The sequence below is a fragment of the Leuciscus leuciscus genome (assembly GCF_965113295.1).
Source record: "Leuciscus leuciscus genome assembly, chromosome: 9".
NCBI classification, from domain to species: domain Eukaryota; kingdom Metazoa; phylum Chordata; class Actinopteri; order Cypriniformes; family Leuciscidae; genus Leuciscus; species Leuciscus leuciscus.
This window is the reverse complement of record NC_138733.1, coordinates 33,019,581-33,075,979: the sequence shown is the minus strand read 5'-3', so window position 1 is coordinate 33,075,979 and position 56,399 is coordinate 33,019,581. Positions and strand designations below refer to the sequence as shown.

Sequence of the window (56,399 nt, the reverse complement as noted above, 5' to 3'; positions counted from 1 at the left end):
TTTTTAAAAGTAGGCTAGTAAATGCATAGCAAGAAATACACATGACAAAGCCAGCACTTTGGTCATTATCTTTCATTATTTCGGCAACTTTGCTCTTTCTGTTTGTGTATTTGCGGAGCTTCCACTCCCCAGTCTTCACCTTTTCTCTTGCCGCCTCCATCTCTACCTGCAGACTGAGCTCGTGCGTCATCTTCGCGCCAGTTATTCAGCCAATAAAGTGTAGGCCTATGTATTTCATAGAAAATTGCATGTGAGCGGAGTGGAGCGGGAGCAAGCGGGCGGATCTTGGACAGAACGCAGAGCGGCATTTTTAAAAGGATGGAGCGTCGCCCTATTTCCCGCTCCAATTTCGCTCCGCGCACACCAAGATTCTGAAGCATGCTCAGTCAAGCCTGACTCAGTCTACTGTTGATGACTGCAAGATGGATTCTATTTTCAGTCAAAACTCGGCTCAATAATGGAGTTCAAAAAGTAGGCTACTTCAAAAAGGAAAATAAGAAGTCATACAGGTGTAAAACTAACTATTATGTGGTAGAAGAAAACGACATCGTTTCAGTCAGTAGGCCTAAAGATTAATTTTGGAATCTAAAAAGACACATCTCTCGAAAACATGCAGTGTGATATGTGAACACGCTGGGAAGAAAGCAAAAGGTTAGCAAATTGAATACGGTAACTTAAAGTGTAGCCTAAATTAAATACAGCGTAAAATGCAAACAATTGATACAAGCCCATTTAAATTTTAATCCTGCGCGCTGCGCACAAGTTCAGTTATAAGAATGTTGTCCTAATAGTTAATTTAGCCTAGGCCTACTTTTAAAACGTTTATGTATATTTATTTTATATTTTTGTTTATATAAATTTTATTTATATTATTAGGCCCATTTATTCGTTTTATTTTACAGCAGTTTGTGTGTACAATGGATATAAGCCCATTTAAATTTTAATCGTGCGCGTTGCACAAAAGTTAACTTATCAAAATTCTGGCATAATAGTCAATTTACTTTTAAAATTTTTATGTAGGCTATATTTTTGTTTATATAATTGTTATTCATATTATTAGGCCCATTTATTCGTTTAATTTTACAGGACTTTGTGTAGGCTATATTCCTTCTTACATAGGCCTAATTTGTCATTTGAAATAAAACATTTCTATTTGAAAAATGTTGTTGTTGCTCATTAGTTCTTTAGGAGGTAAGGCTGTGGTCTAAGCTACAGTGATATAGGCTACATGTAGATTTTTTTTCCCCTTTTTGGAGCGAGCGGGGGGCGATTTGAGTGGAGCGCGGATCAAACTGCGTTGAGCGCTGATCGAGCGATAATGAGCGGAGCGGCCTGATGTAGCTTTGAGCGGGGGAGCGGAGGGGTGGACAGTTCCGTGAGCGATGAGCGAAGATTCTCACCGCTCCACTCCGCTTATGCTCTATACTACTATATAAATTACAAAGGTTTAATTGGCATCTTTATTTCAAACGACCCGACCGACCGCGACGCCGAATATCATTAAAAATATTTTTGGATGACTCGTAACCGCGGGTAACCGCGGGTGACCGCAGGCACCCGCTCATTTCGGATCAACCCGCGCATCACTGCTGCTCAATCCGAACTATTGAAGGTAAAAAGTATAATTTATTTTTGAAAATGACCTATCGTTTCGCTAGATAACAACCTCTTCTTCAGCTGTGATCGCGTACAGCCCGTTTAAACACTTCAAAGATTTTTGAAACTGCATTGATTTGGACATAAAAAACCATGGTGACCAATGACGTCCATTGTTAGACGAAAAATCCAGAAATTTTTTCCTCAAAAAACATAATTTCTCTCCCACTGAGGAAAGAAAGACATGGATATCTTGGATGGCATTGGGGTGAGTAAATTATTAGGAAATTTTCATTTTGGGGTGAACTAATCCTATAAGTCTAAATTAAGTCAGTCTTTATTTTTGTGAAACAGCCTAACTTGCATTAGACTAGTCTGAGCAAATTTTAGACTTGTCTAACACTATAGACCGGTCTAGAATAGCTTTGTGAAGCCGGCCCCAGATGTTGACAATCAATGGTTGTTTATCAAATCTTGCTGCATTGACCACTGGATCAAAACAAGAAAATCAAAAAAACATTTGAGTTTCAGGTCCTATTTTGTACCAATGCACATATAAAGTGTCCCCTATATTACTTATTGGTTTAACTGTTTTTTCACAACTCTTTAGTTTTTTTCTACTACAAACACTAAATCTGATAAACTTCTTTATAACCTTAATGTTCTTCAGCCTCATTAATGATGAATCAGGAATAAACACCAACCTCTTTGTTCCTCAGTGTGTTTCACTCTGCAGTGTTCTGGATAACTCATGTTCTCACGGTCCTTCAATAAACTCTGTCTTTGCAGATTTCAGCTCTTCCTGATGGTTTGATGCTCGTCTTCACTTGTAGCTGATAGGAATATTCCAGCATTTATTAGTGAATTGATGTGAGCATTAGTAAAAGAATGATGATTGCATTAAAAATCTGTCAAAATCAAGATTAAATTATGTTGTTACACCGATTTACAAGTATTTATGTTCACCTTTACATCTAGTAAAGTAACTTTTAAGTAAATGAATTGCAAAGTGTTTACTAATTCACAAATTCTGTCTCTTTTTATTTCTAAGAATTTCATAAACATATTTCAATTCTTACATTTATCTTACCTCTCATTAATATAGGCAAATACAAATAAAAAAACAATTAAAAATGCCAAATGTAAACAATGTAAGAATAAAAATGAAAGAATAAATAGAAATAAAATTGTACAAATTTGCCAGTACCACTAAATAAAACACCAACATGACAACTTTTTTGGTTTATTGTCTTAGTTTTTGTGTTTTATGTGAAACATGGTTTATGAATGAAATAAATGTTTTTATAAAACTTACCTATATCTTGTAGATGTCACAATAGTTGATCCTGTCGTTTGCTCAAGTCTGTTGATAATAAAATAAGCTTAATGTTGCAATTTACGGATCTAAAGACATCAGCATAATGAATGAGGGGAAAACAGGATGTAAAAAAAGCCTTGCATAACAATAAGTGTATTATGATTGTCAATTTGGTAATTAAACTGAATTTTAGTGACAACAAGTTACAATGTTTACATCTACAATGACTGGTAGGCTATACTGTTTTTATATTTGCTTGACACAAATTTCACGATTTCAATTCAAATCTTGTGAGTTGATTCTGATGTTGATTCAATATCAATAACGTTACATGTTCATTTTTCTGAAGAAAAAAAAATCTCACCCAATGCTGAGAGCCCTGTCAGCTGGTATATAAAGGTTAAAAAAAAAAATATATATATATATATATAGGCTATATATAATGCGGCCTTTATTATAACTAGTATAATTAATTTGGCTGCTGTTTTCTATGTCTTAGCACACCAGAAGCGTGTCTGATGCGGCGCTGCTGCTGCTAGGTGATGTACAATGATGGTACTATCTCGGGATTTTGATCACCCTTGTTCGAAATATGGGGAGAGAGTTGTGGAGGCCTACGCGTGACGCAGCACACAGACGTGACTTGAAGCGAACTTTTACATGTCCGTAATAACAGTAAACTTGAACACTTTAAACAATGTAGTTAACATTTCTTAAACTCTTACATGTCAAAAAACATACTCTCATTGCTTTTATGTAATTCATACCTGATGAGGGGAGATATATATTAATACAGGACACGGAGCTGCTGCTGCTTCACTTATCAGAGTCTGTATTGTTTGAGCAGCGCGCGCGCCCCCTCCTCAAGCAGGCGAACACCTCCCAAAGGAAAAGCAATCAAATAATCGAACGATTGAGCAGGGAACATTAATCAACGAAATAAACACATTCAAGGAATAAATTCTCTTGTCATCCATATATCTTACATATAACATATTTAGCCTACTACTATTTATCTACTTATTGATTTACAATTACTTATCTATTTTGTAACCACCACACTCTCCCCCTCAAAATAAGATGTCGTCCCGACATAATTGTTTAAGTAATCAGTTAGGCTACAGCAATGCTCAATTTACAATATTTAACTCCACCCAGCAGTTGTTTTACGTAACATCAGATTTCACAACACTGTTACCAACATTTTCTTGCACAACATTCTTTTTTTTCACAAGCAATCATTTGACCATACAAGAGTCCATATTACTTTATAGTCCAGAGGCACTTGTTCGTAAAAGTCCCATGGTTTAGTGTCAAAAAAGAAAGTTCTTTTAAAACCACAGAGTCTCTTTTAGGGGGGAAAAAACAGTCCATTAATATGCCCCGGCAAAAATGGCAGAAAGTCCTTCAAGCAAGAAAAAAGATTCAAAAAGTGTCAACAAGAAAGTCTCAAAGTGACTCAAAGTTTCCACAGTTTCAAGACCCGCACAACAGTCCATTTTCTTAATATTTGGTAACAGTCGATTGTTTTTCTGTTTGCTCTTTTTTCCCCCCAATAGTTTCACACTATGGGCAATAAACAGTCTCTGGGTAGTGTGGTGTATAGCGGTACTTCACCTTCAACACAGACCATACTGTAACTAGTGACGTGGGGGTTTCATGTGGTAGTGCATTTCAGAGTTAATAGCACATATATGAGGGCTGGGGGTAACAAAGTGGCGTTGCTAACCAGGGTGTCGCAGCAGTCATTCCACTAGAGGCATAGTGTGGGTAATGGTTATTTCCCACCATTCGCACATTGTAGCATGATGGGACCCCAAAATTGTCATATGTAAACTTTTTGGGTGGCCGTCGCTTCCTCCTGGTGAATTGGTGCTCGTTGTCCTCCTCTGAGGTCCTATACCTGGACTCAAGCGTTCCAGTTGTTTCGTCAACAGGTAAGTCTCGTTCCATTAGGTCCACAGCTGGTTCGTTTTCATGACACTCTTGTCTTATTACAGGTGCAAGGGCTGGCTCTTGAAGATTTATTTCTGACTTGACCGAAGGTGACTGTGGGCATAGTTATGACACTGGAAAGCTAGATAGCGGCTTACAAGGTACGGATGAGTGTGGTGGTAACGGATCCCTGTTTCCTAGGATATCACTGCTTTCTTGTGGTCTTTTCTCATAAGGCCCCACTCTGAAGTAGTACTCATCCTCTTCACTTTCATTATCACACTCTGGCTCACTTTCTCTCTCTCTGGTGGGCTGAGTTCTGCTTTTTCTTGGTTGATGTCCTTGCTTTGGTTTGACACTTTGAGGTGGTGTGATGTTAAGAGGTAGATGGTCACAGGAAAGAAGAAGATTGCGATGTAAAACTCTTGATCTACCTTTACTCTGCTCAGGTTTTACTTCGTAGATTGGTGCATCATCTGCCACCTGGCGTGTGACAACGTGAACTTCATCCTCCCAGTAATTCCGCAGTTTCCCGGTCCCACGTCTTGGAGTCAGGTTTTTTACGAGGACCCTGCTTCCTGGGAACAGGTCAGTACACCTCACTCGTTGGTCATAATTCCTTTTGTTTCTTTCTGCACACTTATTTGCCTGTTCTCTCGCAATCTCACAAGCTTCCTGCATTCCTTTTGTCCATCTTTCCATGTACTCACTGTAACTTTGGGAGTTATTGTCGGAGTTGAGTCCGAAGAGAGCATCGATGGTCAACTTTGAGGAGCGTCCGAACAGCAATTGGAAAGGTGAGAAACCAGTCACGTCACATCTGGTACAATTATAGGCAAAGATCAATTTGTTCAATGCATCTTTCCAATTAGCTATTTGTCTTTCAGTCAGGGTTTTCAGCATCTGCAATAATGTCCGGTTAAATCGTTCCACCTGTTCATTACCCTGGGGGTGGTAGGGGGTGGTCCTTGAGCTGGCAACGCCGCTGAACTTTTTGAGTTGGGTGAGTAGCTGGTTTTCAAATTCTCCCCCTTGATCGTGGTGAATTCTGGATGGAAACCCAAACTTCAGGGCGAAATCATTGAATAACCGGTCAGCTACTGTTTTTGCTGATTTTGAGGTGGTGGCATAGGCCTGGGCAAATCGAGTGAAATGGTCGACGATTACCAAAATGTACTCATAGCCCCCTTTGCATTTGTCCAGATGGAGAAAGTCAATGGACACCAATTCAAATGGGTGGGTCGTTTTGATATTTTTAAGAGGCGCTCTTGTCTCACGACAGGGTTTTTTTTTGTTTGATACAGCAGCAGGTTCTAAGAACATAATTTTCAATTTCTTTCTGCATGTAGGGCCAGAAAAACCGATCCCTAATGAGGCTTGTGGTGCGATCGAGTCCCTGATGACCCATCTCATCATGCATCTCTCTCAGAACAGTTCTTTTGAATTGTGTTGGTAACACCAGCTGTTTTCTTTGTGACGTCTGGCGGAACAGGATGCCATGTTCATCTAGCTTCAGCTTCTCCCACTCTCTCAGAAGAACTTTAACTGGCGAGTTGACTGAACGCCACTGCTGAGGAGGTCTAGATCCTGCTTGTAAGTGTTCACTTATTACTCTAATGTCCTTGTCATCCTTTTGTGCTTGTCTGATTTCCTCTTTTGACAGGGGTTTGACGTGTCCCTCATTTTTCTCCACACTTGCCAGTACACTCTGACAGGCTAATACAAAAGTCACATCTGGATTCCCTTGGGACTCCACAGCTTGGATCACGGCTCCCACACAGTCAGGTGAAAACTGCTCAGTACATTCTCTCATCGTTGTTTCCAGATCCACTGGCATCCTAGAGAGTGAGTCAGCGTCTATGTTTTCTTTATTTGGACGGTAGCGGATGGTGAAGTGAAAATCTGCAAGCTCTGACACCCACCTACACCCGGTGGCGTTCAACTTCGCAGATGTCAGGACATAGGTCAATGGATTATTGTCACTGAAAACTGTAAAGGTTGGTGCATAACTTCCACAAACACTAAATCTCACAAATCATTTCACACTGCATTAGATATAAGTGAAAGTCTAATGCAGGCTATATTTCATTGCATTCTCTGCATCTGTTTTCTATACAGGTTTGATGCAAGTGAAATGGCCATTTCCCGCGGTGCTCTGAGCTGTTGTGTAGCATCAGGATTGCCTAACATGGCACAGTATGCTGCCCTACGAGACTCCAGACACAAGACGAGTCTGACAGTGAATGATCTCCCTCTAGCAGATCTGACAATCTGACTACAAATGGAGTGTCATCATGTCTCCGAATAAATGCATTAAAAAAAAGAGGCTGTATTCTAAATGTTAAACTTTCTCTCAGGTGTAGTGTTGTTCATTAAAAAATTTAACATTGCAAGGGATCTCTACAGCTCAACAAACAAACATATAATATTGAGAATTATTTTTACAGAGTAAACTATTTATTGCTTTATTAACCCTTCAGAATCCCTGCAAAATTTGCCCTAAAACGCCTAAAAAGGCATACCCAAAATACATTGGATGCTGTTCTTGATGAACCATTTGACGTAAATAACTATGGCGGCCTACGAGTGAACGGATTTTCGGCTTTTTTTAATAAAAACAAAAACATTTTGAGTGTTTTTGTATCACCTTTTTATAGCTGTTAATGTTAATCTTATAAGGCCAACATGCCGCACTAGTCGAGGTTCCTTTTAAAGAGTGTTTGTGAAATTCTAATAGCTATAACGCTTCACTTCATTTTTAAATGCAATAAAACATGTTTTTAATTATTTAATAAATTTAGCCATAAAATAATAATAATAAGTGCGGGGTTGTTTATCTTTGGAGTTTACAATAATACCTAGTAGAACATCTTTCCACAGAAGGTAATGTAAAATCATCAACATTTCCAACAAGTACATTTTGTCAAAATAAATAAATAAATAGACACATAAGGTCAGTGCCAAAATAAATGAAGGATGAGCATTGTTTTATTTTTTATTTTTTTATTAATTCAGTGCCATGAGAACAAGAGGTATTGCATAATCACAATATGACATTAAAATTAGCTGCCAGGAAATGCATTTTTTTAACATAAAAATCCAGTGCTTTCGAAGCATTACATGTTTTCAACGTTTTTTGTTTTTTGCTTGTTCCAAAAGACTTACATATAATTTAAAGTAATTTTTAAAATGTGAAAAATATGGTTTGCATTGAGCCCACGTCTTTTTATGTATAGAAGGATGAGCATTGTAGAGTAACTCTAAAAGTCTCACACGTCAGCGCGATGTGATTATGAATATTCATGAGCTAGTTCCTTCTCCAGCCCTCAGATGGCAGTAATGAAGCTCAGGCATCGTCAATGAAGATGAAGAAGAGCGGAAGGCGGTACTGATGTTGTGAGACGCATGGAAAACAGGAGTGTGGAAGAAAGTTGAAGAAGAAGCGTATGTATGATAAATAAAGTACTGTAAGCAGACATATAGCAGAGAAGGCTTATTCTTCTTGTATTGAATAGATTGCATCTGTACGCCGGATTGTCAGTTATGTGATGACGCTCTCGTGAGCAGAAATCCGCAGGATGTAAAGTAAAATAGACACTTGTCACACACTGTACACTCTCCAAAACACAAGCGATGGCTTTCCTCTGAAACACCACAATGAGTCTGGCTCTGCAGGAGCTGCTGCTGTGCTGTCGAGGACTGGAGAATGAGAAAGCCACTGAGAGGAAGGTGTGGGAAACATCTCTTTCCTTATGCATTATTAATCAATGACCCGAGGATTGACATTCACCTCAACTTCAGACATGCCAAATCATAATCACCAATAAAACATCAGCGTTACATTGAGAATGCCGATTAAATTCAATTTCTGAATATGAATTGAGGAAGGAAATGCGAATTTGAGTGGTAGGAGGGAGATTTAAATTGAGTAATCATTCAATAAAATCAATAAAAACAACATATGAGGTACTTTCAGAAACCCTGGATGATGATATTGATTATCAATATTTGACAATGATACCTATTGAAATTTAGATGTAACTTATATATGGTAATGTTTTCAGTGTATGTTTTTTTTATATTTAGTGGACAGTTACATATCTCCGAATGCTGTAATTTACCCTACATTTTTATGTAGTATAATTTATATAATTTTATGTAGTATATAAATATACTATTTATCTAGTATTATAGGTATTTGATAATGTGGTGCTCTACCATAAAATAACTTTGGATGTCTATTAGAGATCGACCGATATTGACTTTTTATAATCAATACCGATTCTGATTATTTGCATGATGATATGGCCGATAACTGATATACAGAACCGATATTATATTTGTTTTGACAGTAATAACAGAACTGAACAAAACTGTTCTAAAACTTATTTTATATACTGTAAATTCTGTAATGTTCATACATAGAAAAACACATTTCTACATCAACAAATAAAGAGCACTGTCTGTCATTAAAGAGTCTCTTCAATAAAAACTTCATTGGGACAGGAGTTGATGGATAACGTGACTCCATCAGTTTGTCTCTGTTTTTTAGCACCAAGTTTAAACTACATATCACGCTTGTAACATATCTCATTTGTGCGTTAATGGCTGTTATGTTCAATAAAATTGACTAATTAAGGCTGGCAAGTTATTTTCTCTTTTCTCCGATTATGGAAAAATGCTTAAATATCAGGGAAAATATCGGTAACACCGGTTATCGGTCAATCACTGATGTCTAACATTGCTTGTTTTGGCAATGTAGAACAATGTGTGATCAATTTAAAAATATATCCTGATTTTCAATGAACAGACTTACTGTAAATGAATCAAGTGGTGTAACAGTCAAGTAAAAAGAAATAACAAACAATTTTCTTGAGACCGTTATTTTGACTTGAAGCCCACTCCTAAAACTTCACGTTTATCACACGTTTTCAAATCAAGGGATAGCTCTCCCAAAAATGAAAAATCTGTCATCATTTACTCAACCTCAAGTTGTTCCAAACCTGTATGAGTTTATTTCCTCTGCTGAACACAAAATATATTTTGGACCCCATTGACTTCCATAGTATTTTATTTCTCTTACAATGAAAGGCAATGGGGACCAGAAACTGTTAAAATTAGGTAATTTATCAATAGGCTAATTTTGCACATTCACACTGTGAGGTTCCTTTGAAACAATCAGTATTTTATAAATTGATATATAAATAAAACTTGACTGATGTTTTTTTGTTTTTGTTTTTTCCAGAAAGAGGTGGATCGCTTCAGGAGACTCATCCGTTCTCCAGACACGGTGGAGGAACTCGATCGGACGTCGGGATGCAAAGCCTCCAAAGGCTCCAAGCAGCTCACCTGGGACGCTGTTTTCCGGTCTATCTCAGTTTTTATTTTTCCGTTATGTAATTCCATGGTGCGAGGCGAGCTGACAGTGCGCTCACAATGGTTTTTCCCTACAGATTTTTACAAAAGTTCCTTCAGAAAGAGACAGAACTTCTAAAGTCAGGAAAAGCCAACGTATCCGCCACCACGCAAGCAAACCGGCAGAAAAAGATGCAGGAAATTAGCAGCCTGATGAAGTATTTCATCAGATGCGCCAACCAACGTAATGTCTGAGCTACTAATATTACAGTCGCTGTTCATGTCATGACAGTATTGTAGATATCAATGTTTATTACTGTACGTTAGATACATCCCGCTTCTGTTCTACAGGTGGTCCGAAGTTAAAGTGTGCCGAGCTGCTGTCCCATGTGGTGGAGGTCCTGCAGAACCAGTTCAGCTGTGGGGCGTACGGCGAGGACTACAGCAGTATTCTGCTCAAGGACGTCCTGTCGGTGCGGAAATACTGGTGTGAGATGAGCCAGCAGCAGTGGCACAGTGAGTGCGAGACCAGTGTACCATCCCCATTTCTCTGTATTCCCTATTCCTGAGGTTCTTGTATTGAACTCTGAAACATTAAAGTCCCCCTGTAGTCAATAATTTTATCCTTTAAAACTCATCTTTAATCACCAAAATATTTAAAATATTTAATCATTTAATATTTAAAAATTAGGGCTGGGAATAGATACTTTTTTTTTTCAACTAATTAATTAATTAATTAATTAATTTGCACTAATTTGCTGTAATTAATTGCAATTAATTGCATTTCCCCCAAGCTTGTAATCATCAATATTTAAACTTAGAATCACCTAATTAAATAAAACAACACAGGAAAAAAGGAACAGAAAATAGCCCTATATTAAAATAATATTAAACATCAATATATCAATATAATATTCTTTTTCAATAATCAATCAACATAATCAACTTTTTGACTAATTATCAAAATAAAATATAGTCCTATAAAGCTATTATTACCAGAGCATGTGATCAGAGCAGGTAATATTACCATTGTTGGCCAGCATGACTATACCTGGGCTGCGTTTCCCAAAAGCATCGTAAGCCTAAGTTGATCGTAAAAACGATCGTACGACTGATCTTAATATTATGGTCTGTTTCCCAAAAGCATCGTAGCTTAAGTAGCACTTGAAAATCTTCGTAGAACTACGAGTGCTCTGGAGTAATCGTACAGCCCCAAGTGCATCGTAAGAAGACAGATTTATGAGGACACCTGCAGGACAACCGGCAGATTACACCTTTAACTTTATTCAAATGCAATATGATTATAATTTAAGGTTTTGATTGTACTTTATTGTACTCTTTATTACTCTTTTTTTTGTTGTTGGTTAAATTAATGTATAAATTCAATAATTAAAAAGGTCAGAAAACAAAACAAAAAAATTGAAATAATTGAATCTAATAATTTTAATCAAAATTAAATGAATGAACAAAAAATAAATAAAAGAAATCCTTTAAATCTGTTAAAAATGGCATCTTTGTTTCGCTCTGTCTCCTCTAAAAGGACATTAATTTCATCTTTTTGAAAGGTATCTTTTCTTTTTTTTTTTTTTTTTTTTTAGCCATTTTGTCAGTGCCTCCGCCTGTAGGTGCTTTATATAGACTTGTCTTGATTGCTAATCCACAACAGATGACAATTATTAGGTTAAACGTTCAGAATACGATTCCATATAAGGTTATATTTCAGCACTTCGCGAATGGAGAGCGACTCTTAAGTAGCACGTAGAGCGCGTTCTCGCGCGTTCATGTTAAGTGCATTTTTGGGAAACCCTCGTGGAATTGCTGCGAGCGTTCGTAACTTTGCACGTAGAAAGCGCTCTTAAGAGCTAAGATACATCGTTATCGGGAAACCCGGCCCAGCTCAGTAGGGCTATTGCAAACAGAAGTCTACTACCGAGAAATTTCACGTTATTTGAGCGGTCTTTGCTTTTCCAGTGCGTGATCGGAGCGGAACATTGAGCAGAGAGCGCAGCAGCGCGCCGACACACACACGCGCACACACGAACTGGAAAAGACATGAATGCGCGTGAATGAAACCTGATCGCCGAACACGGAGGGGCGGGACGGCATATTTTCGGCCTTTTCAATAGCAGCCGCAACAGGAAATCATTCAAACGAGGCAAAAAAAGAAGTGCTGCGTTAATTGCGTTTTTTTTTTTTTACGCGTTAAACATCTCGAATTAATCGCAAAGATTAACGCGTTAATTCCCCCAGCCTTAATATAAATACATATTTAAACTTGTTTTACTTGAAAACAATTACTTCATGCCTTAAACTAGCTTGAATGTAACTCTACTCCCTTGCCTCATTTAGTATACGCGGTTCGATGAATATGCAAATGAGCCCTGCCTCCACTCACTCACTCCAGCTCAGAGATCCACTCGTTGACGAGCGGTTTGTGTGAGAAAACGAACAGTATTTATATTGTTTTTACCTCTTATACACAGCCATGTCGAAGTGATCTGATCTGACGTGTGTGCAGACTGGTGCATAGATATATACTCTAGATGTCGCCTTAAAGACATTCGTTCCAATGAACTGCAGTAGACAAGGCGACATCTAGTGTATATATCTATGCACCAGTCTGCACACACGTCAGATCAGATCACTTCGACATGGCTGTGTATAAGAGGTAAAAACAATATAAATACTGTTCGTTTTCTCACACAAACCGCTCGTTTCGTGTCTTAGGCCATCAATGTGTACTTACGATGGGGAATTGTTTCATTTGGACGATGGGGAATTGTTTTAATTTGGACTCAGTGCATGCTCTTTGAGACAGTGACCATCGACCTGCATTATATGACTGACAGACAAGAACGGTTTGACCTAAAAATATCAAAATTGAAACTACTGCGGAAAAAAAGACACCTACATCTTGGATGCCCTTGAGGTAAGCTAAAACATACCAAAAATTAATTTCAAAGTGAACTATCCCTTTAAAGCACATTAAAAACACTGCAGTGAACCAAAGACAGTCTCAAAAGCACAGTTTGAAATCGCTGGTGTTTCTGACGTCACAAACTATTCTGACTAACTTACTGCCTAGCACATCTGATTGGCCATTGCGTTCACACACTAAACATATATGATTGCGATTGGTTACAATGCTCAACACTTGTAAAAACACGCTATAAATAGAGAGCATTTGAAAGCAGCGTCTCTCAGCAGGTACAGAATATAACCTGTACTCAATACTGCAGAAATGCTGGTACTGGTACATTTGACACTCCTAAGGCCAGATTTACCAACAGTACACTTTTGCACATCATCAGTAGATCACGTGCAGAACTTTCCACTCCCATCTGTGCTTTATAAGAGTTGCGCTCTCACGCTAATCTGCCGTGTTTAGTAAATCTGGCCCCTAGTATCTTAATATTGCGTGTTTGCAATGTAGTATCTCTTTATGTGCGTCGACAGGTTACAGGTGGCAGCCGCTCTGATATCCCGATACCCCTGGATCCTGCCTGTGGACGAGCTCGTGCCTCTGCTGGGTCTGCTCTGCCAGCTTCAGGGCGAACAGCAGCGTCGGGGCGAGAGGGGCCCGTACGTCCTGCGCTGTCTGAGGGAGCTGGACCTCTGCCACGCCACGGGCTCTTCCAACGCCTCGGATCACACTGCGGAGCTGGCCCGTCTGTGGGCCAGGGTCTGGGCTCTGGCTCTGCGTGGAGTCGGCTCAGCCCAGACCGGCACTTTGAGTCTGGAACTGCTGCGCACAATAGTGCAGGAATCTCTGGAGCCTGTCGATCGAGAGTTCTGGAAAGTCTTCTCTGGTGCCGTTTGCAAGCCTTCTCTGTGAGTTTCTTTGCACAGTGTTCAGCATTACAAGCTTAGCTTGAGTGTAACAATATTGGAGTTCCTTATTCAGTGAATTTTTAAAATGAAATGCAGCTTAAATCTTTTATGCGGAAAATTATTTGCACTCATCTCTCAGTTTATAAAAAAAGAAATAATTTACAGTAATATGCTGAAGGATATAAATGACTGTTACTATTTTTGGCTGTGTAATTTTTATGGTTATAAAAATAAGCATCATTAAATTTTCTCTACAGCAAATAAATATATAAAAATTTGATTCTAAATGATATTCCATATGAATAGGTTGATAAATGTTTAATTTTCAACCCATGTTTATTGTTTCCAAAATTATCACAAATCATTTGGTAACACTTTCTATGAAGCCCATGCTTATAATGAATTATAGCCCCATTTATACTTATTTATAAGTATTACTATTCTATAAACATATTCATAAAGACTCCTTAAAGGTGCATTGCGCAAGTCTCTGAGTTTTTGCAGAACTATGCCCCCTCTGGCGGCAAGCGAAACTGCAGCCAGAAGTGTGCACGCTCACGGACAAAAGTTTCTTTTTTTTATCTTACTTGGAGTTTGCGTTGGTGTTTGAAATGAACTACAAGCCGGTTTCTTAGAATCCATCTTCTACGGAGAATGGCGGCAAATACACAAACCTGCCAGACAGCCAGGTGAGCATGCCGTGAACGCGCATGACGTCACGCCCAGTCTAAAATTCCGGCCCGAATCCCTCTTATTTATTTTACTTTACAGGATTATAGAGACAATCTCAGTGATCAGAGAAGGGCTCATTCAGCCCATCAGGCAATTGTTTAAGCATGTATGGGTTAGAAAACGGGTATTTTTAACATGAAAAAGTATACTATACCTATACTGCTTTATAAGAACAGTTATAGTTACTTTTGTATTATTTTTGTAATTACGTATAAGTCATGCATTTGCTTTTCAATGCGTATGCTCATAATCCATTATACACTGCCTTATAAATGATCAAATATAAAATAGTTCCAGAGACACTTGTTTGCTGTACCAATTAGTTATTAATTATGTCTTTAATGGCTACTGTTTGCATTAGAGGTCATGCATTTGTATGAATGATTTCTGTGTTTTCCCCCCCCCATTATTTTATTAAAGGGATTATTGTTCATTAGTTACATCTACAAGTAAACAACTTGAAATGTATAATGAGCTTCATGATTCATTATACTAAAATCTTTAAATCTTCATGATTTCTTAACATTTGCTTTAGGAAAACTGCATCCTCTGTTTTCACTTTACTTAAAACCATCAATGATGCATTTATAGAGGTTAGTAACTGTATTATCACTCACAATAAGTATTTATAAGAACACAACACGGCTATTAATAACAATATATTCACTTACTTGACAGAAATGAATCTGAATTACTAAAAAGTCGTAACTATAATATAACATTATAGAAATGCTGGTTGAATCTTTATAAATACATTCATGTAACTACGACTGACTAATTAATACTTATAAATCAGTGTATAATGGATTATGAGCATGCCAATTAAAAAAGCAAATGCATGATTTATAAGTAATTATAAAATGTATATAAATGTAACTATAACTGTTCTTATAATGCAGTATAGGTCTTAATAAGTCATTATAAATGTATTTATTAAAAAGTAATACTTGTAAGTATAAATGGAGCTATAATTCATTGTAAGTCTTCATAAAAAGTGTTATAAATCATTTTAACAATTTCGACATTGGCGAAAAGTTTGAATGAGCATAAATTTTGAAAAACAATTTAATACATCACTACTTTTAAACCTTCTGCTACACCACATAGACTTCCATTATAAGTGCATTACTGTCAATCAGATTTACAGTAGTCAAAATTATTTTCTCCAGAAGTAACATTCAATATATGTTGTTGATTGAACTTAAATTCAATTTCCATTTAACTTGGAATATTTATCTGATGTTTAAAAACTGTCAGTAACGTTCACTTCTTATTGTTTCTCCTCAGCGTTGGCGCCCTCAGCTTGGCCCAGGCCTTGTTGAAGTGCTCCGTCCCCAAAAGCGTTCACAGTCGTGACGTCATCAGTGGAGTGCTGATGGAGACGGGTGGAGAGCCGCCCACCCTGAGAGACTCCGTCATCAGCTGGCTGCTCATGAACGAACACAACGAGGAGACGGAGGAGAACAGCAGACCTCACCTCATTATCACCAGGTCCAGCATCACCAGTTAGCATAGCATAGTGGCCAGTTTTGCATGGGAAAGCACCACTCTGGTTTCCTTCAATTTAGTGATTAATCATTTTATTCAATTTCTCAAATTCTATTGGGAAGCCACTACATTTCACCTTTGAATTTCAACTGAAGTTGCTACTAATGTTCTGTAAATATTTGTAGCCTTGAATAATATTTTTTGTCTTTGTAGGGATTTTCCATTGAACCTCATTCCTAGGATTCTAGTGTCGTTGACATTGAAAGACAGCAGGGCAGGACTAACGTTTCTGATGGGCAGCCTGAAGCCAGAGAGGTGAGTGTAACAAAACTGGCTAACATACTACTCATACTATTGTTGTAGTATGTCTACAGTGCATAGTATGCAGATTTTATGTAAACATGGAGTACCCAGATCACCAACTATGTTTGCAAATTTTTGGGGGGGTATATTTAGGGTTGGGAATCGAAAATCGATTCCAATTCTGGAATCAAATACTTGAGGTCAGGAATCGGCCTTGACTAAATGTAAAATGTAAATTATAAGTCATATTTGAGGTCGATGGAAATTAGGCGAACTGTAATTACCACAAGGACGACTAACCAACTGATAAAATCTTGGTCGAACTAAGCTTCTTCTTATCGACTAACGTTTAAGCCATAGTGGTTTGCTATTGGTGGATCTCCTGTGAGTGACAGTTTGTCCCAGAAAACACATCATCACGGAATAGAAGAGGTGTCGCTGCACAAAGGCAGAGGAAGTTTTTTTGATTAAAGATTATGAGGGAACATAAATAAAAATGGATAAATACAAATAATGACGTGCACAGGTAAATCATTTATAATAAATACTGCAATATTACATAAAAAAAAGAAAAGAATTGTCAATATTGATTTGATGGTGACTTCAAAAGTTGAGAATTGTTACTAATGTCTCTAATAATATTAATGGTTCTGTCTGATATTATGTCTTTGTGTCCTATACAGTTTCTCTTCCCAGAGTTCTCCCCTCACTGAGGCGAAAGACACTTTGGGAGAGGTTGAAAGTCTCTTCCTGCAGTTCAGTTTTGATGACACCCCTCCCAGCACTAAAGTTACAGCCGATGGAGACGGTGTTTACTCAGAGAAACCACAGTTCACTGTTATTCCAGCTCTCAGAAGCAAACTCGAGCTCAGTCTCCTGTCTGTCGCTGAGCAGCTCTTTAACTGCTACTCTCCTGATGTAAGTATAGTAGACTATGAAAATAGAATATGAACATCAAAAGCAATGGTAGAATTTCGATAACAACATTAAAAATATTTTTTTTTAAGCACCGCTATACTATAATAGACACATTTTGCTTCACAAATTGCAAAACTGAGGGCTGAAACAAACCAATAAACATTTGATTCACACTATATGAACTCTTTATTGCAGTTAGATCTGATCTGTAGTGTCTTCATTTATCTCCCCTCACTCTCTCCACAGAGTTCAAACACTCCTCACGAGTGTGTGCTGCGCTGTGCTTCGCTGCTCACTGGAGTTCTGGCTGCGTACGTGTGTATGGGACTCCTCACAGAAGAAGAGGCCTGTCGCTCGCCCCTCTTCCTAAAAGCCAAGGTGGGGTTTTCCATCCATGACATCCATTTATTTTCATCAATATTGTTTAAAAAAAATCACGTCTAAAGCACTTGAAGCACTTCCTGCCTCAAGTGGAGGAGTTCAAGTATCTTGGGGTTTTGTTCAGGAGTGAGGGAAGGATGGAACGGGAGATTGACAGACGGATCGGTGCAGCTTCTGCAGTAAAGCGGTCGATGTACCGGTCTGTCGTGGTGAAGAAAGAGCTGAGCCGCAAGGCGAAGCTCTCGATTTACTGGTCAATCTACGTTCCTACTCTCACCTATGGTCATGAGCTTTGGGTCATGACCAAAAGGACAAGATCCCGGATACAGGCGGCCGAAATGAGCTTTCTCCGCAGGGTGGCTGGGCGATCCCTTAGAGATAGGGTGAGAAGCTCGGTCACTCGGGAGGAGCTCAGAGTAGAGCCGCTGCTCCTCCACATCGAGAGGGGTCAGCTGAGGTGGCTCTGGCATCTGTTCCGGATGCCTCCTGGACGCCTTCCCGGGAAGGTGTTCCGGGCGCGTCCCACTGGGAGGAGACCCCGGGGAAGACCTAGGACACGCTGGAGAGACTATGTCTCCCGGCTGGCCTGGGAACGCCTCGGTGTTCCCCCGGAAGAGCTGGAGGAAGTGTCTAGGGAGAGGGAAGTCTGGGCATCTCTGCTTAGACTGCTGCCCCCGCGACACGGCCCCGGATAAGCGGAAGAAGAAGATGATGACGTCTAAAGCAAACAGAAGCCATTCTAATCAGTGATGCTGTCTACACTAGATACAGTTTACAGATGTGTGTTCAGTTTCTGATGTATCCACACACTCGTGTCTGTCGAAAACAGGACAAGTGAAAAGTTAAAAAATGCTTTGACACGCCCTGTTCAAACAGTTCATTTTATTTTAATGGCTTCCCAGATCGTGTCTGAAGTTTGTTTTCCGGATTTTGTTTGTTGGTTCCTTTAGGAACATTTTCCTGGTTGCATTCACACCGCCAGTAGGAACTCAGAAGTGACGTAAGCCGCGCTTGTTGTGACTTTTATTTTGACGCGCTGTGAACGCCAGAGCCTGAGCAAACAAACAGCGCTCGCATTCTCCATGTTCATTCGTTTACAATCTGTGTAACAGTCCTGTGTAATACGTTATTAGATATAATTGTTATACATAGAAAGTAGACCGTATATGAAAAGGTGTTAGCGTATGCCGTGTGGTTGATGTCCAGTGTCGCTAGCTGAGCAGAAATACATCATCATGTTTAGCTTGGTTTGTTGGATTTTCTCCTCAGTGTAAAGGTTAAGATGTTCATCTGTCACTGTTTTCCATGTTTGTAGAGTTTGTGGAGTAAATATAAAGGCTATAATCTGTGTGTTTACACAGTCTTTTTAAAAATTGCGGGTGCTGGTGTTTCGCGTGCGTTCGGCCAATCAGCGAACACTAACGTCACTGGTAGTTCCTATACCGCTGGTTTAGACCGACTCTGAAGTAGGAGATAAATTAGTTCCTCCAAAAGGAGTTCCTAGAACTAAAATCGTTCCTAGTTCCTGCGGTGCGAATACGCCAAAATCCGGGTACTTCCGCCAATAGTTGTAGGAACTATGAAAAGGTTCCTCTGGTGCGAAAGACCCTTTTGTTAAAAGATGAAGCAGCCTTGGCAGCCGTAAGGGAACAATTTGATAATGTAAATTATGGTTTTATATGGATAATGTGTTCAAAACACTAACTCATGTTCAATAGCGAGTGGGCGTTGATACTGTTTCCTATGCAGTGAAGTTAGCCAATCATAACAGTGGCTGTTTACTGACAAGCCTTAAAGCGGCTCGCCCCTTAAAACAAGATCATTTCAGACAGAGGGTCAGAGTGAGGGTTGAAAATATTTATTTTTCAGTTCATAAACATTTGTGTGTTTTTTGTGCCCTGTAGTCAATCATTTTATCCCTTAAAACTCATCTTTGATCACCAAAATTACATATTTAAAATGTCTTCATGCCTTAAAATAGCTTGAATGTAACTCTACACCCTTGCCTCATTTAGTATACGCGGTTATATGAATATGCAAATGAGCCCCGCCTCCACTCACTCACTCCAGCTCAGAGATCCACTCGCTGATGATCACACGTTGATCTGATTGGTTAAAAGGTAGTTTGTGACGTCAGAAATGAAGCCCCCAATGGCTCCTTAGAGGCAGCTAACCCTACCCTCAACCTTAAACCTACCCATCCCCTCGCTGCCTGGAAGGCGCCGTTGGGGGCTTAAAACACCAAACGCCGTCTTTGGTTCACTGCAGTTTTAAGGAGAAAATACTCAGCAATGGTGTTGACTTTGGAATTTAAACATGGTTTGTCTTAAAGCACATTAAAAACACCATATTACACATATAAACAACATTAAAGCTTGATTTTCGACACCACAGGGGGACTTTAACATTATAAGTGAACCTTAAGGAACATATCTAAAAACAAATATAAAAATAAAAAAAAACCATGTACATGCATGACTCAAATTTACTTAATTTAAAATATATCATTATTAATTGTATTCCCAAAAATGGTAATAAATAAATAAAATCCATTTAAAGGGATAGTTCACCCAAATATGAAAATTCTGTCATCATTTATTCGACCTCAAGTTGTTCCAAACCTGTATGAATCTCTCTCTTCTGCTGAACACAAAAGAAGATATTTTGAAAAATGTTGGTTCTCTTACGAGAGTACTCTCGTGTTGCGTAAGCTAGCTTACTGGGCGATTCAGCACAGGTGCTCAGCGAGACTGGAGAACTCAATATAATCAGGGATTGGATTTCATATTTCGAAGCTGTTAAGATCAAGTAATTGATTTTTTTTCTTCATTTTCGATCATAGGGACCAAGAGTGCATTATCCGAGGAGCATTTATCTAGACAAGACTTGGCCTTCCTGTCTGTGCTTGGATTCCTGTCGCTCTGTGGATCCTCAGAGCTCAACGGTGGATTCTCCTTCAAACCTCTGGACACTCAACGCAAATTGCTCAAACTACTGGACCTCACAGACTTTTCTCAGATGCTTCACCTCCACATGGTGATTATGATTTCTTAATGTACTGACTCCATAGACTGTATTATTCAATGGACGTATTGTCCATGACATGACCGTACCATGTCGTGACTCGGCTCATTTTGCAGCCCTTGCAACCAGTCGATGAATTGCAGTTTAAGTCACTTCCGTTTTGGATTCAAGAGAGAGACCGGAAGGTTGCCGCTTGACTGACTCTTATATAATTTAAACATTGAATTATGTCAAAGACTGTTCATGGGGTTATCTAGGAAAGTAGCCTCGTGTAGACAAACCTTCAGACTGACGGCAGAAGGTCTGGACTCCATCGCAGTTTTCATTGGCCAAGGACCGCCCAGAGGCCGTCTGACTGACATGTGACGCAACCAATCACAGTTTGTTTTGTTCCGCGTCATGTTTAGGGGTGTGAAAATGTAAAGTTGATGTCCCTACGATAACAACCCAGCGTGCATCTAATAAATTATTCTTTTAAAGTCCCCCTGTAGTTAATAATTGTATCCCTTAAAACTCATCTTTGATCACCAAAATGACATATTTAAATGTTTTTTCCTTTTTTTCTTCATGCATTACTTGTGTAGTATCTTTCCCTGCTGAAGAAACTCCCTGCTGAAGTCTCATCTCTGGATCCTGAAGAATTTGATACTCTTCTCAGGCCTCTGGCGTAAGGATTCCTCTTATGTTTCACTTATGTTCTGTTCACTTCAATATCTTAAATTTGGTGCATTAAAGTTTATTTTAAAGGGTTAGTTCACCCAAAAATGAAAATTCTGTCAGTAATTACTCACCCTCATGTTGTTCCAACCGCGTAAGACCTTCGTTCATCTTCGGAACACAAATTAAGATATTTTTGATGAAATCTGAGAGCTGATAACTTCTCCGTAGGCTGCTAGGTGGCCCAAACTTGCTGGCCCAGAAAAGTTATTAAAGAGATCGTTAATATAGTCCAAGTGACTACAGTGGCTCAATCTTAAGTATATCAAGCGACGAGAATACTTTTTGTGCACAAAAACAAACAAAAATAACGACTTTATTCCACTATTCATTTCCTTCTCTCTGGGCCTCGTAAGTGTTTTTGTGCAGCGCGTCTGTGTTACACGTCACCACGTAGGCTCACTATTGGCCGACGCTGGTCATGTGTGTGACGCGCAGCGCAAAAACACTACGCGAACCAACTAGTGGCCCAGAGAGAAGGAAATGAATAGTCAACCCTCAACCAAATCCTAATCCAACCCTAACCCTATAGCAAGTACATGTAGTTACTTAATATTACTCAATACTTAAATATATAATTACACTGTAACAATGACACCTTAAATTAAAGTGTTACCAAAGTTAAATTTTTTTAAAAACGAGGTGGATGGAAACAGGTAGTGATGCAAACTTAAAATACGAGAAGTTCAAATTCAGATGTAAAGCAGCAAGATAATAGTGTCATTATTCAGCTCAGTTCAGTGATGATTCAGTTCAGTTCAATAACTGTGTAACGTTCATTCATAATGAAACTAGTTCAATTCAGCTATAAGCAGATCTACTGAAGACAATAATATCGTTATTCAGCTCAATTCAGTTCAAGTTTTGTTCTTATCCGATAGTATCAGTTAAGTTATCATTAAAAAAATCACAAACACAAATGTACCATGGTAGTACTATGGTATATGGTACTGAAGTTCTTACTCCAAGTTCCTTTGAGTAATATCGATTCAAATATCATGATACTTGAATATGGTCATCATTTAGGCTGTGTCCACTAAAGCGTTTATTTTGATTGTTTAATTTTTTGCTAGCAGAAAACGCCTTGCTCTGGGCGCTTGAGAGCAGTTTTTTTTAAAGTTGATACAGAATATCGGAGGAAGTGTCACTAGTTTGTGATTTCACAGATAGTTTGAATGTTGACACAATGTTAAGTATTTGCTCTGGCTCTTGGTTTAAATGGTTTTGTTCTGTTGCTGTGCTTGTTGTTGCTGTCTGTTGTCGTTGGTCATGTGGTATTTGTCCCGCCCCTCCTCTACTGTGATTGGACGGCTGTCATGTGGCTGCCATTTTTAAATTATGGCACTCCCATTGAAAACAATTGAAAAAAATACGCTGGCCTTAGAAAAAAAAAAAAAAAAAACCTTTTAGTGGACAGACGGCCTTAAGGCATGTTTACATAAAATATATTTTTTTATTATATTTATAATTTTTTTATATATAGCATCACTGGAGAAAACAGTGATGTCATCGTCTAGCTCAGTTCAGTTCTCATAATGGTGTCAATAGGCAGATCAATAATATTGTTGAATATTAAATTAAATGGTACTATGGTATTTCTGATTTTAAAATGTTTTAGAGATGGTTTTACTCTTAATACATTTACTTCATTATATAACGGTAATTGCTTAACTATAAAGCAATACTTGATTTGTTAAAAAGAAAAAAAAGAGATTCAAAATTTAAAAGAGATTCTTCAAGAGCTTCTTAAGGTTAAATTCACTCTTTTTGTACAGCATCTTAGGGAAATCTGGCAAATGTACCTCAGCGGTGAGAGTGGCACTGATGCAGTGTTTACTGGCTTTGCTGGAGGTAAGTACAGTATCATTTTGTATTCCAGTAAAATGGTAAATGTACTATTTTAAACAGTACTATTTTATAGTATAACAGTCAGTTACATCATCTTCCGACGTTCAAGTCCGTGAAAACGGCTGTTTCCAGGAGAGGGTTGCATATGTGTACTCGCTGTTTTCCCCAGGTGGACCCTCGCTGTAAGTGGGCGACGCTGACGCTGAGGGACGAGGAGCTGCCCGTGTCTGTGGTTCTCTCGGCTCATTTAGCAGATCCACATCACCATGTGTGCATGTTGGCGGCGCTGTCTGTGGAGAGGTGGGCTGAGCTCAAGATATAACCTCTTCTGCTGAAACTGGTCTTCCTTTATTCACATGGGCTTTTAAATTCTAGCTTGTTCCTTAAAAACGGACCGGAAGGCAAGATGATGCTTCCTATGAAGAACCAGCAGACGGCCTTTGAGAACATTTACCTCAAGGCTCAGGAAGGAATGAGCGGGCAGGTAGAACTCTTTTACCTTCATTTGAACGTCTAAATGGTGTGTTTATATGCAGTTTTACAGTGATTATGCTGACATGTGAAGGATATAGTAAATGGCTTAAATGGCGCTACCCCAATTTTGAGTTACTCTCATTTCATTGTCCATTCTTTGTCAGCGTTGTGTAAGCTTATTATGAGCACAGATCTGACTTCTGTGAGAATTTTCGGAGAAAAATCTAAATCCAGCGTTTTCCAGAAATTAAAGATAAACTTATTTATGACTAGACACCCCTATTTTTTTTTGTTCATCAGAAATAAAACTTTTTAAATTAAATTTAAATGTTGTTCAGATTAATGTGCTATGAAATTGTATTATTTAATAACTCGTTGCCCATTGCATCAATGAATTTTGATGCATAAAGAAGTTGAATCAAATGACTTTAGATATTAAAATACGCTTTCAGAACTAAGGGAAAAACTCATGCTATACTGAGTTTGATCTTTACCTGATTAGGTCATTTATGGCATAACCAATCCAATAATTATGGAAAAGACTTGGGTTGTTACAACACTAAAATTTCAGTAGCTGATATCAATACCAGTGAGTTTTCAAGATTCTTAAATCCTATATCTTATTGAACATACTCCTTTATTTGAAAAATTACATATTAAATAAAACAAAATGAATTGTGTAGAGTTTTTAAAAGGAAATATTCAAGCAAGCAGTCAGTTATAAAATAAAGAGCACAAATTACAAACAGTAGAACAACAAAAATAATAATAATAATAGAACAGATATACAAAGATTTTAAGTGAACAAGTTTGTAAACGCTCAAAAAAAAAACCACCCAATGAATTTTTAAACTAAAACATCTTAGTTTAGTTGTGGTATTAACTTACTTTGGCATCCTAAGAATAGACTTCTAATTCTTTCATGTTTGATCTTTATGATTATAGGTCATTTATGACATAATTAATCCAATAAAAAGACTTAAAATTTCAGTGGCTGATATCAATACGAGTGAGTTTTCAAGATTCTTAAATCCTATATCTTATTGAACATACTCCTTTATTTTAAAAATGAAATATTACATAAACAAAATTAATTGTGTAGATTTATAAATGTTGAATTAAAACCATGTTATGTAGCAATCAGTTATTAACAAGTTTTTACAAGTAATTATTCAAGTAAATAAAGAGCACAAATTACAAAAAAGAGAAAAAAGAGAAGAAAAAAAACAATAGAACAGATATACGAAGATGAACAAGTGTACAAGTTTGTAAACGCTCAGAAATATATCTATATAAAAAAACGAATGACTTTTTTAAGTAAAACATCTTTGGTTTTGGTATTGACTTGGTTTCACATCCTAAGAATATACTTCTTATACTTTAATGCTGTTGTTGTACAGAAGAGCTGTCCTTCAGAAGACTTACCCGACGAGACCTTTAATCGACGGGCGACCTTGCTGATAAGCGTCTCTATGGTGATGTCCTGCAGCCCCGTGTGTGAGAAGCAAGCCTTGTTTGCACTCTTTCAGTCCTACAAGGAGAACAGCATTGATGAACAGCTCATCAATAAGGTAAAGATATTCAACACTGAACACTATCCAAATATTCCTTTGTATCCTCCACTAAAAAGTTTTTCTGTGGTGAACTCTGCAGGTGCTAAGAGGTGTGTCCCGGTCGCTTGGGTACAGGGACTCGAAGAGTTTAATTCATTCACACCTGTATTACCTGGTGGCTGAGTGGCTGAACCAAAAACAGTCCGACTCGAGGTACACGCTGCAGTCCTTCCCCTACACACTGCTGGGCTTCTGCAGTCTGGACGAGTTTTACAGGTTTGTGCTCCTGCCATAGGCTGAATCTCACATGCTGCTCATATTTCAGCCCAAATCAAAATAAATCATATTTTGCATACATGGTATGAGAAGGCTATTTTAACATTATTTATTTTCATGGCAATTGAGAATACGTTCTTAATAACTTCCGCAATAATATAAGCCAGCTGGAAAACTTCCGGTGAAATGTCACTTGTTGGTGTGTCTGTATCTTCAGTGTCCTCGGGTAGCTTTAACAGCATCATTAGTGTAATACTTAGTTTATAATCAGAATATAGTCACTTAAATAGTCAGGCCTAGCATTAATTTAGTTATTCAAACGTGAAACGCCATAGAAACGCCCTCAGTGTTCCTCCTCAGCAATCATAAAAAGAGTCAACACTGTAAATGAAAGATTTATTGTGCACTTTAGTTGGATTTATTGAACAAAAAAATAGGAGTTTTCCTGACAGCTCCTGTGATTATAAAGGGAGAGTGTGGTGCTCGCTTTCTGTGTAATTCATTCGCAGTTTGAAGAAAAGTTTTTGTTCTTCATGAGACTTTTCCAACTTCATACTTCACTACAAAAAAGTGCTAAACCTTTACAAAATGTATTTTTAAAACTAGGGATTTTATAATGTTTAATATTTATTCAAAAGCAAAACGTGTAAAAAAAAAAAAAAAAATTCAGGTAATGGCTAATATGAGCCAATAAAAATGCTACTCTGCTGCCATCTACTGGTTATAGTGGTAATTAATGTCTTTTTTATTTAAAAATAAAAGTGTTTTCTATCAAATGTTGGATTTCCTACATCTTAAAACATTCGGTTTTACAAATGGGGACAATCTCAGAAGGATGAACAAATAATGTTTTTGTTCATCAAATAAAAAATAACATTTGAAGTGCTGGAAAAATGTTGCGTGTGTGTGTGCATGTCCAAATACAGACATATTCTGCATTTGGTTTTATTCTGTATTTATTCTGTGATGGTTTCTTATTCCAGCATTCCCATTAGCTTTAAGTCTTTAATGAAATTAAATTTGTCAATGGTTTATTGACAAATTAGGTGAGTGTGATAACTGCATTAAAATGTAAATCAATATTAAAAAGTCAACCATTGATGATTCTGTGTCGATGTACAGCGAGTGCAGAATGACAGCTAACAGTTCACCGGAAATGCCCAAGCTGGCTTATCAAAAACCAGGAAGTACCCGTGCATATGGTCAATTAATCAATGAATCATTATCATTTTCAATTTTTCATTGCAAAAATACTACATTATAGTAGAAAATTATCAGTATCAGAACACGTTCAGAAGTTTTCTGCGCAAGTTCTTCTGTAAATATACTGTATTGTACTCTGAGATTATACTGTAACTATGTTTTATAATTTTAGGTCATCCTACCATGTGCTGATCCCACACCTGGTCTTCCTGAATGACTTTGAGGAGGTGAAATCCATTGGGAATCACTTGGCTCAGGACTGGAAGCAGCTGCTGGCTGACTGCTTCCCCAAGATCATGGTGAACATCCTACCTCACTTCGCCCTCGCTGGGCAAGACACCCATGTGGCCCAGCAGAGAGACAAGGCTCACAGGGTGTACGATATACTGAAGGACAGCAACTTCCTGGGAAAACAGGTGAGGATACAGTTGTGTTTCAATTCATTCAACTGATATTTAGTACATTACTAATCTACACTTAAACTGTGTCTTTCTGTAGATGCAGTTGGTACACAATTGGTAAAATTGGTACACAGCTCAAGAATTATTTATATACACTGTTCTCTTTTTCCTTCAGCAAATTGACAGTTTGATTTGCAACAACCTGGCTGACATTGTGGTGGAGCTGTTAATGACACTGCATGAGACTGCAGGAGGAGCGTCTGCGGATAGTGGAGACCTACAGAAATTTACTGGGTATATTTATTTCTTATCATGCCACCTTACAGATCATTACAAAGATTATAACATGTGGAATCAGTTTATTTGAGATAAAAGAGAGTTGACACACTATGAAAAATACTGAAACTTTGAGAACTTTCTCTCTTAGTGAAAATAGCGGTTTCCATCCACCTTTTTTTAAACATGTTGCATTTTTGTAATAAGAGAGTTGGATCCCGCGCCAAACCCGCCATTCTTCAGCTCATATGTGATCAAAGCCACGCTGGATTACCTAAGCAAATGCCACAGTGCCAACCACAAGTCTCTAGTCACCATCCTGTCAAAGACTCCCGTGAGCCTCACACTCAAACTTCCATATTCATATTTCCCCTGAGAAACCGTATAAATGTGCAGCAAGTGCATTGGTGCCTGTCTGTGTTTTGTTTGTTTCAGATGTCCATTCAGAGGATTCTCATAGCGATCTGTCAGAAGGCTGCCGAGACCACCAACGCCTACGAGCGGCACCGCATACTGATGATGTACCACCTGTTTGTGAGCCTGTTGCTCAGGGAGGTGAAGGACGGGCTGGGCGGAGCATGGGCGTTTGTGCTGCGGGACATCATCTATACACTTATTCACCACATCAACAGCAGGTCTGCTCACACACACACATTAGGACTGTTTTAGGACCCTATCACACACTCGACGCAATGCAGCGCTGGACGCGACGCAAGTGTGTTTTGTTCATTTCAGACCGGCGCAGCCATAATTTTCACGTCATAGTCCACGTTGTTTAAATAGCAAATGCATTTGCGGCCATTTGTTCGCCCATGGGCTGCTGGTCTGAAAACGAGGTGTGTTCTGGCGCATTGTTGGCGCGTTGCTATTTTGAGGAACTGAAATAGACTGCGCCATTGACCAACTGGTCCAACTGAAACATGGTCTAAAGTCAATGGCGCAGTATGTTTTTGTTATTTAAAGAGCGCTTTAGTAATGTGCGCCTATAGGCGGGTCCACAACGCACGTACACTTTGCTTATTAAACACACAGGGACGTGCAGCAGCACACAAACATGCCATATATTAAAAATAAAAGGATTATGTAAAAGATTATTATTGTGTACATAAAGATATGGTGGAATCCGGCTTGTCCCGTAAATGGTCTGCTTGCACACTTTAACCTCGCGCACGAGCAAAGCCGTTTCCTCTCTGGAGACGCGTTTAGTTTTTCCGCTTGCAAATTCCTCCATGTAAATAGCGAATCCGCCATGACGCAAGTGCAACTGGCTTTTAAAGGGAATGGGAGATGAGCCTCTGATTGGTTTATTGCACGTTACGCCCAAAAAACACCCATTACTCATTGAGAGAATTGAGACAACCCTTTTAGACCATGCGCCGGGAGCGCCGACGATTTGTCCCGTCATTAAACTAGCAAAAGTGGATTCGGACTCGCCCTAAGTGAACTTGAGCTGTGAATTTTAGACCATGAGCTTAGATCCTTAAAATAGGGCCCTTTGGGTTATCAGCTAGATGACAAATGAATAATTAGTGGTCATTAGTGGGTGTCCTCTCGCAGTTTGTCCCTGTGCTGTGAGCTGCTGTCGCTGGTCTGTCAGACGGCTGTTGAATACTGTGATGATGCTCTGGAGAGTCACCTGCAGGTCATAGTGGCCACTCTCACAGCACAGGTCACCGAACAGTCTGCCATATCTCAGCAGGTGAGAGAGAATTGAGAGAGGGTTTTCTTTAAGTCACAAACAAGTGCAGAGGTTCTCAACTAGGGGGCTTCAGCAAACGTCCGAGGGGCCTCAAGATTACTTAAAATTATTCAAAATAAACAAGTTTTAGATAAAACAATGTTGAAAAAAATATTCAGCTCTTCAAACTTCTAGAATTCTGAAATTGTATTATTTCAATTTTTATTATAATTATTTCAGTTACTTATTGTAATCTACGGACACTCCTAGTATCTTTAAATTGAAAAAAAAAGTGTTCGAAAACAGCAGATGTACCACAGGAAACCTATTACCATAAAAACAACATTTACTTATGTGTACTTCAAATAAAGCCTTTTAAAATACAGTTAAATGGACAGTTCACCCAAAATGAAAATTCTGTCATCATTTGCTCTTGTTTTTCCAAACCTGTATGAGTTTCTTTCTTCTGCTGAACACAAAGAGGATATTTTGAAGATATCCATTGACTTCCATAGTGTTTTTTTCCCCCAAACTATGGAAGTCAATTGGGTCCATCAACTGTTTGGTTACCGGTTTGGAACAACATAAGGGTGAGTAAATTAATTTTGGGGTGAACTATCCCTTTAAAGCTACACATTTAAATTGTTTGGCCCCAACACATCTGGCCACAAGAGTGTGTGCATTTTTAAGCGATAAAAAATTAAATAAAAAATATCAAGGATTTTTAAATTATGATTTCGGACTTGGAAAAATTATGGAAATGATTACAGTTCTGACAAGTCAAGGAAATTGGTATAGTTAAGAGTATACATTTTTCAAAGTAAAAGTTTAAAATATTTACACGGACATAATCTCTACAAAATGTGTTTAAAAATCCCTTTTCAGAAATCATGGAATTCAACGACTGGAAAATAACTGATTTGGAAATATCTAAATATATTTGGAAATTAATAACTGAAATGTAAATGTAAATTGAAATGCTTTTTTGTAATTAGGGTTTTAAGTCACTGTTGAGTTTCTGTTAAGAGTCGTGACACAAGAGGTGGATGCAAAACTGAATTACAGTACTGATTTAAAGCACATTAGAGTCAGTTACGATGTTAACACATTATACAACATACAGCAGGTAATAATTGATAAACAATAAAAACTTTATTGCGTTTCAAAGTCTGGATGCTTTGTTCTTCACAACATCCTTTAATATTTAAAAAAGTACTTAAAATAAAACAGCACACGTTGTAATATCTAATAAAAGCAATACAAGTGACCAAAATAAGAAAATAAGGAAAGTGAAACTAAGTTTGTTTTTGTCTTTAATTCCTACTGATGGAGACTGATGGAGAATCTAATAGGCAAATATTTTAGAGTAACTGTCACAGCAAAATTACATTGTCAGGAATGGTTGTTGTAGACAAAAGAGAAGAGAACAAAAACAATCTTTAATAAATCCACAAGAAACACTCAGGAAATCGTAGGAGTAAACATGAACACAACCACGTTAAATAAAGACGATACTGGACATATTAACTGAGAATACATGAACGTAAATATATTGAGAGAGTAATCAAGATTTTTTTTAAAAAAAAGGAGTGTAGAACTAATTAACCACCAAGGAAACTAACTAGAGAAAACTAGAGAAAACAGGCAACAGGGAAATAAAACAGTGAAAACCCTAATTTGGACAGGTAACAGATATTTGCCTCTGATCAGTTAAAAACTAATAAATATAACCCCAAATCAATCTTTTCTGTAGATCTAGATTTAAAATAAATAAAAAACTCTACATCAGTTTAGTTGCGCATTGAAAGTGATAGTCAATATATAATGTAATATATTTTAGTTATATTTTTTTAGCTGTCATAATTATTGATCCCGTATTGTTTTTTGTTTTTTTTGGATAGGCCTGTGGAGTTCTGGAAGAATCTTTTATGGAGATACATGAACAAACTGGAACTTTTTGGACCCATGCATAAGCAGTAGGTCTGGTGAAGGAATGGCTCATGAACACCATGTCAGTCCAGGGTCAAACAGAGCCGTCTGATTATGGAGCGCTTTGCTGCAGCAGGAAATGAAAATCTTGCAGGAATAGCCTGTAGTAGTTTTCCAGAGGTTTCTCTGTTCTTACACAATACACTTTATGAAATACCATTATGTGCAAATAAATATAAACAAACACAGTATAAATGTTCATTTGATGGCACATGGATATGTAACCTATGCAATGGCACTTGAAAATTAGATTTAAAAACAACATTGTGACATCAGCGTGTCAGTAGTGATGAAGCGTAGCCATTTTTATGTATTCATTTTAATAGTTACAAACGTTCTCATGGTTAAATCATTATTGTTAATTTTATAATTAACTTCGACACTAGTGGAAAGTTTCAGTTCCTATGACTGATTTAAAATAATAATAATAATAATATTGCTCATCAATCAAATATCTGCTGTCACAAATCAGTCCACTGTAGACGAGTTGAAGAACCCACATGCAGTTTTATTCAATCCAAACATGAACACAAGCAAAGACTTGACTTGGCAAAGAAACATGAGACTCACCAGCAGGCAGCAGCAGATAGACACTAACAATACACAACAAGGTAAGGCAAACAAGAGGGCTTTAGGCCACGTTTACACGTGGCCGGTTATTTTCATAAACGGACATTTCACCCTCTCCGTTTTCAGAAAAGTGTTCGTTTACACAAACCCGTGTATATGCCGTCAAGAGCATGCCAAACCTGTAGGTGGCAGTGTAACGAGAAGCTCAAGCCCATGTTAGCCAATCAGAATCCCGAAAATATAGGTCGCACCTTTGACGCAGTGCAAGTTCTGCCGCATACTGTGACGTCGACTGCCTCAAACTCAGTTTTTCTCAGTTTACATGCAAACGTGCAAACAGAGTTTTCCAAAATCTCCACTCTGGCCGGAGTTTTTAGAAAGAATCGTTTTCAGAGGCGAATTCTCCGTTTGCGTGTAAACGAGGGGCACAACCGAAGGGAAATGTCTCCGTTTTTCAAAATAACCATGTACGTGTAAACGGGGCCTAAATATACATGGACTAATCATATAACAAGGAACACCTGGAATAATCAAACAATAAGCTAATGACTAAACTGAACATAGAAAAACATGAGTAGAATAAACCAATGAAAACATAACACATATAGCAAAGTAGGGATGCACAGATACCAGTTTTTCCAGAGTCCGATTCCGATACTTTTAATTTTAGTACTTGCCGAGACCAAGTACCGATACCTGTATTTTCATAGCATTTTTTATTAAAAACAAAATAATAATTTGGGAAGAGAAACCAAAAGAATATGAATCAAGTTAGTTGGCTTAGTGAATAGATATTTCTATCAATTATTTTCATGCCTAATTATGCCTGATAAAATGTATTATAGGAGCTTCTGTTACTTTCACTGTTCATATTATTTCTCTATCATATTTTATCTTTAATTAAATAGCACAGTGAATATTTAGAGCTTTCTCTCTCTTTTGTTGTTAGTTTAATATTGAGGACAAAGGCAGCCGTAGGTTTATTAGGCTGCTGTCACTTTAAGAGCTGCACGCATCCAACATACACGCATATTCTGTAACTGTTTACGTTCACTTATTACATGGCTTGGTTGAATTCCAATGTAGAATGTGGTCTGTTATTTCTTGATAACAGACCGCTGCGAAGTATAACACCGTTGCCATGAAAAACAGAGTGTTGCTATGGACGCGGAACGGACTATTTTCTTTAGCGGAAGCAATATAATCGTTTTTAAATCAATAATCTCCTTTTTAAATCAATATTTTGTCTCAAATTATTTATTTATTTTGTAGGTAGCCATGTAATAAGCGGGATAATGTAGAGCGAGGCGGTTGTTATAGCGAATAACAACCCCATCAGGCTGATTCAAGACCCCTCCGCTTCGCGTCGGGCTCCCGTTCAGCCTGTCGGGGTTGTTATTCGCTATAACAACCGCCTCGCAATACATTATCCCTTACTTAAGACATCCTTCTCTGATATATCCATTCTGCTCTCTGTTTGCTAACCGTCCGGACCCGATACCTTAGAGCAAAGGAAACACATTACAAGATCACATGTGGAACAGGGGGATCATGACATAACCAAGAAACATGTCTGTGAGAAACTACAAAATAAGACCTGAACACAAACAAAACACAAACTAAAAACAGTCGTGACATCTGCCATGTTTTTTAGTTAACGTATCGGCAAAAGCCACTATTCGCCGTTGTCTATCTGGTTGCACAGAGAGTCTATGAAGTGGCTGTAGGGGTCCCTTCTGTCGAGAATTGCAAGGCAGATCCAGCAGAAATCCTGCCTACAAGAGGAGCAGGTCATCTTGTTACAGCCCATTATTTTCTATTTAAAAAAAAGAAGAAAAAAAAAAGTCAGGGATGAAGGTGCGCAAACATGCAGTTTTGGAAAGTGTCAGATTACAATAACTGATGGATGTTTCTACATTTCAAGCAGTATTGTTTACTGTATTTTTAGATTCACTTTTAATGATGGAATCATACACGTGTCTTATATACAAGGCCCCAATAATTCTGCTTCTGTGTCTATTATTTTTCTCAGTCAACAAAAGAGATTTTTATAAGATTTTTCTAAGGATCACACCTTTAGGACCACAAAAGTGAAATGTCTGTTTGCAGTCATGAGCTAGTAGTTGCTGACCTGTATGTTAATGCGACAGGAAGGGCAGCTTTTAGAATTATCCTTCACCCAGTCTTCGCTTAACAAGTCTTCCGTTGCTCTTTGAATTAACTTCATTTCATAACTCATTTCAAGTTGTTTCTTCTCCTCTTCTCTGGCAGCAAGGTACTTAGCCCTCAACCTGCGACGCTCTTCTGTTAAAGAAATGCAGACCTATTATACTGAGCAAAGGAGAGTCCAAATGTCATATACATATATACCTGTACATATATAAACATGCTGTAAAAGAACATACCAATACTATATATATATATATATATATATATATATATATATATAAATATAAAATAATTTTATAACAGTTAGGCCCAGCCTCTCAATATTAACTTTTTTTAACGTTTACTTTAAACAAAATACTACGTATATATCGAACTGTTCAATAAAAGCAAGATCACATTCATAATAATGATGTAAGAATGAATATCACAGATGCAACGAACAGATATTGTATAATGTTATAATATTTTATTCTAATGACAGTCCGCTAAAAACATTCTGTAAGAATGCTTGTGTTTTTGTGTATTGTGAAAAGCAAGTAATCCTTGCAAACCACTTTAGTTGAACACTTTTCAGGTGGTGTTTTACAACACTAATGGCACCCAGGGCAGCATGAAAATGTCCGGATTTACTAAAGGCACGCAGTGAAATATTAGCAACGAATAGGCGTGGACACTGTTAGTTTTTGTAGCTGAATTTCAGACCCAAAATTTTTGGGAGGAGAGTATTTGAATAAATCACGCAAAGTGACTTACTTTGGTTTGCGATAGTCAATTTATTGGTATTTTCTATTTAAAGCCAAAAAAAAGCATGCCTTATCCCATTTTACACTTGACATGACTACTTTTGGTAGATTGCTTTGGTCTAAATGGAAATGAGCTGCTGCTTCTGTGTTCTTTGATTTGTGCATTGTCTGTAAATTACCTTTTTTTTTAAGCAGTTTAATCAGAACTTTCCACTCCCATCCTGCTTTTATGGGATTGGGGTCTCACAGCAATTTGCCCTGTTTAGTAAATCTGGTCCTAAACCTTTGCAGAGCCTCTCCACAACCTTAACCAAGGCACTTATAGACAGTGTTGGAGGTAACACATTAACGCAACTTACGCAATCAGATTACTTTTTTTCCAAGTAACTAGTAAAGTAACATTACTTTTAAAATGACATCAAATTATCTCAGTTCATTTTTCTAAATAAGTAGGTTCCTTTGTTTTCCCAAGTATTAACTGACTGCTCTCTTAACTGACGAGCCACTTCATTATCACTTTTACCTTGTGACATGAGTTCAGAGTTCTGTCTGCCTCGCTGCCTGCTGTGAGTGTGTTTGCTTCGGTGCTGTAAGCTCCGTCTTAGCCTCGTATTTCCTTGTTTTGAACCATCATTTACTACAATTTCTAGTTGTTTATACTACTACTAAATACAGCTTACCCAACATCGCTAGCTTCCGTTACTACTAGCACAACACGCTAGTAATTCGCTAGCCTGTTAACGCGCCACCCGTGCGCTCAGCTATTTTTATTTATTTATTTTCTCGCGCGCCTTTGAGTTCATAAAAGCTCAGGTGAGTAAGAAACACTCAACAAACACGGTGAGTAATGTCTTGTCCTGTTATTATGATGCGTCGCGTCTGAATACGTTGTTGTTTTTGGAGCTCTATCGATTTGATTTATAATTCTTGATTTTTCTGTCTGCCTCGCTGCCTGCTGTGAGTGTGTTTGCTTCGGTGCTGTAAGCTCCGTCTTAGCCTTGTATTTCCTTGTTTTGAACCATCATTTACTACAATTTCTAGTTGTTTATATTACTACTAAATACAGCTTACCCAACCCTGACATCGCTAGCTTCCGTTACTACTAGCACAACACGCTAGTAATTCGCTAGCCTGTTAACGCGCCACCCGTGCGCTCAGCTATTTTTATTTATTTATTTTCTCTCGCGCCTTTGAGTTCATAAAAGCTCAGGTGAGTAAGAAACACTCAACAAACACGGTGAGTAATGTCTTGTCCTGTTATTATCATGCGTTGCGTCTGAATGCGTTGTTGTTTTTGGAGCTCTATCGATTTGACTTATAATTCTTGATTTTTCTCTTTAAACTCGCTTACAACGAACATTTTCTACTTTTCCTCACTGAGAAGCACTACTGGTCAAACCTCTTAGTTACAACGCGGACTGTTGAGCAGACGCGTCTCAAGCCTATTAGTGATCCAACGCTGCATACTCTTAAAGGTTACGTCCGTGGATCACGGCTGAACGCGTCTTCTCCACACTCACTTACAAACAAACTTATAATATAAATTAGTATTAATATTGATAGCATCACTGGTAGCTTCGTTGCTAACTCACTGTCCATCTGTTAAAATGGCGAATATATCAGATGTAAGTAGTCTACCGTTTGGTGCAGGTGAGGACACATTTGAGCTGCACGCACTGCAGTCTGAGCTGGAAGCTGTTGAGAAACAGATCCACAACCTTTTATTGAGACAGGCCGAGCTGAGAGACCGGTGTTTGGCTCTTGAAACATCACGCGCTGAAGCACACAAATCAGTGTTTAACGTTACTAACGCGCTGACTCCGACCGCGTCTACTCCGTGCGTTCCTCAGCATCGGTCGCAATCAGCCATGGTCTCGTTCACTCCGGCTCCAACACGCCACCACGAAGCCTGGGTGGTTCCGCAGCGGAAGATGCGAGTCAGGTTTAGACCAAGACTTTCTCCGACCCTCCCGGTTTTCGAGTTATCCACACAAAACCGCTTCTCCCCTCTACGCGAAACAGAACGCGATGCTGTGATCATCGGCGATTCCATCGTTCGGCACGTTCACGCTACGTTAGGTAAAAGTAAGGTGCAAAGTCACTGCTTTCCTGGTGCTCGTGTTTCTGAAATCGCTGCTCGCGTTCCCGAGATCCTGAACGGTGACGAGCGCGTCGGAACTGTGGTCCTGCACGCGGGAGTGAACGACATCAGCCTGCGCCAGACGAAGATTCTGAAGAAAGACTTCAGGAATCTAATCGATACGGTACGCAGCACATCGCCTGAAACAACGATCATTGTGTCAGGACCGCTTCCCACGTACCGACTAGGGCATGAAAAGTTCAGCAGATTATTTGCGCTAAATGAATGGTTAATGTCATGGTGCAATGAGCAGAAACTGCTCTTTGTAAATAATTGGAATCTGTTTTGGGAGCGTCCTAGGCTTTTCCGTGCTGATGGCTTACACCCAAGCAGATTCGGAGCGGATCTTCTGTCAGATAACATCTCCATAATGTTAAATACCCTTTGACTAGTAACCAAAAGTCCAAATCATTGTCTTTGCTGCACCAATTCAACGGATATAAATACTAGTGTAGAACATTGCATAGAAACCGTGTCTATTCCTCGTTTAGTGAGATCAAATAATAAATCTAATGCAGGATCTAGGAAAAATCTAATTGTTATTAAAACAGAAAATGTTGCTATTAGTAAACAAAAACTATTTCTAAAGCTAGGTCTTCTAAACATTAGATCACTCACACCTAAGGCAGTTATTGTAAATGAAATAGTCACAGAAAATAGCTTCGATGTACTTTGCCTTACTGAAACCTGGCTTAAACCAAATGATTATTTCGGTATTAATGAGTCTACTCCTCCTGGATACTGTTATAAGCATGAGCCCCGTCTGATTGGTCGTGGCGGAGGTGTTGCAACCATTTATAGAGATATTCTAAATGTTACTCAGAAAACGGGTTATAAGTTTATTTCATTTGAAGTACTTGTACTAAATGTTACGCTCTTAGATGTTAGAAAAACATCCCTATTATCTCTAGCCTTGGCTACCGTATATAGACCGCCAGGGCCTTACGCTGATTTCCTAAAAGAGTTTGCAGATTTTCTCTCAGACCTATTAGTCAATGTCGATAAAGCATTAATTGTTGGAGATTTTAACATACACGTAGATAGTCCAAATGATGCGTTAGGAGCTGAGTTTACAGATTTATTAAATTCATTTGGGGTCAAGCAAAACGTCACCGGACCAACACATCGTCTTAATCATACACTCGATTTAATTATATCACATGGAACCGATCCAACCGATATAGATATCATTCCACAAAGTGATGAAGTCACTGATCACTACATGGTAACTTGCATATTACGTACTGCTGTAATATGTCATGCGGCGTCGCGTTATCAACCAGGCAGAACAATCCTCCCATCCACCATAGATAATTTCTCAAATTGCTTATCTAATCTGTCTCAGCTGCCGCCTGAACCCAAACAAACAGATGAACTAGAAGAACTAACTAGCACTATGAGCACCATTCTCTCTAGAACATTGGATGTGGTTGCACCTATTAAATTAAAAAAGGTCAGAGAGAAAAATAAAGCACCATGGTATAACAATACTACGCATGTTTTAAAGAGAGAAACCCGTATTTTAGAGCGTAAATGGAAACAAACTAATTTAGAGGTCTTTAGAATCGCGTGGAAAGACAGTATGTCACGTTATAAAAAGGCACTAAAAGCGGCCAGGGCTGAGCACCTCCGCAAACTAATAGAAAACAACCAAAACAATCCAAGGTTTTTATTTAACACCGTGGCTAGACTAACAAATAAACAGACGTCACCCGAACAAAATATCCCGTTACAGTTCAGTAGTAATGATTTCATGAACTTCTTCACTGAGAAAATAGAAAGCATCAGAACCACAATTGTAAACGTTCAATCTTCAATCGCGCCTTATAATTCAGCTTCAATTATCACCCCGAAAGAACAATTACAGTGCTTTACAACTATAGAACAAAAAGAGTTAAATAAACTTATCACTTCATCTAAAACAACAACATGTTTATTAGAGCCTATACCAACTAAACTACTGAAAGAAGTGTTACCTGTAGTGGAAGAGCCTCTCCTCAATATTATTAACTCGTCTTTATCTTTAGGTCATGTTCCAAGAACATTTAAACTGGCAGTTATAAAACCTCTCATTAAGAAACCACAATTAGATCATAATAATCTAGCAAATTATAGACCCATTTCAAATCTTCCATTTATGTCTAAAATATTAGAAAAAGTGGTGTCCGCTCAACTGGGCTCTTTCTTGCAACAAAATGATATCTATGAAAAGTTTCAGTCTGGATTCAGACCGCATCATAGCACTGAAACTGCGCTCGTTAAAATCACAAATGATTTACTTTTAGCTTCTGACCAAGGCTGTATCTCAATACTAGTTTTACTTGATCTTAGTGCTGCGTTCGATACTATAGTATAGATCATACATTACTCTTAGATCGAATACAAAATTATACTGGTGTTCATCGGCACGGCCGGATGAAAACGCTAAATTTTCCAAATTGACAGAGTGTGTTAAAGATATAAAAGATTGGATGACGCGTAATTTTCTTTTATTAAATCCAGACAAGACAGAGGTAATACTTATCGGTTCAAAAAACCGCCCACAAAACCTCGCACAATACAACTTTAACATCATAGGATGTCCTGTTACTTTATCCTCTACAGTAAAAGACCTGGGTGTTATACTCGATTGCAACCTGTCTTTTGAAAATCATATTTCATATGTTACAAAAACAGCCTTTTTCCACCTTAGAAACATTGCTAAGCTACGTAATATGCTATCAGTTTCTGATGCAGAAAAGTTAGTTCATGCATTCATGACCTCGAGACTGGATTACTGTAATGCTTTATTAGCTGGTTGTCCTGCATCCTCAATAAACAAGCTACAGTTAGTCCAAAATGCCGCCGCTAGAGTTCTTACAAGATCAAGAAAATATGATCATATAACACCGATTTTATCATCACTGCATTGGTTACCTATAAAGTTCCGTATTAATTACAAGGTATTGCTACTGACTTATAAAGCCCTAAACGGCTTAGCTCCAGTCTATTTAACGGATCTTCTATCGCCCTATAATCCATCGCGCTCTTTAAGATCACTAAATTCAAGGCTTTTGGTCATACCTAGGATATCCAGAACCACCAAAGGAGGGAGAGCATTTTCACATTTGGCTCCAAAACTCTGGAATAGTCTTCCTGATACTGTTCGTTGCTCAGACTCGCTCTCCCAGTTTAAAACTAGATTAAAGTCGCATCTCTTCAGCCAGGCATTCATATAATCCTACAGTTCAAACTACAATCCGGCCTCTAGCTCATAAATGCCAGAGGAGAACTGGCCCCCGACTGAGCCTGGGTTCTCCCAAGGTTTTTTTTTTTCTCCATTAGGTCACCTGATGGAGTTTTAGGACACCATTAGGTCACTTGATGGAGTTTTTCGGTTCCTTGCCACTGTTGCCTTTGGCTTGCTCAGTTGGGGATATTTTGGGGATATTTAATTTAATTTGATCAATCAATAAATTCCTCTTGAAACAAACTTTGTTGTATTATTTTAATTTAATACTGTGAAGCTGCTTTGATACAATCTGTATTGTGAAAAGCGCTATATAAATAAACTTGACTTGACTTGACTTGACTTGCTCTCCTGTCCTCATGTTGAAAGAAATCATGAGTGAACATGATGTTATTAAAGTTCTAGATATGTGAGCATGCATTTACTCAATTGCACAAAAATATGGAAAAATTAACAACTGTAATGCAAACTCAGAATATTACGCAAACCTGCAATAATTAAATGTTAGATAACACAAATAAATGTTTTATCCAATGTCTTTGCTGCTGACCTTCGATGATCCAATTCAACCATACTTATATACTAATAAAAAAATTACTTTATATAAACATCACATTTGTGTTTAATTTTTTTGTTTTTATTGCTGAAGTAACAGTGTTGAAATTTCTTCTCCTGCATCCTTGTCTAGAAAGAAAGCACAGCTGGAACGTTTGTTTGAACTGCGCCCTCTACTGTACAGGTGTGATTTTGCATTTCCTTCAGAACTTTTCCCTTTTGGTGTGAATGGACAATTTTTATTATTATTAAAAAACTAACAAGCAAGCCCAGCCCAGGTGAGAAAAGTAACGCAAAAGTATGTAACACATTACTTTCCATAAAAGTAACTAAGAAACGCAATTAGTTACTGTTTTGATAATGCATTTCACATCTGTTTTAGCTGGTTGCCTAATCTAGCTTTATAATAATCCTGCCGTTGTATACTATGAATATTGTTGGCTCTGTGACAATTTCCTTCATCTATTGTTGCTTTGGATAAAATCTACTAAATGCACAAATGTGATTCGCTATTCAAATAAAATTGATTGACCTAACTCTACTTGTGTTTATGAACATTGCCACTCCACTGTGATCTTACCTTCTTTGCAGAGAGAGAGGGGATGATATGCTCGCTTGCAGAGGGTGCAGAAGGCGAATCGGCAAGAGGGGCAGATGCCCATGTTGGTGTCAGGCTCGATCATCACAGCCATACAGCAACTCATGCGTGGACAATAAACAATATCTGCCATTCGGTTCAGACTCGACTGCAGGAGGAGGCGGTCATAGCGGGCGAATTCATCTTCACCCACCAAAAGTTTCACCTACAGTATAATAGCAGTACAGTGGCGTTAGTTCCTCTTAAACTACTGTTCAAACAGCTAAAGTGCTTAATAGTCAAAACCTATTCATAGCTCATACTCAGGCACAAACACGCAAGAAAAAGTACCTGTGCAGGAGAGGCCAAGGACATACACTCGGGCTCAGGACAGGTGAGGCACTGGACTTTGCCATCTCTTATCTGGATCTGAAAGTATTCCTTCACACATGCCTTGCAAAAAACATGCTGACACTCTTTGAAGAGCAAAGAGTTGGAACCCAGATTCTCAGAGAAGCAGATTCCACAGGAAAAAACCTTGCTATCAAACTCCTTCTGTTTCTGAGCTTCATTAAAATCCAGCAGCTGGGTTAGTATATCTGTGTGAGGGTCAACTTCTTGGACTGCTCGTGGGTCCAACTCTTGCACTTTGCTCTTTTCTAAAGCAGTGTCTTCTGCTTGGTTCTTACCAGATTCACAGTGAGGCTGCCCACCAATGGTTTGGACCTCGAGGGGAGACTGGATGTTCAGAAATTCCAGAGTTTCTTCCTTTAGAAACTGGATCCAGGTAAAAAGAACCACATTGCCCCTGTTCTCTTCCCAAAGTTCATCCAGTCTCTTGCAAAGTGCAGTGATCTTTTAGACATTAAGTAACGTATTAATTGAGCAGAGATTATCTTAATGATTATGCCATTATCATTATGCCAATATCATGCCCAAAACTAAAATACCAAATAATTCTATAAATAAAAATACAAAACTATTTAATGTTATCATCTAATTGCACAAGCTCAGATCAATGCTAAAAATACAAACCTGAACTCTTGAAAGCCATTTGGAGCTTAAAGTAAAGACTGGAGCTGATGATGAAGGGTAGTCTGTAGGTATTTCAAAACTCAGAACCAAGGGGGGTAGAAAGGATATTCCACAATCTACGCATGCCTCTCCTATGAAAAATATGCACAAAATATCAGCTTATAATGACTATACTTTTTTTTTTTTTTACTTTTTATCTCACACCGTGGATTTTTTTTCTCGCTTTTTACTTTTTCAAAAGTCAGAATTGTGAGATATAAAATCTTGCCACTTTTTGTCACGGAAGGTCAAAAAGTGAAGTGAGGATTCAAGTGCAGATAAGGAATTTATTAAATAAATAAACAAAACTACAAACAAAAACTCCCCATGGGGGAAAAACAAGACAGGCATAAGGTAAAACTGGAAACACAAGGGAAAATCAACAACAAACCAGCACAGGACTGCAAACACAGGGAGACTAAATGGGGAGCAAACAAAAGAGGGTAACGAACAAGGCAGGTGGGGCAAATTAATCAATAATCAGGTAACAAGATGGGAGGGGCCAGACAATTGACAGGAGAGCACATGGCACAAGGAATACAAGACAAGTCATGTGCTCACAACAAACCAGACTAGACAAACACATGACAAACCAGGGATGTCAGAGCTCTGTCACCAAACCAGATACAAACCAAACAGAGGTGACAGAACCCTGACATTACCCCCCCTCAAAGGGGACGCCACCTGGCGTTCCCAATGAGAGATACCAAAAACAAGACAGGAATGAGACATAAAACCAAACAACAACAGACCAGACAGACAGATCAAAACACAAAGACAGGGAGGGGAGGGAGGGAAACCAGCCCGGTCAATACCCGCCTAGCGTGTCAGAAAGTCTTAGGTGACCAGGGAGGGACAGGAGGGCTGAGCCAGGGCGGAGCAGACCGGACAGGCGTCCAGGGCGGAGCAGGCCAGTTATCAGGTGGCCAGGGTGGATCAGACAATCCATCGGACGGCCAGGGCGGAGACGACCCCTCGGCCGGCCAGGGCGAGACAGACAGTCCATCGGGCGGCCACGATGGAAACGACCCCTCGGCCGGCCAGGGCGAGACAGACAGTCCATCGGGCGGCCACGGCGGAGAAACAGACACCGGCTCAGGCACAGGCACAGGAACAGACACCGACACCGGCTCAGGCACAGGAACAGACACCGACACCGGCACAGGAACAGACACCGACACCGGCTCAGGACTCGGACACCGGCTCAGGACTCGGACACCGACACCGACACCGACACCGGCTCAGGCACAGGAACAGACACCGACACCGGCTCAGGCACAGGAACAGACACCGGCACAGGCACAGGAACCGACTCCGGCTCAGGCACAGACACCGCCACCGGCGCAGGAAAAGGAACAGACACCAGCACAGGAACAGACACCGGCTCGGTGGCGGCCATCTTGTCCGGAGACACAGGCTCGGCGGCGGCCATCTTGTCTGGAGACACAGGCTCGGCGGTGGCCATCTTGTCCAGAGACACAGGCTCGGCAGACGTGACATGAAGAAATACAGGCTTGATAGGTAGCATCTTCTGGGCCGAGAGGGCGAGACGCTGGGGCGGAGCCGGCAGGGCGATGAGCCTGGGGACAGTCTCAGGACTGACAGCAGGCTTAGGAATGACCTCCGGGTCATTTGGGAGGCAGGAAGTCTTCCTCCTCCTCCTCCGTCTCCGAGAGCGAGTGGATGCTGCTGTCTCTCAGGAATCCACAGGGGCCGCAGCAGTCTCCTCGGGACCTACTGAGGGCACAGCAACCTCTTCGGGACCCTCTGGGGATGCTGCAGGTTCTCCGAGGTCCACTGGGGGCACTGCAGCTTCTTCAGGACCCCCTAGGGATGCTGTAGGCCTTTTGGGACCCCCTGGGAACACTGCAGCCTCTTTGGGACCCACTAGGGATGCTGCAGGCTTCTCGGGAGCCCCTGGGAATGCTGCAGCCTGCCTAACTGGAGGACTCTTTCGTCGGTCCAGAAAAGCAATGAACTTCAAGAGCTCCAGCCCTGCCATTGTCCAAACATCGACAGGCTCCTCAAGGGCGTAGTTAAATAGGTCCTTAAGGGCCATCTCACCCAGCCCCAGCCCCTCTGCAGCGGAGCTGAATTCTAGGGCAAAGTTTCTCACATTTGTCCCCTTCTGATGAAGGGAACTCAAGGCGGTGAACTTAACAATGCGTTCATAACGCGCGCAGGAAATATGAGAGGTTGGTTGCTGGCGTGAATCCTTCTGCTGAATCCTCATTGGGGCTGGTTTGTTCTGTCACGTAAGATCAAAAAGTGAAGCAAGGATTCAAGTGCAGATAAGGAATTTATTAAACAAACAAACAAACAAACAAACAAACAAACAAACAAACACTCCCCATGGGAGAAAAACAAGACAGGCATAAGGCAAAACGCCTCGGTTACGACTGTAACCTCGGTTCCCTGAAGAGGGAACGAGCGTTGCGTTGAAATTGACGCTATGGGGAACGCTTTGCGTGATGACGTCTTGAAGCACATGTAAAATCAGTCCAATGGTGTGGCGGAACGTCAGAGGCGGGTGACGTCACGTACCAGGAAGCTATAAAAGCCGGCCCGAAACAGAAAACGAAAACTTCGTAGAGTCTGAAGTCGTGCTGACAGGCATGAAGGAGATATGGCAAGGCGACGCAACGCTCGTTCCCTCTTCAGGGAACCGAGGTTACAGTCGTAACCGAGGCGTTCCCTTTCAAGGGAACCCGCGTTGCGTCGAAATTGACGCTATGGGGAACGTCTATACCAACGCCACCATAGCTACAAATGTCTGTCCTGTGTGTAATCAAGTGAGCAGCACTAGGAAGACAAAACCTGAGACCCTGGAGTAGAGTCTAGGTCTAAAGAGTAGAACCTGACGAAGGTGTGCGGTGAGGACCAGCCTGCCGCATCACAAACGTCCTGTAAAGATACTCCTGATATAAGGGCCTTAGAGGCCGCCATACTCCTAGTAGAGTGCGACCGGACAGCCAAAGGAGAAGGCTGCCCAGCCGCCTCATAAGCAAGTGAGATAGCCTCAACCACCCACTTGCTCATCCTTTGCTTAGACACTGGACCTCCTTTGTTAGGGGACCCAAAGCAAACAAACAATTGATCACTCTTACGCCACAGGGCAGCTCTGTGGACATATGCGTCTAACGCCCGAACAGGGCAAAGCAAATTATTCGCCTCCTGGTCCGCTTTTCGAAAGGGAGGAGGACAGAAGGCCTCCAAGTGCCACGAGGGAAACGAGATACCAAAGGGTCTTCCCCCACAGACATTCCACTCAAAGAAATGTGGTAAGCACCTATGGCCGCCACATAAACCTTTAAAGTGGACGGGGTCAGACCTGCAGTGAACCGGTCCTGCAGGAACTCCAGAACTGTACCAATTGGGCAGTTGACTGGATCCAACCGACGGTCACTACACAAAGAAGTGAATACTCTCCACTTCAGGGCATAAAGTTTCCTCGTGGAGGGAGCTCTGGACTGTAGAATGGTCTCAGCAACCTCAGTTGAGAGACCTGACTCTATGAGCTGGGCCCCCTCAGAGGCCAAGCCCACAGGTTCCACAGTTCTGGCGGGGGTGAAATATTGAGCCCCCTGCTTGGGACAGAAGGTTCTTCCTGACAGGAAGCTCCAGAGGATGCCCGTCCAGGAGGGACACTAGATCGGGAAACCATACTCTGCCCGGCCAGCGCGGGGCTAAGGAGCAGGCAAACCCGGTCCCTGCGAACTCTCTCCAGAACTCCCGGGAGCAGAGCCACTGGGGGAAAAGCGTACAGACGTAGCCTCGGCCACGTCTGTACCATAGCATCCAGTCCCAGAGGAGCTGGATGCGTGAGGGAGAACCAAAGTGGACAGTGAGACATCTCTCGAGACGCAAACAGATCCACTTGTGTTTGGCCAAACTCCCTCCATATCAGCTCCACCACCTCGGGGTGGAGCCTCCATTCCCCGGGCCTCGGCCCCTGTCTCGACAGAGTGTCTGCTCCTATATTCTGGACCCCGGGGAGGTAGGCTGCCCTGAGTGACAGCAACTTCCCCTGGGACCACAAGAGGATATGGCGTGCCAGATTGGATAATGGGCGCGAGCGCAAACCCCCTTGGTGGTTGATATAGACGACTACCGACGTGTTGTCCGTATGTACTAACACATGGTGTCCCCTGAGACCTGTGATAAAGCTCCTCAGAGCCCGGAAGACAGCTAACATCTCTAGGCTATAGATATGCCAGGAACGATGATGGTCTTCCCACAGACCTTGAGATGAGCGACCCTCAGGATCGCTCCCCAACCCGTGAGGGAAGCATCCGTCGTTAGCAGTTTGCGACGACAAGGAGCTCCCAGCACTGGGCCCTGGGACAGAAACCAAGGTTTCTTCCACATAACCAAGGCACGTAGGCATCGCCGCGTGACCTTGATTGTGCGAAATGGGTTGCCCCTCGGGGAAAACCCTTTGGTCCTGAGCCACCACTGCAGGGGTCTCATGTGCAGTAGTCCAAAAGGTATCACGTTGGAAGCTGCTGCCATGAGACCCAACAGTCTCTGGAACTGTTTGACAGTGAGTAGCTGGCCTAGCTTTACACTTTTCACAGCTGCAAGGATGGAATCTATGCGTGGCGGTGACAGGCGCGCCTGCATCGACACTGAATCCCAAACCACGCCTAAAAAAGTGGTCCTCTGAAATGGAGAAAGCACACTCTTCTTGGCGTTCAGCCGTAACCCCAACTCTTTCATATGGGCGAGAACAACATCTCGATGTTGAACCGCCATCTGATGCGACTGAGCTAAAATCAACCAATCGTCGATGTAGTTCATGATGCGAATACCCTGGAGGCGCAGAGGCGCCAGAGCTGCATCCACGCATTTGGTGAAAGTGCGGGGTGATAAAGCCAGGCCGAATGGAAGAACTCGATATTGGTATGCTTTTGCCCCCGAAAGCAAACCTCAGGAACTTTCAATGACACGGACGGATGGAAATATGCGTCCTTGAGGTCTATCGTGACAAACCAGTCCTCGGACCTGATCTGTGGCACGATTGTCTCAATGTTAACATTTTGAACTTGAGCTGCATGACTGACTCATTCAGAACTCGAAGATCTAAAATGGGACGCAATCCTCCGTCCTTCTTTGGAACTATGAAGTACCGGCTGTAAAACCCGGTTTCCCTGTTGGAGGGAGGTACATATTCTATGGCCCCTTTCTCTAACAGAGTGTTTACTTCCTGTTCCATAACCAGAACCTGCTCGGGGCCCACCACTGTGGGCAGGACCCCCATAAACCGAGGTGGGCGTTTCTAGAATTATATCTGATACCCTTTTCCCACGGTCTGCAGGACCCAACGAGAAACATTTGACAGTAGCTTCCACGCTGTCAAAGATTCTACTAGAGGTACCAGCCTCTCGAGACTGGTTTCTGGATTGTGTTGCTGTTGAGTAGTCGGTTCGTCGCCCTGTAACGGCGCACCGGCAGGGAACGACCGAACAGACTGCTCTAACACCCTCCTCAGAGGGGGCGGGCATCCCGAGGCCACTACGTTTCCGGGTGGTCCTTGAGATATGTGCTCGCCGGAGACCGCTGCGCCCTGAAACACCGGAGGCGGCAGAGTTGGCAGACTGGTCCCCTGAGGGCACCGAAGAGAGACGGGCACCGTATTTTTCTCCTGCTGTTGAGTAGTCGGTTCGTCGCCCTGTAACGGCGCACCGGCAGGGAACGACCAAACAGACTGCTCTAGCACCCTCCTCAGAGGGGGCGGGCATCCCGAGGCCACTACGTTTCCGGGTGGACCTTGAGATATGTGCTCGCCGGAGACCGCTGCGCCCTGTAACACCGGAGGCGGCAGGGTTGGCAGAACGGTCCCCTGAGGGCACCGAAGAGAGACGGGCACCGTGAAAAGAGGTGTTAACCGCTCTGCTTCGGGGGGGACTACCCTCATTTGTCCTGAGCCCTCAGACCTCAGGACTTTTTCCCAGCAGCCTTCTTGGCGGTAATAACGGTCCACAGATCCGTTTTACCCCTCGAAGACTGCTGGGTTTGAGAGCGCCCTCCGTGTCCCCGAGATTTTTGTGGGGGAGCACGGGAGGAAATGCTCTGTTTCTGAGTGGCACGGTGCTCAGCGCTCTTTTTAGAGGAGTGAGGCTGCTCCCGCTCAGCAGCCTCATAGAAAGAACGGCGGGGGATAAGTTTCTGAAGTGCAGCTGCCTGTTTTGAAGCTTCTTGTGACTTCGCTACAGCACTATTAACTGCGTCTCCAAATAAACCTTCAGTGGAAACCGGTGCATCCAAAAGAACATGTTTTTCTTTGTCCTTTATATCACTTAGATTGAGCCACAGATGCCTCTCAGTGGCCACCAGGGCTGCCATAGAGCGGCCGATGGATTTAGCCGTCTCCTTGGTGGCCCTGAGAGATAAATCTGTGGCTCTACGCAGTTCGGACACAGTATCGGGACCAATACCCCCGCCCTCTTCACAATCACCCAATAATTCTGCCTGGTATGCTTGCATTAATGACATAGTGTGCAAACACGCTGCAGCTTGGCCGGCGGCGGCATAAGCTTTATGAACCAGGAAAGAAGTGAATTTTACTGGTTTGGATGGTAATGCAGGAGCCTTCAGAGAAGATGCCGTCGCTGGAGAGAGATAGCTCGCAAGCGTCTCTTCCACCTTCGGCATCTCCCCATAACCATGCTTTTTATAATTGTGAATGGATGAATAGTGTGATGTTTGTGCAGTATACACTCGATATGACACTGGTTTCCCCCACGATCTCGACACCTCGGTGTGGAGATCGGGGAAAAACGGAAGGCTTCTGCACTGAGGCTGTGCACGAGATGGCAGGAAACGTTCGTCGAGCTTGCTTTTCGAACGAGCGCCCTGCCTATCTTCTGGCCACTCAATAGATAATCGCTCGACAGCTCTAGTGATAACATCAAGCAATTCTTCAAACGCATGAGACTGAGGTGGCGAATCCTCAGACTCAGCGTCAATACTAACAACGTCCAACTCCTCAGAGCTGGACAATTGCAGTATTGGTGCCTCCATCGGGGGGGAAGAAACCGCAACGCGTGCTTCCACACCCTTATGAGAGGCACTGGATCTATCAGAAGGAGGCTGAGATAAGGCAGAGCCCGTCTCAACATCCACTGATAGATCCATTTGCGAACCCCAGGTCTGTGATTGACGCCGTGCCTCGGCAGCGGCGGGACCAGAGCCCTGGGGAACGCGATCGGGATTGAACCGAGCCAAGCGGGATCGGAGCGTACACAATGGAAGCGCGTCGCAATGCACACAGTCACCACCCTCGAGTGCTGACTGGGCATGCTCCTCACCCAAACAAACAACACAAAGAGTGTGAGTATCACCTCCCGTTAAATAACGCGGGCAGGGATGGACACACACTCTAAACTGCTGCTTGCTCGCCATACTGAATATATATATGATAAAGACAGACAACACCAAATATACAGAGACAGATTTCACACAGAGCGCAACTGAAGACTCAGAAAGCTTTCGTTTTCTGTTTCGGGCCGGCTTTTATAGCTTCCTGGTACGTGACGTCACCCGCCTCTGACGTTCCGCCACACCATTGGACTGATTTTACATGTGCTTCAAGACGTCATCACGCAAAGCGTTCCCCATAGCGTCAATTTCGACGCAACGCGAGTTCCCTTGAAAGGGAACTGGAAACACAAGGTCAAATCAACAATGAACCAGCACAGGACTGCAAACACAGGGAGACTAAGGGCGTTTTTCCACTGGGTTCGTTTGCTGCGGTCCGAACCCGAGTGCGCTAGTTCCCGGCGCCTCCCGCAGCGTTGGTCTGGTTTCACACTCAATTAATTGTATCGAACCCAGGTGCGTTTGCAGTGATCTTACGTCATCGCAAACGCAATCAAACAATGATATCGACAGTGATACGCATGCGCGGGATACTATACTTCCTGAACAAGCGCGCACCCGAGTCCGTGTTGCTTGCACATTAACGCGAACCGCACCACGGTTCGGGAGCAACCGAGCTCAGACCACCTCCTCCAGCTAGTCTCGGGTTCGGTACTCTAGTGCGCACCCGGGTCCGATGACAGCGTTCACATTAACGATTTTTCATGCGAACCGTGCCCCGGTCCGCACTAAACTGCCAGTGTGAAAGCGCCCAATATAGGGAGCAAACAAAAGAGGGTAACGAACAAGGCAGGTGGGGCAAATTAATCAATAATCAGGTAACAAGATGGGAGGGGCCAGACAATTGACAGGAGAGCACATGGCAAAAGGAATACAAGACAAGTCATGTGCTCACAACAAACCAGACTAGACAAACACATGACAAACCGAGAATGTCAGAGCTCTGTCACCAAACCAGATACAAACCAAACAAAGGTGAAAGAACCCTGACACTTTTAAGTTTTGGTACAGTTTGAATGCAAAAATGAAAAAAGTTGACTTAATTGTGTGTTTGAAAAAAAAGGCATAATTGTTGAGTATGAGAACTGCTGTTTAAACTTTTTTTCTTTTTTTTTTTCTTGGTTCATGGTTTAGTAGTCTATAATAGTTAGAAATACAATATTTTTCAAAATCACAGCTCGTTTGTACTTATTTATTTATTTGTAAGCAAATCTTGCATAAAATCTTACCCTTGACTATCAGTCTGAAGTTAGGAGGAAGCTCAAGGCACAGTTGGATCTTGCCCCTCTGTCTTGATTCTGTCCTGTGAAACTCCTCTTCATCATATATGCTCTCTAGCGCCAGCAGTTCATCTGTTTGTGCTTCCTGGTCGGCTGACATTTGAACACTCCTGAGATAAAAACAAGTATTGTGAAACTTCTCCAATGGATTTTTAGACTGCTAACTGCCGAACTGATGCATGACAGCGCAAGAACAGGGACTGCATGTAGAATATTAAATAGTTTTAAAGTCCACATAAAACAGTATTCACATTTAACTTCTGTAAAGTGATGTATTCACAAGTAAAACAGGATATTCAATGAGAAAACAAAGCTGGACTTCATTTTCTCCATGATTGGAAAATGCATGAAAAGTGGTGTCTGACCGCCCCTAATAGACTGATAGACACCTCACAAGGAAAAACAGTCAACTTTATTACGGTTACTTTTCTTAAATAAGACATCCTTGATGACTAATGCAGCCTTCAAATGTGACCTCGGGAGGACGGAGCCACCGAAATGAGACGCAGCTGAAGTTTTGAAGACCGCATAGATGTATCCTTGACTGCCTTTGATATCCCACAATCCTGTGCTTTCCATTCTGTGACAGTTGAGCTAAAAAATAAAGAGACGCATAACAGAGACGCATGATGGCTGAGTGAAAAACAGTGGATTTTGAGGCAATGGTAGGAACATTTAAAATAAAGTGGTTGAAAGAGTTTCTTTTGAAGCCGGATTCAATATGGTTTCACATTCCAAAAAGTATTTTCAAGAGGTTCGGTGGGTTAAACTTTCTTTTGAAATGTGACTTTGAAATTTCTAAAATACCTTTTAAATTATCTGATCTATAATATTGTTACACTCCCAGGGCACTAGGGGGCAGTATAGGGCAATGACAGGGTTGTATAGCAGGTAGTTTGCCAGTGAATAATAAAGTATACTATGTGAATCCATGCAGCTACGTCTTTATTATTAACTTAAGAGCCCAACACAACATGGTGTCAGAAGTGGTGCTGCTGTGAGTGAAAGGATAGCGGACATTATATGAGAACAGGAGGAAGGAAAGAGAGAAGTGGAGAAGTTAAAGTTAAGCAAGGTTAGCAAGCATGTCGCACTCGCAACGAGGACAGCAGGCTGCCGGGCATGAACAGAACGACCCTCCACAGCCTCCTGCTAAAGTATGTGCAACGTTCTCAATAAACCCGCCGGAATCCTTCGACTTTTCAAAGCCACAAGACTGGGAAAAATGGATAAGACGGTTTGAGCGCTTCAGAGTGGCTAGCGACCTGGACAAGTCAACAGATGCTAACCAGGTAAACACGCTAATATATTGCATGGGAGACGAGGCAGATGACGTATTAAAAGGGCTGACTTTAACCGCTGAACAGAAACTGGTGTACAGCTCCGTCAGGGACGGCTTCACAAACTTTTTCGTGCCGAAGAAAAACGTGATTTACCAAAGGGCTAAATTTAACCAGCGAGCACAGGGGCTGTCCGAATCTGCAGACTCATTTATAACTGCTTTATATGCACTGGCTGAAGATTGTGAGTACGGGGCACTGCGCTATGAACTGTTGAGGGACAGGATCGTAGTAGGCATCAGAGACAATGTGCTTTCACAGAAAATGCAGATGGAGAGCAGGCTGGATCTGGCAAAAGCCATTAATATGGTCAGACAAGCAGACTGGATGTGCTAGTAAGACCCTACTGGACTGAAAGAGCTGTTCTCAGCACTCACAATGGACTGTTATTGCGGGGTACTAGGCTTATTATCCCTTCAGTACTGAGGAATAGAGTGCTGGAGAAAATTCATGAAGGACACCAGGGAATAGTCAAATGCCATGAACGAGCCAAGCAATCCGTGTGGTGGCCGGGGCTAAGCAGCCAAATAGGAGAGCTGGTGTTGAAATGCACGGCGTGCGTTAAAGAACGTGCCAATGTGACTGAGCCTCTTATGCCTTCCAATCTACCTGATAGGCCATGGCAGAAGCTAGGGGCTGATTTGTTTACTTTGAAAAACAAAAACTACTTGCTTGTTGTGGATTATTTTTCCAGGTACGTGGAGGTGGCCCAGCTGAGCCCGACAAGGAGTGTGGATGTGGTAATGCACCTCAAGTAAATTTTCGCCAGTCACGACATACCGGAAATTCTAGTCACAGACAACGGGCCTCAGTTTGCGGGGGTTCACATGTCGGCCTTCGCCACTGAGTATGAATTTGAGCATGTAACGAGCAGCCCAAGATACCCTCAAAGCAACGGCGAGGCTGAGCGCGCTGTCCAAACCATCAAAAACCTGCTGAAGAAAGCAACTGACCCTTATCGTGCGCTGCTGGCTTACAGGAGCACTCCTTTGAGCAACGGCTTCAGTCCAGCTCAGCTGCTTATGGGGCGCCGCCTGCGCACCACTGTGCCAGCTTTCCCGGAGGTGTTAGAGCCAGCTATTCCAGACCTTCGGACGGTGCAGGGCAAAGAAAGGGAGAAGAGATGGATGGATGCAAGCAACTACGACCGCAGACAGAGTGAGGAATCTCTCTGACCTGTCACCAGGAGATCAAGTGTGGATCACAGATACAAGATCTACAGGTACTGTGACAGCCGCACATGAAACACCTAGATCTTACCTGGTCAGTGGACCACAGGGCACTTTAAGGAGGAATCGCCGCCACCTCATGCCCATGTCGGCAGACAACAGCAGTAACATTCAAGAGCATGCTGCAGGGGTTGACCTGCAGGATACTTCGACAGACACTGGACAGGTGTCTTCGGAGGGGCTTAAGAACACTCCCCAAACTGTGAGAACCAGATCTGGCAGGGCTATCACAAAGCCAGATAGACTGAATCTGTGAGAACTAAAAAAAAAGAAAAAAAAAGAAAGAAAACAAAGAAGAAAAGAAAGTATGCTAAATGTATTGGGGGCTAAACAGGGAGGTTAAGTAATATTAGTGTTATAAGAGTTTAATAGGAAGTTGAATCCTGTTTTGTGTTAACTGTCTAGGTGGGTGACTACTGTGTGTTCATGTGTAGCTTAAAGAGGCCTCAAAGAGTTCATATTCTTTAGTGTAATTCGGTCTCACTAAGTGTTTACAGGAAAGACGAATGTTAAATAAGAACTGTAAAGAAATGTGTTATAGTTGAGCCATGTTTCACAAGGATACAAAAGCGAGTTTAAGAGTTTTATGCAATCTGGTGATAACTATATAGGTCACCGTCTATTGCTTTTCAGAAAGGGAGATGTGGTGTGATCTATAATATTGTTACACTGCCAGGGCACTAGGGGGCAGTATAGGGCAATGACAGGGTTGTATAGCAGGTAGTTTGCCAGTGAATAATAAAGTATACTATGTGAATCCATGCAGCTACGTCTTTATTATTAACTTAAGAGCCCAACACAACAATCTGAGTTTCATAAACAAGTTTTGCATCATTGGAAGATGGTATTTGCCCATAACTTTACCCCTCATTGTGCCACCTTGTGGAATAATAGAATAATTGTATCAAACAAAAAGTCTTTGTTCAACCAGCTTTGGTTTGACCAAGGCATTATCTTTGTACATGACATTTTAGATATAAATGGTGAAATCTTACAGTTACAAGATTTAAAAAACAAATTTAATAATATTCAATGTTCTCTTAAAGAATATAAGAAAATCTGTAAGTCTATCCCAGTGAATTTGATACAGCAGATAAAAAACACAATTAGTTTTTCTAATGTCCAAATTAGAGGAGAGGAAAGATAGGAGAATTAAACATTATGGACAAAAAATGTGACAATAAATATTTAAATAAAGCTTTCAAAGGATAAATATATCATGATTATCTAATAAAAATATTAGATAATCCAACAATTGCAGAAAAACATTGGAAATCTATAAAATGGCCAATTGCACCCAAAGTAAAAGAAATGCAATTTAAAATTCTTAACAACTACTATCCATCTGCGGAGACACTGAGGGGTAGATTTGGTCTTGAAGTTGATCCTTGCGACTTTTGCCATGAAAACCCAGAACGAACAGAGCATTTATTCTTGCTTTGCTCAGTTAGTAGGAAGTTCTGGCAAGATGTTCATAGCTGGTTAAATATTAAAATTTGTGAACTTGAACAATTTACAGTAGAAGATATTCTTATTTATAATTCTAAACTGACGAGGGATCTTTCCCTTTTGATCAACCTGATCATCATTATGGGTAAATACCACATTCACAAAAATAAATGGAAAAAACAATTGCCAAATATAAACTGTTTTAAAAATGAATTTCGTAAGCTATTATCCTCCTTGAACCTTGTAAAAAATTCTAAACAGACTGTAGAAGCTATTTGTTATGCTGCTGAAATGTTTTTGGTCCTGTAACACATTATTTATTTGTGAACAATGCCTTATTTTATTTATTTATTTTTATTTTATTTTATTTATTCATTTGTTTCATTGTCAAAGCTGCATTTTGTTGATGCCTTGTCTGTTTTTCTTTGCTGTTGTCTCCACGAGAGTTTGTAATAAACATTAATAAAAAAAAATAAAAAAAAAATAAAAAAGATGGCTGAGCGCCAAATTCGAACGGCACCCTCTTTGTTAAAAGCTAACGTATGGAAAATTGGCAATTTCATTGTTACCTATTTAGTATTTTTTGAGTGAGAGCTGCTTTCTGTATTGTTTATTTTTCACATCAATATGCTGTAAACCGATCTGTTATACGTAAGTTACGTTATACTGCCCTGCAATATGTGCAATGCCAGTCACAAAAAGTTACATTTTGACAGATGTTCATTCACTTTTTTTGTATACTGTTTTTAATTGTGGTATACAGCAAACATTTCAAGTCATAACTCTTTATTATTTAGTTGTGAATAAGAGCGGCTTTGTATGTTACTAATTATTCAGAATATGCGTAAGTCCACAAGCATTATGTTTGTATGAGAGCTGCTGGTACATCAATCTATATTTTTGAACGAAAACTGTTTGTGAATTTGCTACAGCAATTATTATTATTATTATTATTTTTTATTTTTTTTGTCTGAAGGATTATATTGCTCATTGGAAATAACAAGAGGATGTTGGTTAGAAGTATAATATTAAATGCTAGAGATTCAGAATATGCTGAAGTTTGTATTAATTTACTACAAGTATGCTGCTACAGGCACACATTTATTTTCCTGTTGGTTCTTTGCAATGTTGGGACAAATGCTGGCAAATGTAACCTTACAGTTGACATGCCAAATCACTTCCATTTGTTTTTTTTTAATAAAATTAATATAGGAAGTATTGGAAGTAAGTTCCTTATGGGTCATCATAAATACTTTGCTTTAAAAGTACCAAGTAGTAAAAAAAAAAAAAAAAAAAAAAAAAAAAAATCGTTAATAATCGATAATCGTTACCCTCTGAATCGTAATCGAATCGTGAGGTGTCTATAGA

The 56,399-nt window shown here is 40.5% G+C and overlaps 3 protein-coding genes across 3 annotated transcripts; 2 read left to right on the top strand and 1 right to left on the bottom strand.

Moving 5' to 3' along the window:
* The first annotated feature begins 8,189 nt into the window (after positions 1–8,189).
* Positions 8,190–12,141, top strand: LOC309506885 (serine-protein kinase ATM-like). Its single transcript, XM_082180836.1, has 5 exons — positions 8,190–8,293; positions 8,365–8,578; positions 10,095–10,216; positions 10,303–10,448; positions 10,556–12,141. The coding sequence occupies exons 2-5, from the start codon at positions 8,507–8,509 to the stop codon at positions 10,771–10,773; spliced, it is 558 nt and encodes a 185-aa protein (XP_082036962.1). The 5' UTR covers positions 8,190–8,293; positions 8,365–8,506; the 3' UTR covers positions 10,774–12,141.
* A 1,505-nt stretch (positions 12,142–13,646) lies between these two features.
* Positions 13,647–41,235, top strand: LOC309506566 (serine-protein kinase ATM-like; the record flags this gene model as incomplete). The annotated part of the gene is made up of 18 exons (XM_082180409.1): positions 13,647–14,035; positions 16,055–16,258; positions 16,469–16,570; positions 17,242–17,476; positions 17,723–17,795; positions 20,700–20,893; positions 21,466–21,548; positions 23,374–23,449; positions 23,616–23,746; positions 23,822–23,930; positions 25,321–25,491; positions 25,574–25,749; positions 27,125–27,368; positions 27,529–27,647; positions 27,837–27,963; positions 28,065–28,264; positions 31,209–31,283; positions 40,836–41,235. The coding sequence occupies 18 exons, from the start codon at positions 13,647–13,649 to the stop codon at positions 40,960–40,962; spliced, it is 2,835 nt and encodes a 944-aa protein (XP_082036535.1). The 3' UTR covers positions 40,963–41,235.
* A 127-nt stretch (positions 41,236–41,362) lies between these two features.
* On the bottom strand, positions 41,363–51,581 carry LOC309506925 (E3 ubiquitin-protein ligase RNF14-like). Its single transcript, XM_082180967.1, has 4 exons — positions 51,439–51,581; positions 50,963–51,123; positions 42,315–42,445; positions 41,363–42,134 (listed from the first exon to the last, which is right to left on the bottom strand). The coding sequence occupies exons 2-4, from the start codon at positions 51,111–51,113 to the stop codon at positions 41,586–41,588; spliced, it is 831 nt and encodes a 276-aa protein (XP_082037093.1). The 5' UTR covers positions 51,114–51,123; positions 51,439–51,581; the 3' UTR covers positions 41,363–41,585.
* Between the last annotated feature and the right edge of the window lie 4,818 nt (positions 51,582–56,399).

Coding starts and splice junctions, on each gene's coding strand:
- LOC309506885 (XM_082180836.1), top strand. CDS start 8,507: ATGAGTCTGGCTCTGCAGGAGCTGCTGCTGTGCTGTCGAGGACTGGAG. Junction 10,217..10,302: donor ACCTGGGACGCTGTTTTCCG/GTCTATCTCAGT, acceptor TTTTCCCTACAG/ATTTTTACAAAAGTTCCTTC. Junction 10,449..10,555: donor CATCAGATGCGCCAACCAAC/GTAATGTCTGAG, acceptor TCTGTTCTACAG/GTGGTCCGAAGTTAAAGTGT.
- LOC309506925 (XM_082180967.1), bottom strand. CDS start 51,113: ATGTCAGCCGACCAGGAAGCACAAACAGATGAACTGCTGGCGCTAGAG. Junction 42,446..50,962: donor CTTCAGACTGATAGTCAAGG/GTAAGATTTTAT, acceptor TATTTTTCATAG/GAGAGGCATGCGTAGATTGT. Junction 42,135..42,314: donor AATGGCTTTCAAGAGTTCAG/GTTTGTATTTTT, acceptor AATGTCTAAAAG/ATCACTGCACTTTGCAAGAG.